At 35.5% G+C, this 72,089-nt stretch overlaps 1 protein-coding gene across 1 annotated transcript; it reads left to right on the forward strand.

Annotated features, from left to right (window-relative positions):
• The first annotated feature begins 19,209 nt into the window (after positions 1 to 19,209).
• Positions 19,210 to 28,845, forward strand: LOC127793222 (uncharacterized). Its single transcript, XM_052324032.1, has 3 exons — positions 19,210 to 20,015; positions 27,307 to 27,470; positions 27,581 to 28,845. The coding sequence occupies exons 1-3, from the start codon at positions 19,379 to 19,381 to the stop codon at positions 28,673 to 28,675; spliced, it is 1,896 nt and encodes a 631-aa protein (XP_052179992.1). The 5' UTR covers positions 19,210 to 19,378; the 3' UTR covers positions 28,676 to 28,845.
• Positions 28,846 to 72,089: the final 43,244 nt, after the last annotated feature.

Consider the following 72,089-nt stretch of genomic DNA (forward strand, 5'->3'; position numbering starts at 1 on the left):
AACACCAAGATATATAGTGGTTCGGCTTAACCCAAGTCTACTCCACTACCTTAGCTCCTTACTAAGGATTTTTCAAATAATCAACTAAAATCACCTACTTAAACCAAGTAGGTCCTCTAGTCCAAGACTAGGAATTACAATCTCCTACTTATACAAGTAGGCCCTCTAGCTACACAAACTAGGAAATACAAGAAATGTAATAAAGAGAAGATCTAAGAGATAAATCTCTTAGTTACAAGATCTCTCAAAAATACAAACAAGGCTTGAAATAAATAATTACAAGTGAAGATCAAAGTCTTGAAAAGAGAAAATGAAACACTATTGATGTAAATGCAAATCAATAAGCTCATATCACTTTATTTCCATCCATTAGCCTTCTCTTAATCATCCTTGATAAGTATTTATAAGCATCCCAAAAGCCTTGCCCAAAACTAGCCGTTTTGTGACATTTGGAGACTGAGAAACTAGTTGTTATGGCTTTCTGCAAAAAGAGATAGTCGACAAAAGACAATAGATAGTCGATAGATTCATAAATAAAATAAGGCATAGTCGACAGAAGAGATGGGATAGTCAATAGAACAAAAATATAAAGAAAACTTATAACATTATACACACACATAGTCGACAGAATAATTTTTATAGTCGACAGAACCATGAGCATAGTCGACAGATCAAAAAACATAGTCGACTATTAAAGGCATAGTCGATAGATGAAAGGTACATAGTTGACTATTCAAGGCATAGTCGACAGAGCATAGACACATAGTCGACTATTCACATGCATAGGCGACAGAGCATAGACACATAGTCGACTATACTCTTAGAAAAACTTAACACTCGGTCAACATATGCAACAAAAATATTTTTAACTTCATTTTCCAATATCCTAAATCATAAACAACATATATATATATATATTGAAAATACTTTGATCACATACATTTGAGATTACTTAAGGCATCGTTTGATTTGGAGCATTAATATAATAAACACAATGGTTTTTCATCATCAAAACTATAAAGAATGCAAAACATCAGGGCTCCCAAGAAGAAGAAGAAGTTCTCGAGAAAAGGACAAAGATGAAGTGAAGAAGAAGAAAAAGAAGACAAGAAAATGGAGGAGGTATGGCCTTCACATCAGCCCTCAACTGCTCCTATCATCCATTTTTCCCATTTCACATTTGCCCCTCAATTACACACACATGCACACACATATAAGCCCAAGCCCATTTTGGTCCTTTACCATTTTATTTCCTTTGTTTAAATCTCCACTTATATTACACATGGCCCAAATCCATTAGCCCAACACATTTATTAAGCCCAGTGGGCTAACTCTTTAACTTGGTCCCAACCCATTTTATTTAACTTAAATAACATATAACACAATTTGCACTTGGGCTTAACCCAATTTGTTAACATGATCAACCCAATTTATACTTCATTTTAATTTTCCACTTACATTTCATTTTCCCATGAATTAACATCTCCATTAATTTGTTTTTTTATAAACACATAAAATATTTTGACCCATTTAATTTGGACAATGTTCGAAATGCATCACACATAATAAAACCATATTTCTCATAAAATTCTAGGGCCTATTAACAGGCTATTACAAGAAAGGCTTAAAAGTCATCTTAATAAATGGTAAGCCAAACACCCTCTAAACAAGTTTTACAATATTTTCTCCTCTTTTGAAAGGGTAAAGGATTAAAAATGGATAGATTTGTATGACATTAAACAATAATGAACACTAAAAAAAATAGAGTATTATAAATTCAAGTGAAATTTTTGAATTTTTAGAAAATTTATTAAGATTAATATTATTAAAATACATAATTAAGTTTTTCATTTATATATTTTTATTCTATTTATTCTCTCCCAATCTAAGGAGACAAATAATAGTCGGTTGGAGGAGAACAAATTGAAAGTGTTTCTATCTATTTCATCCCATTTAATTACTATCATTTTCTCTCAATGGAGAAAAACACTCTTTCATCTAATTTACAATCCATCCCACTCTCTTAAACTAATCTTTATTATGGTTTTGTTGAGGTAGATAAAGTAATGTTATTTGTTTTAAAGCAAGTGATATTCTTATTTAATTGGAACAACAAAATCATTTTACAAGATTTTGAAAACAACAATATAAGATAACGTCTATCCTGATTTTTATATTGGAATATGGAGTAATTCAAAATAATACAAAATTAAGATTTTTGCAAATAACATATATCCTAATTTTTTCTAATTTGTCTGGTATTATGATTGTTATGAATAATGTTTATTTTTCCCTTCTAGGGATATAATTTCTTATGGATGATTGTGTATCTTTTTTCTGAAAGGATTTTTGACTATCAGAGATATTTATTTTAAGTATTATGTGGGACCTTTCTTATTCGAGAAAATGATTTGACAGTGTCTTGAGATCTTCCCATGCATCTTGAGGGATAGAGGGGAGCGAGCCGTTAGGTTTGAATAGTAATGACACCAACACCAAGAGAGGGGTGAATTGGGTTGTTTTAATAATTTGATTGAAATTTGAAAATCCTTTTGATGAAAAATGAGATTTTAGTGTAAGTGAGGATTAATGAAATGCTTGGAACAATAAAATGAAACAAAGAGCACAAGCAAATAAGAGGCACAATGATATATAGCGGTTCGGCTTAAACCAAGCCTAATCCACTACCTTAGCTCCTCACTAAGAATTTTTTAATCGATTCACTAAAAATCTTCTATCTCTCTGGATAGGCCCTCTAGCAACAAGCTAGGGAGATACAACCTCTTGCTTAACCAAGCAAGCCCTCTAGCACTAAGCTAGGTATTTCAACCATTTGCTTCAATAAGCAAGTCCTCTAGCACAACAAACTAGGAATTTTACAAAGTAGTACAAGATAAGAGAGGATCTAAGAGTTATCACTCTTAGTTACAAATTCTCTCAATAATACAACAAGGCTTGAAGATAAATTTACAAAGATAAGCATAAAGCCTTTTTGGAGAGAAATAAAATCACCAATGAAGCACACAATAGAGTAAGCACTTGGAAGCTTGAAATGTAATCTCTTGGTTGCATTGAATCACCCATTTGATCTCTATTTATAGAGCATCTCGAGCCCATTCAAAAATATAGCCGTTGGAGACTTAAACAGTGGAGATTCTAGCCGTTGGAAGCTGTCTGGGACATAAACTGTCGACATTTTTGATGCAGAAACTGTCGATATTTAAATACAGAGAGCAATGTTTGAAACTATCGACAGTTTATATTCAACTGTCGACATTTTTTATAAAAACTGTCGACATCTTGAAACAAACCGTTGACAGTTTGCCAAGATAAAAATTCATTACTTTGATGATACAATCCACAACATATTTACATTTCTTTAGTTTAAGTAAAGAAATGTAAATAAGAAAGTACCCCTCATTTGGATTCAATAAAAATATCTAAAAAATCAAAATCCATAACAATACGAAAGTAGAATTTGGGTTTTAGTACAAACTTAGGATTTTGCGATTTTACCACCTTCAAGATATACACTTTCTATTTCTTGAAAAATTCATTAAAAATCATTTTAACACCAATGAATGTTAGCTATTGAAATACTGGGAAATAGTTTTTCAAAATGAAAACATTTTCATATATGTCCTCTTATAATGTACTAATCTTCCAGACTTAGAAAAAATTATAGATCATTCGGTTTTCATTTCACATAGGTACTTGAAATTGATTTTTGTTGAAAACCATAAACTTGACTTGATACTTGGGGATCAAAACCAAATGATGTTTTTCATCATCAAAACTAATCACAAGTGTAAAACATCAATCATAAACTTGACTCAATACTTGGAGATCAAAATCAAATGATATTTTTCATCATCAAAACTAATCACAAGTGTAAAACATCAGCCCTCGGAGGCTGCGGGGTCTCTATGTGCCTATTTAGGTTGTGAGGATTTCGTGTGCCTTCTGAGGCCGTAGACTTATCTTATGCTATTCAGGTAATTTTGGGGAGTGTCTTTCTGCGGCTATCCCCTCTATTCTTGTTCCGCCCATTTGGCTTGGGTTGATTTATTTTATTAATTTAATTAATTTTTTTCTCTTATTTTATCTTTTTGTACCATGGTGTATTAGATACATTCTAGTCATAAACTTTCGCTATGATTCCATCGATCCTACCAACTTGGTATCATTTGTTGCTCAAAAAATATTCAGGAGATTGAGCTTTTAGGAAAATATTAAATTTTTTCTAACAAACATTTTTATTTAGTGAGTTGGATTTTAAATGTACTTTATTGATAGATATAGATAGGCAAGTATAAACACAATCAAACACAAATACACAAGATTTACAAAGATTTGACGTTAATTAACAACGTATATCCTTTCTCTTCAAGCTAAAGCTTGAAGGTTTCAATATGAAATAATAAAAACAACCGACGAAAGTTAGAAACACTAATACAATTAATAGCTAAAGAAGATGGATGACCCAAACACAAATGGTAACCAAGAAACTGAATTTGGACAATGGAGTAAACTAAAGAAAATAGCATTGACAAAGGAATAATTCATCAATTCAATAATATAAAGGACTACTTAAAGGAATTCAGAGCTTTACACAAAGTTGTAGTGATTTATGATAAAAACAAAGACATGCATATATAAATACAGAGTGAGAGGAGACAGGGGAGGTAGTGGAGAAAAGAGACAAAAACAAAGCTGCAAACGACAGCGTCACCCAAAACCACCAATTGGTGCTGAACACCACACTTGCAACGGTTGGGTCGAAGATCGCCCACTGATGAGCTGGAGGCAGGAGGCAGTGACAATGATGGAGGAGCTGGAGGTAGAAGGCAGTGATGTGATGGGGCTGGAGGCGATGAGAAGGAGATGGAGAGATGAGGTGAAAGAGAGAAGGACAAAGGGATGAAGGGTAGAAGTTGAAATATGATAGTTGTTAGAGGACAAAATTGTAAAATATTTGATTAATTAAATAAGCTATATATAATGTTTTGAGAAAAACTAAGGGGGGGGGGAGTTTTTCTAAAAATGTTGTTAAATAACGTTTAACAATATTTAAACTTCTTAATTTTTAATAAACGTATAACTAAATAAGCTATGTAGCATTTAAGTTTCACTGATAGCTTATAAGCGGTCAAATCACTAAGCCAAACACCCCCTTATATTAATTTGTTCTTTTATTTAATTTTAAAATTGAAGTGTTAATAGAGGGTTTTTTTTTTTTTTTTTTTGTATTGCGGAAATCAAGGGGCCCCCAATACATAGATAGCCTTCAGCCTCGGACTGTCACACCCTCCCTATAAACTGTGGCTAACGAGTAGGATGAGTTAGTCTGGGTTGAAACCTGGGCCCTGTCCCATAGATAGACACAATTGATACACTGTATGCATGAATTAAGATTTGATCCCACAACCTTGTAACACTCAAACTCTTGAATGTGTGTGAAGGATCATCTTTGCTATATCAAGCATTTACTAGAGGGTTTAGGATTTCCAATATGTGAGATTTTAATAAGAAGACTTAAGATTTATAAAGAACAGTAAAGTGTATAATCCTAGGGTTTCTATACAAAATTGAGAACCACAAAAATCCAAGACTTCTAAATGGTTTTAGTTTTGTATGTGTGTTCATTGCTTTTTCTTCAATTGCCTTTATATTTAGTGTCTTTGGTGATCATCATTGTAATACCCCATGTTCGTATGAGGCTGCCACGTAATTTTAATAAGTTTAGAATATCAAAAAATGGATTTTATAGCAATTTCAGGTACCGAATCAACTATAGGGAATGCCTCGGAGTGAAATTGTCTAAAGAAAATTATATGGTCTCGACGAGCGTTCCGAGATAAGATTTATGGCATCGAAAGAAATCGAATCGGGAATAGTTTTCGGTACAACTAAAATACAGCTGCCATTTAGGCTGTAAAACCGAATCGTTGTAGCAGATTCAAGGATAAATGAGGCATAAAACGGCACTTAGCAGAGTGCATGAAGAATGAAATGTATGTAGCTCATGTATTCTGAATGTTTTGAGAAATGTTGAAGATGTAAGATTTGATTTATGATCAACTTTAAGATATCAGGTTTCGATCTTTGCTTCCGCATTTGATGTATATAGTGATTCTCTTTCGAGATTAATAGTTGGGAATTCCGGGACGGATTCGAGGAATGATGTGGTTTAGCCTTAGTGTTTGAAAGAAAAAATTTATTGTTCCGGAATTGTCCCAATTTATAACACGCCCGAGAAAACAGGGCGTTACAGTTGGTATCAGAGCTTAAGATTATTGAAAGCCCTAAGTGACTCGGGTATAGTTGATAACGAAGTTAAATCCTATTCGAATATTAAGGAATATCAATTTGGAGACTTAAGAGTATCCGGTATTGATGGATCCCCAAGAGGAAGCTTAGAGGAAAGAGACTAAGAGTTCGTAAGACGAAATCCCTATTTAGGAGATTCAGAGGTTGTCGATTGAAGGCTTAGAGGTTACTGGATTTCAGTGTTGAGTAGTGGAAGTGCATGTCTAGGCAAGTTCTGGCTAAGAAAAGACTTGGTATTTAAGTGTGTCCATTTGTGACCCACCTCTCTTTCCTGGGAACTTACCTGGTGTACTATTCACGTATAGACACTAATTCAGTATACGATTACTATTCTCGGTGAATAGTAAAAGCCTAATGGAAGCTAGTACAATGATTTAGCTATTGAAGTTAGGATCAGATGATAGGATTCAGGTGTAAGGTTGACTCAGTAACCATGATTAGAGACCCGAGAGATTCAGAGACTGTTGATTTGAGGTCATTAGTCGAAATCATTACGATGAAAGATAGGATAGCTGGTAGTTATCAAAAATGATTGAGTCATAGATGATTAGTCTAATATGACATAGCCTAGATGTTGAGTTAGGATCGAATGATAAGTATTTCGAGGACCATTTAGTATCTCGGAAATAAGATGAGTAGATCAGGGATCCAACGAATTGGGTCAAGCAAGAGGTTGAAGATGGCAAAGTGATGGCATATGAGTTAAGTCAATTGATGAGGTGACGGTGGTACAATCGATGTGACTCACAAAGACGGGATAAGAACCCTAGCAGCGTTACGACACTACTGGTTCGGTGTTCGCAGTGACAGATCTGGATCTAGGGACCCACGTGCAGATGGTTGATGGATGGCTTGCGATAAGGTATGGGAAGCCCGTCGATCGAAGTATCGTAGCAAACTGCCTGAGAGACGATTAGATGCTGAAGATCTGGGACAACCCAGTAGGGTCTGTACCTTGTAAGGGTCTAAGTCCCAATGGTCTAGGAGCGAGATGTACCACTAGCTGTGATTGATCAAGGCCGGAGAATCAACCCAATGGACTGAGAGTCCTATTTAAAAGAGTTGTATCAGGGTTCGCGGTCATCTTGGGAGTGGGTGACACGACGAACAATGCGAAGCTTAAGGGCTAGAATACTCGGTATCTAGTGAGATCATGATAGTCAGCTGGATCTGAAAAACGAAATACGAGGGTCAGTGGATTCTCGATAAATGAGATTTCAGGTAATGGAGCATGGCTAGTCTAAAACTTTGACGATGAGTAGTGAGATGGAAACCTCGGTTCAAAGTAGAGTTTGGGTACAAAAAAAAAAACCAGGAGATATTCTCAGAAGGTTTTTTGGATTTATGAAATTACCAATAATAGATTGAGGTTATTAGATGCTTAGCTATGAGAGGTTTGATTGAGGACGTAAATTATTGGGCTTTGAAAAGGGTGAGTTGATATCTTTATCTCAAATTTGATGAATTATAAAACAGCTACAAGAGGCTGAGATATTTCTATGAACGATCAAGGGAATGAGGCATTCCGAAATCGGCAATAGAGTCATGATTTGACCAAAGTACCGTCTGTATTGAAGACGCTTTAGTGATTGTGTTTATTGAGGATATATTGGTGTACTCCTCAGATAGGGAGATGCATGAGAAACATTGAGGATAGTGTTAGGGAACATCACGATAGATGTTGAGACTGAGACTTGCTTGCTAGGTCATGAGCCAATCGAGAAAGAAATGATGAGAGCATGAGGCTCTATGAAGTCAAGGTCGAGGATTGAAAGTTCCAAAAAGTCAGATAACCCAGTAGATTTCGAGAGACGAGCCAAATGTTTTGAGTAGAGGTTGGTTCAAGCAAAGGTCGGTAACTTGAGTAAGTAGCTCCGAAAAGCATCAAGCATGATTAAAGTTAGTGACATGAAACGTTATTACTCGAGGATTAATTCAAGAAAAATTGAGGATCAAATAATTAATCTGATAATATAAAATGTTATTTGAGGATCACTTCGAAAGGTGCGATGAGTTATTTGAGTTATGGGTATATGGATGATTATGTGTTAGTTTAGCGATCAAATAACAAAGGAGCAAGCGATGCAAGGATATTAGTATTACTAAGACTTGGAAGATAACGTTAGATTTCGGTCGACAAAAGTTAAGTTACGGAAGAAAATTTTAAAGACAAATAGAATCTATTAATAAAGACTTCTTGAGGAAATAGTTACATAAAGATGATTGCGGTCAATTGATAGAAACTTGAGGTTATATCAAGAGATGAATACCTACAAGAATGAGGAAATAACAGGAATCTCGAATAGATTAGCACAAAGATTAAGCAATGACTAAGCTTGAGTGACTTAAGGTAAGACATAGCTAGTTTCAAGGATCTGTGATAAACGAGATAGGACCACTGACTTGTTATGGCAGTCTTGAAGCTTATGAAACAATCTCGTAATGACAAGATATGTGATGTTTGAGGATTTAGGAACGCATGATGACATAAAAATATTTCTTTGAGAATCAATTTGATAAAAGTTAAGATATATCGAGATCAGGGACTTTTGTGCTAAGGTTGGAAGATTATCAAAGCATGATTAATTAGTTCAAGATAAATGATATCGTCGTACAAAATCGGTAATAGAGAAGTGACAAGAATAAGGATATCGATTGGATAACAAATTAAAAATTGGTGATGTGGGTATGAGAGTTGCAGACTCGTTATGATGATGTGGGTACCAACTTAGATAGGAGCTCGAGTAGAGACTCGTGGCCCAAGGACCAAGTTATGTGGTTAATGGCTTTGAAAGAAAAATTCGAAAGATATGCATGGTTGACAAGTATACTTGTCTATGAGCATGGTCAGTGCAAGGGTTCGGATTTTGATATGCGCATCAGTATTCACAAGTTTCGAATAGGATCTTCGCTAGTTATTTGATTAGTCAGGTGTTAATTCTAAAGATGAAATTTTAAGATTTTTAGGACATGTGGCAAATTTCGAGGACGAAATTTTTGTAAGGATGGGAGAATGTAATACCCCATGTTCGTATGAGGCTGCCACGTAATTTTAATAAGTTTAGAATACCGAAAAATAGATTTTATAGCAATTTTAGGTACCGAATCAACTATAGGGAATGCCTCGGAGTGAAATTGTCTAAAGAAAATTATATGGTCTCGACGAGCGTTCGAGATAAGATTTATGGCATCGAAAGAAATCGAATCGGGAACAGTTTTCGGTACAGCTAAAATACAGCTGCCATTTAGGCTGTAAAATCGAATCATTGTAGCAGATTCAAAGATAAATGAGGCATGAAACGGCACTTAGCAGAGTGCATGAAGAATGAAATGTATGTAACTCATGTATTCTGAATGTTTTGAGAAATGTTGAAGATGTAAGATTTGATTTATGATTAACGCTAAGATATCAGGTTTCGATCTTTGCTTCCGCATTTGATGTATATAGTGATTCTCTTTCGAGATTAATAGTTGGGAATTCGGGACGGATTCGAGGAATGATGTGGTTTAGCCTTAGTGTTTGAAAGAAAAAATTTATTATTCCGGAATTGTCCCAATTTATAACGCGCCCGAGAAAACGGGGCGTTACAATCATGACATTATCAAAGTGATCAGGAAAGTAGTGTTAAGATCAAACAATTAACTTTGTAACTTACCCAAAAATTATCTGTTAACCTATGTTTCTAAATCAAGAACAATTAAAATTGCCACCAAATAGATTTTTTTAAAATATTTTTATTTAAAAATTTTAAGAATACTACTTGGATAGAAATGTTTAACAAGTTAAATATTACTTTTAGAGCCACCTCATTAGCTATGCTCAAAAGTTTTCAAATGCTAATTTGAATCAAGAAGAACAAGTAGTTTAGCTAGCAATTTTGTGTAAGACACATTGGTTGAACTAGTTGTTGGAAAACTTGTATTATTAGGGTTTCTAGCCTCTTTTCCTTTTATGTATAATTGATAAACCACATCCAAGATGACGATAGTGTAATATTAAATCTCTTGAAATGGTAATATAATTTTTTTTATTATAATTGGGATTAAGGTTTCAAAGAAACCCTAATCTTGCATGTGGTTTTTGAGAGAAGAAAATCACAAAGAAGGGCAACTGATCTCAACAAAGAGAAAACAAGATGTGGATTTGTGATGGAGGAGAAGAAGTAGCCAAGTAACAAAGAGTCGTCATCTTCAATCTCATTCTTTTTCTTCAGCATCCTTGATTGCGTTTTCTAATTATAGAAAAAATCAAGTGAGTAGAGAATGGAGGGATGGAGAGTAAAGGGAGATATGATAATTATCGTGGCACAATAAATGTAGAAGAGAGAGATAAAGAAAAAAAATTAAAAATTTGAGATGACTATTATGTATATATATATATATTTTTAAGTTAAATATATATAGAGAGAGAGAGAGAGAGAAATATTCTCCTTTCATATCGAGTTTGTCCGAGACAAGTGTGCAGTGGGGGAGGGAGGGAAGGGGCATCCCCTTGACTTTGTTCGTGTTAGTCAAATCTATATTATATATTATAACAAAACAGCTGCCAAATCCTTTTCTCGCCTATTTTCAGTTTCTATTTTGATATTTTATTATGTTTTATTTATTTATTTTCTTACTCGAAATAGAATTTTTGTAGATCATTAATTAAGCCTAGATTTGTAGAAAACGTGTAATTCTTGGAACCTGTAGATAATTTTTTTTAGCTCAAAAGTATTTGGAGAATGTGTAAACATGGTATATGAAGAGACAAGAACTCATCCATATTATTAATTCTTAAATATTAATATAAAATTTTAATTAAAATAAATTACAGAAAAATGAAACTTTTTAAATCGGGAGAAATCTTGAGATATCAGGTAATACCATCGGATACCGACTGCCAAGTAAATTTTTAAAAAAATAAATTTAATTTTTTACTTTATTTTCCATAATTTATCTCTCATTCTCTTTTAATAAAGCCACCACTCAAAACTCTAAAACCCTTAATTAGTTTCGAAACCATGCAAAAAAAGTACAAATCTTATATATGTTTATGTTATTACTTAATTTTGAAAAATAATTAGTTGGTAGGTTATGTTAAATTAGTTATTTAGGGAAAATTAAATTATTTTAAATAAGTCATTTAGGTTATTTTGACAAAATTAATATTTTGTATAGACTATTTATATTTATCATATGTTGTCATATTTCTTTTGAAAAATTTATTATATTTTATATTCTTATTATTGACAGCATGAATATGTGAAGTCATATATGGATAATTAATTTTAAAATTTTGATTATTATCATTTATATAATTAATTGATTATTTAAATTATCTTTACTTTTTTATATAGTTTAATTAATTTTATTTTATTTTTTATAATCTAAATGTTAAATTTTTATATATAACTTAAATATTATAATTTTATTTTTTAACTTTTTTTTTGGTTGCTTTTTTAAAAATTTGACCTATCTTGAATGTGGTAATTGATTGCTGGGAGGAATATATAAAATCATATATGGATAATCAATTTCAAAAAATTTATTATTGTCATTTATATAATTAATTGATTATTTAAATTATCTTTATTTTATATATAGTTTAATTAATTTAAATTTATTTTTTATAATTTTAAATGTTATAATTTTATTTTTTAACTTTATTTTTTTTATTACTTTCTTAAAAATTTGACCTGTCTTGAATGTAGCTAATTGATTACCCTGGAGAAATATGTGAAGTATAGATAATCAATTTCAAAAATTTGATTATTATAATTTATATAATTGATTAATTATTTAAATTATCTTTATTTTATATATATTTTAATTAATTTAAATTTATTTTATTATAATTTTATATATAACTTAATTAATTATTATTATTTATTTAATTAATTTAACCATATTTTCTTATTTTCAACTAATTAGTTTTAACCGTGTTTCTGATTTGTCAATGTAAACGAATTTTGTGTAAAAGTTTAATTCTTTGAAGTCGTCTCAGCATTAAAATTTTTAATTAATAGTTATTTTTTAATTTTAAGTTTTCTAAGAGGAATATGTAAAATCATGTATAGATAATCAATTTTGAAAATTTGATTATTATCATTTATATAATTAATTGATTATTTAAATTATCATTATTTTATATATAGTGTAATTAATTTAATTTTAAATGTTATAATTTTATATATAACTTAATTTATTATTATTATTTATTTAATTAATTTAACCAGGCTTTTGGTTTTCAATCAATTAATTTTAATCGTGTTTCTGGGTTGTCAATGTGAACAGGTTTTGTGTAACAACTTAATTTTTTTGAAGTCGTCCTAACATTAAGTTTTTCAGTTAATAATTATTTTTTAAATTTATTATTATTTTTTATTTAAATTTTGACCTATCTTAAATGTGGTAATTAATTGTAAGGAAGAAAATGTGAAATCATGTATAGATAATCAATTTTGAAAATTTGATTATTATAATTTATATAATTAATTAATTATTTAAATTATCTTTATTTTATATATATCATTTAATTATTTTAAATTTATGTTTTAAATAAGTCATTTAAGTTATTTTGATAAAATTAATATTTTGTATAGGCTATTTATATTTATCATATGTTCTCATATTTCTTTTGAAATATTTATTATATTTTATATTTTTATTATCGGTAGGAAAAATATGTGAAGTCATATATAGATAATTAATTTTAAAATTTTGATTATTATCATTTATATAATTAATTGATTATTTAAATTATTTTTATTTTTTATATATATAGTTTAATTAATTTAAAATTATTTTTTCATAATTTTAAATAAAAATATTTTGTATAGACTATTTATATTTATCATATGTTGTCATATTTCTTTTGAAAAATTTATTATGTTTTATATTTTTATTATTGGCAGGAGAAATATGTGAAATCACATATGGATAATTAATTTTAAAATTTTGATTATTATTATTTATATAATTAATTGATTATTTAAATTATCTTTATTTTTTATATCTATAGTTTAATTAATTTAAATTTATTTTTTTATAATTTTAAATGTTATAATTTTATATATAGCTTAAATATTATAATTTTATTTTTTAACTTTTTTTTTGTTACTTTCTTAAAAATTTGACCTGTCTTGAATGTGGTGATTGATTGTCAGGAAGAATATATAAAATCATATATGAATAATCAATATGTAAAGTCATGTTAATGTGAAGAGATTTTAGGTAACAGTTTAATTTTTTAGAAGTGATCCTACCATTAAGTTTTTCAGTTAATAGTTATTATTTATTTATTTTTTTGGTTGCTTTCTAAAAATGTTGACTTATCTTAAATGTGGTAATTAATTGTCAGCAAGAAAATGTGAAATAATTTATAAATAATCAATTTTGAAAATTTGATTATTATAATTTATATAATTAATTGATTATTTAAATTATCTTTATTTTATATATATAATTTAAATTTATTTTTTTAATTTTAAATATTATAATTTTATATATAACTTAAATGTTATAATTTTATTTTTTAACTTTTTTTGGTGTTGATTTTTTAAAAATTTGACATGTTTTAAATGTGGTAATTGATTGTTACGAAGAATATGTGAAGTTATGGATAATTAATTTTGAAAATTTGATTATTATCATTTATATAATTAATTAATTATTTAAATTATCTTTATTTTATACATAGTTTAATTAATTTAAATTTATTTTTTTATAATTTTAAATGTTATAATTTTGTTTGTTAACATTATTTTTTTTTATTTTTTTCTTAAAAATTTGACCTATCTTGAATATGGTAATTGATTGACAGGAGGAATATCTGAACTCATGTATGGATAATCAACTTTGAAAATTTGATTATTATCATTTATATAATTAATTGATTATTTAAATTGTAAACACCCCGCCCGAATATCTCTCAATCACTTGGACTATCCGAACGGGAGTACCTACAAAAGAGAAAAGAATGAAACACAAGACAAGAACCACCCTGGCATGCATACACAAAATAAGAACAGCGGAAACGAAACTAAACTCATGCATGCACTACAGGTACCCCGCTAGCACAGCGGTCACATGATAAATAAATGAACATAGACTCCTGTGCCGACATACACGAGACTCGAGAAAAGACCTAGCACAATACAAAATAATAGAGTAAATCCTATTCAGACAGCAAAGTTGACAAGGACTAACGGGACTGCCTGTACACCATACCGACTCTGCCGCTAAAAGTTGACTCCCTTGCCATGGCCCACACTGCCATTACTTGGAATGATGGAAAGCAAAGTGAGTCTAGAGACTCAACAAGCATAAAGAAAGAAAGGCTGAAGGCTGTATAGATCCAATAAACTCTCATCAGAACACCAACCCCCAAGCACACACAAACCATGAAATGCTACAACATAATAGCATAGCATAATAAAAGCACATACTGGTCCTTGGGGCCCACACAAGACACACGGCACCCAAGTCTCATACCAACCTATCGCTGCCTTGGACAGTAACAAATATCTCCACCAAACCTGTGCGCGTCATCCCGGGTCGGTGCTCCCGTCACCCGTGTGTCCATGTCGGTACTCCCAACACCCGAGCCATAGGCTCCCTCGGAACGGTCCTCCCGTCCGAGAACTAATAACTACCAGTAACCATGCAATGCACATAAAAATGCAATGGCGTAGTGAGCATCAACGTGATACATTGGCGCCCATACATCCAGGCATCAGGCCATGCTTCGCCCACACAGTAAACCACACGCGATGCATATGCCCGTGCTGGATGCAACCTAACCAAGTTAGAATGTCCGTGTCCAAGCATACTCAATAAATGAATATCCCAACATGCAACCCATGCCTATGTGCATATTAAATCATGAACAATAATATAATGAATTTAATCGTGTAGTAAATCACATATTGGCAGAGCTAGTCAGCAGTGCCCGGCATCGGTCAACGGCCAATGATTGAGAGTGTCCACTCGATGGTCCACATCAGGACTGTACAATAGTCTACCCCAACGTCACCAACAACCGACCCCTACCCCACTGCTTGATAGCTCTAACCGAACCATAAATAAATTCGAGAAAAATCGTAAATAAACTCGCATGTCTAGAAACCTAGTCCCCAAGCTGGGTTCGGTATCATTCTGAAAGGAATGAGGGTGATATAAACCCCCGTAGGCTTTCAACAATTAAAATTCTAGAAGACTCGGATTTAATTTAAATTAAACAATTGAATAATAATTTAATAAACAATGCTAGGCACCGAATTAGAGTAAGGGAGGGGATAAAATACGAGAAACCACGGAGTCTCTCACGAGAATTAAAGAACATGAGGAGGAGGTTAGGAGCTTGCCTTTATACAGCCGTTTCTTGCCTTTCGAGTACTCCCGCTGTGAAGTAAAGCATTTTCTGGTAATTAATGAAATCATAATTTTAATTAAATAAATCTACCGTGTAAAATAAATAATCTAGCCGTACAAAATTCTTAAACGTATGCCGCTTCTAATACTTTTTACCCACATAAGTACACCAAAATAAAACCCTATAAATCTCTTATTTATTTTAAATTAAATCATACCAATGAAATCTCAATTCATATAATTAATATATAATAATAACAACTTAATGCTCACTAACATGCAAACATTACTTCCTGTTTAGATTTACTCATAGGGAAGTATATATCTTTTATTAATAACATATGCAGATATCTCCACTAATATGCATACACGATATCCCCACTAATATGCATACACGGCTAGGGCCATCTCTTTTCTTTTCTTTTATTTTAATTCATTTGCACTCACACACAGTGATATTCATGCCCATACACTGTGTTTATATATATATATATATATATAGATAGATAGATAGATAGATATATAAACTGGCACACTCACAGCAACACCAACTCTCATAGTCAAAATAATATACACTCTCACGCACACAGTGAGCCCACTTCTTGCACATAGTGCACTAATGTATATATATACTTGCACATCAAATTAATACACGTTGCAATATAGCATAATCGTCCAAAATTAATAAAATCAAAATCATAATTAAATTCTAACCGTATAAAATTATTAATACATAATTGTTTACTTACCCAACTAATTAAACCGCAATTAAACTTGATTTAATCCTCAATTTCTCCCAATTTCCTCACCATTTCCAGCCTCAACGCGCCATCTTCTTCTTCCGTAAGCTCTCTGCTCGCTCACTGTTTTCCTCCAATTTAAGCTTCAATTGAAGCATTAAATAGCCATCTAATCCCATGTAAAAAATCGGGCAAAATACATGGCCAAATTGGCCTTAATTTTCGTGCAAGCAGAGGGCGTGGGAGAGCAGCCGCATGGCGCACCACGTGGTCGCGCAGTGGGCTGGCACTGGCGCCCCAAAACGGCGTCGTTTTGGCCGCCCCTTGTTGCCTCAAAAATAATTCTTTTTTCTCTAGCCGAGCGCGCCTCCGACCTCCAACAGCCGCACACGCGCACCCAACCACTCGGCCACTCCACATCTTCATACATATATCCATACATAAATAAATTTAAGGGAATCCCAGCCATCTCTACAAATCACACTTTAAACCACTAACTTCGAAAAGCTCCACATAAACCCTAATTTCCATTTCCACCTATTACACTTATACCCCAAACATTCAAAAATTCTCCCAAATTACTTTATTTTAATCTTTTCCCAAATACTCCCCCAATAAATAATTATTTCCTCAAAATAACCTAATTAAACATTTTTATTAAATCTCCAAATATCCAAATAAATTAATATTTCTTTTTAACCCACAAATATTCAATAATCACCACAAATACAATAATTATTAATTATTAACTATTTCTAAATAATTTCATTAATTATCTTTAATTCTTTATTTTTCTCAAAATCACATAAATAAATACTTTCTCTTAAATTCTCAAATATTCAATAATGTCCTCAAACACCGATTTGAATAATGATTATTTATTTTCAAATTTTGGGATATTACATAAATTATCTTTATTTTATATATAGCTTAATTAATTTAAATTTATTTTTATAACTTTAAATGTTATAATTTTTTATATAACTTAAATGTTATAATTTTATTTTTTAACTTTATTTGCAAACGTAGTGAAATTTTTAGTGTGATGAAGTTAGTAATTAACCCTAATTTGATCTCTAAGTACATGTGTATGCTAGAAACAAGTCAGATTATTAGTATAGTGTTTAAAGTTTGTAATATGTTAAGAATGACTATGTGTTAAAACATGTTTTAACGTGTTATGCCCACACAACAGCAAGAGTTTGATTTTTATTGAAAGATTAAAAAGACTGAAATTGAGGATGAAAATGTGCTTCATCAATTTTCAAAATTTAATATCTATATTTGTAAAATAAGTTTGAGGGTTCTAATATGTATGACGTAAATACTAATTAATGACATTATATTCTAGATTTCTTCATTTAATGATGAAGTTACTACATTGCTGAAGTCGGGTTGTGAGTTATACATACATTGAAAAACTATGAAGGATATTTTGTCAAAAGGGTTTTCATTGGCGATTTGTTGACTAATACAACTAATAAGATTCAATTGAAGATCAAGAATGAGGATAACTGAAAAAAGTTTATCTAATTGGTTTCGGATTAAAATGTGTTTTTTTTTTTGGTTATTACCTATTCCTATAAAATTTTTGAGGTTGTTTAGTTAATTACTACTGAATTTTATATGTTGGCTTTTGTTATAATTTTTTATGCAAGGTAAACTTGGTTTGCTAATTTTTTATTTCTATATTTTTTGTTGTTGCTGGATTTATATCTAAGCAATTTGTTTGATTTACATGTTTTTTGTTTTATTTTATTATTTAGTTTTTTTTTTTGTTGATTCACACTTATGTATTTGCTCATGTTCTTTCACTTCTATTTATTTGTATATTTTTTTTAATCCACTAATTTATAGTGGGTGTTTAACATTCCTACATTTCTACGTGCATTTTTTTTTCACTACACAAATTATTATTTTCAGTATATTGCACAAGAATTTATCATAATTGAGCTATAGTTTAATAACATACACAATATTAAAATTATAATGAACGAGAAACATCTTCAATCAAATAATTAATAAAATAAATTGAGAAATAATCATACTAGATGTACATCACTTTTGTACATCTTGGGCTACATAAGGGAGTATTATGACCAAAATACCCCTCGCCTCACATGCACTCCACATGCCTCTATGCACCTCATGAGGGACTTTTTTATCATCGATATATTTTTATGTAACCCAAGGTGTACACAAAGGTGTATCAATAGCATTTTTCATCAAGAAATCACCATTTATACTGAGTAATCAACTACCTTGTTACTGAGAGTTCAGAATAAAATATATCACATTTTTAGTGTTTCGTGCATCAAAGTGAAAATAGTGTGTTAGAAATGATAAGCGTTAACCTCACTTTAACAAGTCATGGATACTATAGACGTTGGATACAATCTTTTGTTAAAGAGACATATATGTGTTAGTAGAAAAATCATAATAAAAGCATAAAAAATGTCAAAAAATAAAAAAAGATTAGACAAAAAGGGACATACATATTTCAGAATAATTGAATAACTAATTTTGTTGTATGTTTGTTCATTTCTCATGATTACAACATGATTATTTTGTTTATTTTCTATTTCTTTATTATGATGTTAATTTGTTATAACTATTGAATTATGTAACATTTATTTTAATGATTATTTTTTTCTTGTGATATCCTTACATCGCACGCACGGGTGATACACTAGTAATATGTTATTTGACATAAAAAATATAATAATTTGGCATGTATATATTGTAATTTATCTTAATATATATATAAAAATTCGTTTGCCGCTCCATGACACAGATCCTTAGATCAGATCAAAGCGTTGCAGTTCCATCGCCGGAAGTTTGTCACCGGACACTCAAAATGAAAGCTCTTCTTCTTGCATGAAACCCTAATCATCAATAACACTCCAACAATGGAAAAACCCTAACCAAAGCCATCCAAACAGAGAACGATCCAAATGGCCCCAAGCCCGAAGAGAAGCTTTCTCCGTCTCTTGCTCATTCTCTCTCTCTCCGCCCTTTTCCTCTTATCTCTCTACTGCTTATCGTCCACCTCAAACTTACAACCGCAGTTCGCCTCTTCCTTCCCCCAAAACCCTACTTGCAATTCAACTTCTTCTGATGACAACTACGCCAATAACTTCACTCTCACCATCAAAGTCCTCACTTTCGACCGCCTCGTCTCTCTCTCTCGCTGCCTCCGTTCTCTAGCTAATGCGCAGTACGGCCATGACACGGTCAATCTTCACATCTTTGTCGACCACTTTAAGGTAAATGAGAATAGGAATGAGGAATTGGATCAAAGGCTGAATGAATCGCGCCGGATTCTGGAGTTTGTTGATGGATTTTCTTGGAAATTTGGAGAGAAGATGGTGCATTACCGGACTGGAAACGTTGGGTTGCAGGCGCAGTGGTTGGAGGCGTGGTGGCCGAGCTCGGATCATGAGTTTGCCTTTGTTGTGGAAGACGATTTGGAGGTTTCGCCTCTGTATTACAAGTTTTTGAGGGGTTTGATTCTTAATTATTACTATAATTCTTCAAATTTTCATCCTTCAATCTACGGGGCATCACTGCAGAGACCAAGGTTTGTCCCAGGTACCACTTTTGCAGATTTTTTTGTTTCTCTTCGACTCTTTTTTTGATCCCTTGGATAATTATTTTGTACCCAGGGAAAACAGATTTTGACAATTGAACTCTTTCGTTACTAGGGAATTTAAATGGCCATGGACCTCGGATTGTGTTTTTTTGGAAGGTCCAAATTTCCAATGCCAAAAACAAACAAAATATGACAATCAAAATTCCCTTTCCCTGTCTGGGTTATCAATCAGATAAATATTGTTTTTAACTTGAATTATCTTAATCCTCTAAGCTCAGAAAAATGATTCTGAGTCTGTGCATGATTTCATATTAGTTATTCTACTTTTCTGTCATGCTTGGAAGTAATTTCCCTTTTCTTATTCAATCATCTGGGATTCTGAATGCCAAGAACCTTGAGTAGCTCAATTGGGCTACTGAAAATATGTGAAGAATCAAAATCATTTTATGACATGGGTCCATTTTAAGTAGGTGACGTATGATGCATCGGATAGCTGAAAGTTTTACATTGTGTCTGTGGTTCTCTAATTACAGTAACTTCACCTTGAACCTGATGATGGCTGCTAATTTTCCCTGATCAAGTTGAGTACCATTTAGATTGTTGTCCATAAAGCAATTAAGTAAACTGTGCTTGATACATGGAATGCGACCTAATTATTCTTTAAGATGGATGCAATTTCAAGGTTTAGCCATTTATTAGTCTCCTCTGTTAAACATTCTTGGAGGGGAAACTTTTGAGGAACTTATATGTTTGGAAAAAAATAAACTTGTAGATAGATAAAAGGGTTAGTTTCCACATTACTCTAGAAATTAGATTCATAGATGTGGTTCAACTCTGAAGGATTTTCAGGTTTTCAATTCCCTTGGAAAGTGGCACAGATTAATGATTATTTAACTTTTTTCTTGAGAACTATTTGCTTCTCCTAATGAATGAACTGCTTGTGTCATTATGTTGCTGAAAGGATCTTCAGAATGCTAATCTTCAGTTCTGCTTAAACACCAGGAAATAGTGTATTGTTATCCTCTGGCAAGTTTCATTTGGTGAAAAGAAACTCAAGCATGTTATTAAAATTGTCAATGATTCAAAATATTTAGATTTATCTGTCCAAATTGAAGTGTATCCATCTGGTTATCATCTTTGTTGGGAAATAAATTGAATCCAATGATTAAATATATATCATGGGTTTGCAGAATATTTGGAACCGCATGAATCTTTTCAGATAAATTCCTGCTTCACTAATCACAAAGTGCAATTAGCAACAAAGAGCACCATAAAACAATCACCCAAATGCCTTCTTGATGAGAGAAGGGAAGAACTTTGTGGAAAAAAGTCAAGATATTCTTCCGATCTTCTTTTTCTAGTGATTGATTTATTTATATCAATCATTAACCACTCTATCTCAAGTTGGAGTCCAACTCAGATTGGACTTCTTGAAGCTTGAGTGTTGCGCACATCCAAGTGTATGTATGGGTAGTTAAAACTGCTCCCATGGGTTTGGGTTGGGTGACCTTGCATGGGCACCCCAACTCAACTTGAATCTACATCTCCCACTCACTCATGGGTGGAGTGATCTGACCCACCTTTGGTTTCATCTCAATTCATTTCCTTATCTCAACTTCATACCAACAAGAGGGTTGTGAGCAATGAGTGGATATGCAAGTTGGGAGCTTATTAACAGTGCACATGTTGGGACAATGTAGAGGCTTCTATCAAAAAAGAAAATTCACACACATATAAAACTCATAGTGCCCTAGACTTGTTACATCAGTCCATAACATTCTCAATCCCTCATAAAGCAATGATAGATTCTCTGTTACTATACTCACAATTATGCTCAAGCTATGCTAAGTGACATAATTGGTTAACCAGTGAATACTAGAATCATTAAAAGTGTAAATTGGTTAGTCTTCCTATCCATCATGTATTCTTACATCTCAACCTAGCTATTTTAGCATAAATGCTCCATTAGGTCGAATCAATCATAACCATTGGCAATATTTTAGAGAAGTATGTAATGAATTAGAACATTGAAATATGGAGATTAGTTCTTAAGGGCATAATTTTGAAGGTTTCATCAAGTTCTAGGGACTTGCATAGTAAAGGAGTAGGGATCCATCCTTCTCACTTTTCCTATATGGTCATGACAACACACATGGTATGAAACACATGTTCTGATGTTTAACTCCCAGTGGAGCATATGTCTTGTGCCTTTGTTTTAACATCACATGGATCTTGGTTTAATCTCCCACTTGTGACTAACCTAAGTCCTAAAGTTTGCTCTCACTTTGTAGGTTTTCATTTGAGGTCTCACATTTGGCTTTACTATAGGCTTTCCGTGAACTATGGGAAACACTCATGACGGCCACATTTAGATTTTATCTGAATTCACAATTATAGGGTCTCATCTTTGCTAGCTTCTCAAGCACCAAGACAATTGCTTATGTGTGAGAGAGCCAAGCTCGAGCCTAGCTAACATACTCAAGTGTGGTTTTAGCTCTTAAGATTTACTAAATACATGGCTGTAAGCTCCCAAAGGATCTGACCAAGGCTCTCCCCGATCACGATGAGGGTTCTAAAGAAGGAGGGAGAATTAGAAGAACTTGGGGGGAATTAGAAGAATAGAAAATGGAGGGAGATAGAGAAGAGAGAGAGAGAAATTCAGAGGAATATCTGGCTTCTGGTATTTCATATCCCAATTGGGTGTGGACAGCTTGTATATATGCTGGTTCAACAGCCTATGTTCTGCTAACCGCCCCCACGTTCTAGGGGTTACAATCAAATAAGCTCTCTCCCTAGGTACAAGCCCTCACTGTTGTAACTACCTTAGCACCACTACTTGTTGCCTATAGCCCTCCCATACAAGGTACTTCCCTACATAGCTGGTACATGGCAATTGCCCTCCCCCACACAAATTTCTTGTCCTCAAGAAATGCAGAGAAGGTTGGCAGCTTGAGAAAATTGCTTGAGTAAATTCGGAAGGTACTCCCATACGTTATTGTCCGGATGAAGGTTAGACCATTGGATAAGGACTTGAGTTATGGGGCTGCCTTGTTTATAGATGACTTGCTAGTCCACTATGGCTGCCGGTTCCATGGTTATTGTTGGTTGTATCAGGAAGAGTAGGCAAGGAAGAACTCACTTGTTGTGTCCCCACGAATTTCTTAAGCAGAGAGACATGAAATACCAGATGAATCTTGGAGTCTTTAGGTAGTTGAAGCCGATAAGCAATATTTCCAATTCGGGCAGTAATTGGAAAAGGACCATAGAACCTAGGGCTTAATTTTGAAATGGCTCCTTGCAGTAAGGCTTTCAAGTGGCATGGTTTGAGTTTTAAGTACACTTCATCCCCAACCTTAAACTCCCTTTCACTCCTACTCCTGTATGCAAATTGCTTCATGCGATTCTTAGATGTAGCCAATCCAATCTTCAACAATTGTATGGCTTGCTGTCTCTTTTGCAGATAGGTGTCTAAGGCTGCCTCAGTGGTTGAATTGTTCAGGGTTGGCAAGAGGGGTGGCTTGTGATAGAACCTTTACACAATTGATTGAATTTTAGCTCTAAAACAGTAGGAATTCCTCAATTACAGTAGCCTCAGCAATGGATATAAGCGAATACAATGAAGGAAAACAAAAACAGGCCTATTCGAGAGGGCCTCCCTCTCCCACAACTTCAACAAATTTTCCCAATGCTTCTCCCTTTTTCTCTCTTCCCCTTTGTACCTACTCCTTTGCTCGTTCCAACCACATGCTCGATTATTCTCTTCTAACTAACTTGTGACTCTTTTACCCTTGAGTCATTTTACTTGGTTGCCCTTGTGGTCCCCACCACTTTTCCCTTCCTTTTGCTTCTCTGATAAGTTTGTTTAATGGGGGTCCTAACAACACTCTCGCCCATAAGTCTCACCTTGTCCTCAAGGTGGAATTATAGAAATTGAAGTAGAATCTGATGGTAAGGCTCCCATGTTGCTTCCAATGGGGGCAGCCCCTTCCATTGAATAAGGACATCAAGGTTCCTTAAATTTTGAGAGTTTCCCTAATTGCTCTTTCTGCCTTGAGTAGCTGCGACACATGGAACACAGGGTGGATAGCATTAGAAGGTGGTAACAGCTTGTAGGCCACATTCCCATCTTCCTCTCCACTGGAAAAGGCCCATGGAACCTCGGTGCTAACTTCTCATTCAGTCTCTTCACCAACATCTTTTGCTGATAGGGCCGAATTTTTACATAAACCATATCGCCCACGTCAAACTGCACATCTCGCCGCTTCCCATCTGCTCTTTCCTTCATCCAAACTTGAGCCTTCAACTGTTGGGATTGCTATTCATCGATAATTAAGTCTCGTTCCAACAATTGCTGTTTGATTGCAGAAATTGCAATGGTACCCTTCTCAAATCTCAATAATGGGGGAGGTTCACGCCCATAGACAATCTGGAACGGAGTTAATTTTGAGGATGCATGAAAGGAAGTATTGTACCAATATTTGGCACCACGCCTTAGGTTTGGATGAACAAAAACAACGAAGATAGGTCTCCAAGGTGCGGTTTAAGACCTCCGTTTGTCTATCAAATTGTGGATGGTAGGAACTGCTCCTGTTCAATTGAGTGCCTTGCAATCGGAATAGCTCTCCTAAAAATGACTAACAAAAATTTTATCTCTATTGGAGACGATAGAGTTTGGAACGTCGTGTAGCCTAACAACCTCCTTCACAAAGATCCCTACTATGCTTGCTATTGTGAATGCGTGTTTTACAATAATGAAATGTCCATATTTGCTTAACCGATCGACCACCACCAATATTGTATCTCTCTCCCCTAACCTTGGTAGCTCTTCAATGAAATCCATGGACACGTCCTCCCAAATTTGGCACGGAACTGCAAGCAGCTGCAACAACCCACCCAGTGATAACGCTTTGTATTTATTCTGTTGGCACACAGGGCAATTACGAATATATTGTTGAATATGCCTCTTCATCCCCACCCAATATACATTTGAAGAGATCCATTTATAGGTCTTGAGAACCCCGGAATGGCCTCCAATCTGCCCATCATGCCCCTCCTTCAGCATTAAAGGAATCAAGGTGGAGCCTTTAGGTAGATACAACTTCCCTTTGAACAATAAATGACCATCTATCAGGGTAAACCCAGGTTTTCTAGTGGGATCAACCTTCACCTCCTTAACTATTAGTTGAAGTGTCGCATCCTCCACCTTCTTCTTAAGTTGGTCAAGTTGCACCACTCAGGAAATGATGAGAATCAATAATGAAACGGGAGATTGGAGGCATGAGAGGGCATCCGCTGCCCGGTTCTCCAACCTAGATCGATATTGAATCTCACAATCATATCCCATCAATTTCATGACCCATTTTTGACACTTAGAATTGAGCACCCTTTGTTTCATTAAAAACTTTAAGCTTCGTTGGTATGTCCGAATAACAAATTTTCACCCCAATCAAATAGTGTCTCCACTTCCTTACTGCAAATACCATGGCCATCAATTCTTTCTCATACGCTGACCTCTGTCGACCTTTGGGATTTAGGGAATGGCTGAAAACAGCAATAGGTTGTTGCTCCTGCATCAAAATAGCTCCCAAACTATGCCCGGATGCATCAATCTCACAATGAATTCCTTGGAAAAATCTAGTAACGCCAACACCGGAAGTTCGATCATCACTCTTTTAAGAGATTGAAAGGCCTGTTCTACTAACTCATCCCAGAAAAAATTCCCCTTCTGAAGGCGATATGTCAATGGCCATGCCAACTTCCCATAATTCTTCACAAACGTCTGATAATACCCCCGTAAGACCCAAGAATCCCTGAAGCTCATGTAAGGATTTAGGAATAGGCCATTCCATGATTGCCTTAATTTTAGAGTTATCCATAGCCACCCTTTCATGAGAAATGATGTGTCCCAGGTACTCAATCTCCCGCTGCCCCAACTGACACTTCTTCGCATTAGCATATAGTTGATGCATTGCTAGCAGTCCCAAAACACACCTCAAATGTTCCTTGTGCTCGGCCATATCCTTACTGTAAACCAAAATATCAATAAAAAAATATCAAAACAAATTGCCTCAAGTGCTCCTTAAAGATCTCATTCATTAAGGATTGAAATGTGGCGGGGGCATTGGTTAACCCAGACAACGTAGCCAAGAATTCATAATGTCCCTCATGTGTGCGAAAGGCGGTCTTAGGAATGTCCTTAGGATTGTTTTGTATTTGATGATACCCCGATTTTAAGTCCAACTTGGAAAAAAACAACAGCCCCATTCAATTCATCCAATAATTTTTCAATAATTGAAATCAGTGTTCTAAAACGCGCTAGGCGCTAGTCAAGCGCCAGATTAGGGCCTAGCGCCTAGGATGCCTATGCGGGGCCTAGGTTGACTTTTTTGTTTTTAAGTTTTTAATGTAATATCATGTTATTTTTAGATAAATCAAAGTTAAAAAGACAAATGAAACTTATATATATATACATCAGAAACTTATATATATTTATATATATAAATATATTGTCCCATCCGAAAACCAGTTAGCTATTGACAAAGGGACTGCCTACAAAAAGATTTGAGAAGTTATTGTGCAAGCTGGGAATGAAAGACGCTCATTCACTAGCTCATCAGTTTGAGGGAGAGTGTTGAGTTCCTGACAGAAATATAAGGAATGTTTGACTGGAATCATTCCTTAATTTAAGAGATTGATTGGCCAAATTGTCGCTAGTTTAGAGATTGATTTTAAGGAGTAATTACCGGCCTATCTTTTTGAATACTTTCCTATTTTCTGTGCAGTCAACCTTTCCTATTTTTCTGTGCAGACTATCTTTCCTAGTTTAGCACAAATGTAATCTTTGCTATGGTATAAATTACTAACCCTATAAATGGGGCTGTACCACACATCTAAAAAATAATATATACAGTTTTATTTCTCCTATTTCTCACAGTTAATCTCAGCAATGAGTATACTTTCTGGCAGATAACCATAGTCATAGATCTAATCACAAGGCACTGCATAGTTAGCCCTCCTAGTTAGTAGTTGAATTCAAGATCCCGGGGCTTATGAGACTTGTCCTTTATGATGCAGAATGGAGCATTCCCGGATGGGATGATTAGATATGTTCTGTTCTTGTTTTTATTAGAGCATGCAAATCAGAACTCAAGTTGATGGCTAAAAGAATATAAAGTATCTTCTTGTTTTAGTGAATTTGTTGTGGTAGCTATTGTAATTTCCATCATTTATTAAAAATCTTGTGCCTGTTTGTGCTCTTAGCTTCTGTCCTCAATTGTTCACTGAATTCAGGCAAACATGGGAATAAATTGCAATTGGATAGTGGTACATCCCTTTTCTTGTACCAGCTGGTTGGTACCTGGGGCCAACTTCTGTTTCCAAGACCTTGGAAGGAATTTCGTTTGTGGTACGATACTCACAAGGTTAAGGGCATCAAGCCATTCTTACAGGGGATGGTAACATGATTCACTGTGTTCTTCTCATTACCTTTTCCTTTTGCTTTATTTAGTGGATATCAATATTCCTGCTTGAATTTTGATTTCATTTTTCTTAATATTTTTTGTAGGTGACAACAGGATGGTACAAAAAGATGGGAGAGAGAATATGGACTCCTTGGTTCATTAAATTTATACAATCTCATGGGTATTATAACATCTATACCAATTTTTCACATGAAAGAGCACTCAGTATCTCCCATAGGGATGCTGGTGTAAACTATGGGAGAACAGCAGGCCCAGATTCATTTTTATTGGCTGAAAATTCTCTTAATTTTGATCTTTTAGAAATGCCACCACTAAGCAAATTGAAGTGGTATGATTTCTGCTTCACACAGGTATTTCCTGATAGAGTTGTAAGGAGTGTTGATGAACTTGGATCTGTTCTTCACTCTTTACAGAAACTGGAGACCATTGTGCTTGTCAGCCTGCATGGTGTGCCACACTCGGTCACAAGAAACTTACTTTGCCACTTTGAAAGGTTAAATATTCGAAACTACATATTAGTGGGACCTAAATCTGATTTCTTGCTTGATCTTGCAAGGCGAGGGCATCCTGTGATTGACGCAGATCAATTTCTTGACAATATCCAAGTTCAGAAGTTAAAACCCTTTAAGGAATCTGGCCTGGATTTGGCCAAGGAGATTTTAGTGAAGGCTTTTGTAGTAAAGAAGACATTAGAACTTGGTTATAGTACATGGGTGGTTGATGAGAACATGCTTGCGGTGAGCAGTGATTCATTCTCTATTTCCACTGATCCTAACTATGATTTATATGTTGGCAAGACCTTTAAAGCTCTGTTTATTAGGAGTTCATCATCTGCAAAGGAAAATTGGGTTGATGATTTTATTTACAAGGTTCTGACTATGGTTGACCCTTTGAAGCATAAAGATATATTTCCAGTGGATGGCAGAAACTTTATTTCTATAGTGGCAGAAGTGTTAAAACAGGAGGGTGTGAAGATTGGGACCATTGATGCCATGGGCTTTGATGTAACTGTCAGTGCTACTAATGTCAATCAAAGTTCTCTGAGTGATGAAAAGAAGGTGGTCTATTGGTCCTCTGAGATGCACTTGGATTTCATAGCAAAACAGCTTGAGGGTTTAGGCTTTTGGATCATTGATGGTGATTCTTCGTGCACAGCTGTTGTTTGTCACCAGTCCTAACATCTGGTTCAACTGCTATGATCAATGTCTACACTGTTGATCTGTATTATTACTTTTCACATTCTTCAATAGGTTTCTGCTTCAAATATCTCAATAGTTGTCATGATTCTTTCGAGAATACAACCACAAGATTTGGAAGTTTTAATGGTGAGGCTACAAGATTTTGTGGAGGATGGTACCTTCAAATAACCATGATGCATAGGCTTTTAACGGTTAGTGGTAAAAGGGTCAACTCATGTGTAAAAAAATAAAAAAATAAAAAATAAAAAAGTATTGGGTGGTGTTTGACAATTACATTTTACTTTTTAATTTTTTAGGTAAAATTTTAAACAAATTGAGTCTTAGTATACTGGAAAAATTATTTAAAAATTAGTTATTGTTTAGAAATTATGAGTTCAACTTTTGTTAGTGTAGTGTTAATATTTATCCTTTTAAGCAAGATATTTTAGGAAAATATTTTATTGATAAGGTTAAAAGTGATTTGGTTTTATTCTACAAATGATCTGTGCAATTATTTAAAGATTGAGTTATTGGTGAGGTTTGAATTCAAGATTTTAATATGTTAGTTAACTATTAATTGTTGACGGTTTTATAGATTTAAAATGTTATTTAACAACATTAAAATAAAAAGTTATGGTTGGTTAATACGATTCCATTATAAAAGTTCAATAACTTAGGTTCAGTGACAAATTTGGTCTCTAGGCTAAAGTATAGCGGCTGCTTTGGCCTCCTTTTTTTTTCAAAAAGAAAAATGATTTAATTGGGAGCAAAGTCTCAAGTTGGCCACGATACATTTGTCTAGCACTAAATTGATTACTAAATTTTAAAATAGATCAAATTCATAAGCAAGATTGCTCTTTGCTTTTCTTTTTCAAATTTAGGGTTTAAATTAAGTTACAATATTTGACTTCATGTAAAAACAAGTCAAAGACTTACTTTTACTCAGTAAAAAGAAATAAACACAAACTTTAGAATGCTAATTAACCATTAGATAGTAGATCACATGATCCAATCCATCATTGCTAGTAAAATTCCATAAAACTTTAGCACATTGTTCCTAAACCAGTTAAGAAATTTCTTTGATATTGGAGTAAAAAAATACATTTGTTTAAACAATTGGTAGATAAAAGTGAATCTCTTTTCACATTTAAAAAATCTTCTTACTTGTTTCTTGTTGGCATGGAATTGACGCTTTTGATCATCAACATCCTTGTACCAAAAAGGATGAAAAAAAAAAAAATTGAATTGTAAATTTTTGGGTGTGTTTTTACAAATATGTTCTATGATTTGGGATTTTAGAAATGATTTTTTTTTTTTTTTTTGTAAAAAAGGTTTAAGAGCTAAATCCATCATTGTACTTGGGCTCAATGCATAAACTAGACACTAAACTTTCATAAATGGGGTTTCGTTAACCAACCATTAATTGCGTTCAACGAAACTTGATGTTCGGTTAATGTGATAAGCCAAAGTATAGTAATTAATTTGTCACTTTTATCTTATAATTTTTTATAAAAGAATATACATATATATTTACAGATAGTTCTAAATTTTTTACAAAACGTTGAGATAACATTATTTTTTTTCCTTTTTCTTTGATAAATTCAAAGAGTTAACTATAGGTTAGACTCCCCCTTAATAGGGTTAGGGACATGGGTGGAGCCATGTGAGGCCCAGTAGGGGTAGTTGCCCGCATCGGGCTAGATTTTTTTTTTTTAAATTTTTTTTTATAATGATTTATTATTATAAATAAAAAAAATTATATTATATTTTACTACTAGAAATAAAAAAGTAAGTATTGAATAAAATAAGCATATAATGACTCAGTAGTAACTATTACAATATTTTTTATAATTTGCTCGTAATTTTTTTTTTTTACAATGATGATGCAAATAAAACTAAGTATTGAAAAAAATTGTGAAATAAAGAAAACAAGTATGAGAAAATTTATATTGAAGAAAATGAACAAATTAACAAAGCAAATATTGAGTAAATTGATATTGCACAACTTCCTATGGATCTTGTGCTAAGAACTATAATAATGGATTACAATGTTAATTTTGAGATCAAATTAGAAGAGCCTATTTGCAAAGAGGTCTGTGTCAGCCTCAAAATCAAAATGATTCGTTCCAGCTTGATTCAATGAATTTGGTGATTGGTTGGAATATAATATAAACAAAGATATCGTATTTTGCTTATACTATTATCTTTTTAAAACAAATAATGGAGAACAAGAAGATGATGATTATTTTGTGAAAGAAGGGTTCAATAATTAAAAAGAAAGAAAGAAAGATAAGACTTTAAGTTTATGTTCGAGATGCTAATAGTGCACATGATTAAGTTCAAAACAACTATAAAATTTTAATGAATCAAGAGCAAAATATTGAGATAGTTTTCTTCAGACAGTTAGAACAAACATTATGATTATCGAATTCGTCTGAATGCATCAATTGATTGTGTTCGACTTCTTCTATGACAAGAACTAGTCTTTCGTGGTCATGACGAGTTTAAAGATTCAAATAATCAATATAACTTTCTTAAATAATTGTAATTTCTAGTATGAAAAGCCGTAACGAATTGTAAAAAATATTTTTATTTTAATATTATCATTATTATCTTATTTTTAAAATTATATTTTTTGTATTTAACTTCGCCCCCAACTGAATTAAAATTCTGGCTCCGCCCCTGGTTAGGGACACCCAAGAAACTTTGTTAGGATTTTTTGACCTCGTCACAAAAAGCTCCTTTATCGCCCCTTTAACTTTTTTTTTTTTATCAAAAGGTAAATATGTATAAATGATCAAAGAACTATACAATAACACTGGGCACACCGAGGCACGACAAAAATATGGAATATCTAAAGACCCATAGCTAAGGTCTCAAAAAGGGATAAAACAGATAGATACAAAGAAAATGTAACTTTGTATACATTTGTTTTGACCCTATGAATAATGGACTCCATGGATGGAACTTGACCTTAAAAAATATGACGATTCCTTGCTATCCATGAGTGGTAAATAGCACTAGCAAAAGCAATTCTCTTGGTCTTGTTAAGCCATGACGACCCCCGAGCATCTTTTTAAGCCATTTTAGCCCCCACTGGCCAGTGAAGGCATTAGTCTTCGAATACCAATCCAGCACATAATACACCCCCAAATCTCTACATTGGATGAGCAGTAAAAGAAAAGATGTTGGGATGACTCCTCAAGGCTACCACACAGGCCACATGATCTTTTCGTGTCCAAAAAGTGCAATTTGTCCCTGGTTAGAAACTTGCCTTTAACTCCCAGCCACAAAATGAAAGCATGGTCGGGCATAATCGCTGAGTCCCATACAACATTTGTTTAGACTTTAGCAGCATCTTTTGGTCGGAAGAAATCCTTAACTTTAGTAAGATAAAGAGCCCATCCCTAGTCCTAACTAGATAGAAGATTGATAGCTGCCGAAACTGACCCTTCCGACTGGCATAAATGATCTCTTAAGGTAAGGATACACTTGAGAAATGGAGAATCCCCCTTCCTAGGGGTCCTTGTCCAGATTGACCCTCCATTGACATAAACATGGTTAACCCAACGAACCCATAAGGAATCCTTCTCTTAGTGAAAATTCCAAAGGGCCTTAATGAGGAGAACTGAGTTCCAGCACCGCAGGTCCTTCAAACTGAGCCCACCCTCTGATTTACGCAAGCAAGTATCCCTCCAAGCAACCAGGGCATGCTAGGAATTCCATAGAAAAACCTTGCATATTTGAATGATTTTCTCCAAAACAGCCAAAGGAACAAGTAGCACCGAAAGCCAAAAACATTCCACCCCTTGAATGATATATCTAATCAGCTCCGTCCTACCTGAATATGACAACGGAGCACATTTCCACGAGCTAATATAATCCAAAATTTTATCAATGATAGGAGCATAGTGAATAACCTTTAATCTCTCAACTGCCAAAGGCACCCTTAAGTAATAGAAAGGTATCACTCTAGGCAAAAATTTCACAACAACCTTAACATCCTCCAGATCGCAGCCATACAAACCAGCAATAAACTATTAGTTCCAAATGATGGCAAATTTATCCCAAGAGGGGGGGTGAATTGGGATTAGGGTAAATTATTCAATAGTTTAAAGACCTGTTGTTTGTAGAACACTATGTTTCAAAATATCAAGGAGTTTGTTTCGAAATCAACCTTTCTATTAAGTATGTTTTGAAATATAGATAAGTATGTTTCGAAATCAACCTTTCTGTAAGTATGTTTCGAAACCTTCTTCTCTGTTTTGCTTATTTTGAAACTTTTAGCTTTTGAAAACGTTTCTTTTGAAAGCACGAACAATGAGAATAGGGAAGTAAAATAGTAAATCAAGTGCACACAAGATTTATAGTGGTTCGACACCCCGCCTAGTGACTTTCAAGCTTACCTGCTTAAAGAATTTTCAAATACAATCACTTTCACTAGTGATCAACCACAACAAGGGTTTTACCACGGTTCACCCTAAAACCTTGTACATGATGAGTTTTTATGGTTCAACTCAAACCTTACACCTTAATGAGTTTTAAGGCTAAACTCAAACCTTACAACCAATAACAAGATAAATAAAACTTATCTTTTACAGCCCAACATATTTAATGTAATGAAATACCTTGCCAAATGGCTGTACAAACCTTTTGGTTTGAGGTAAGGAGATATTAGAAGGATGAGATGTCGGTTTTAGTTTGCTTCTCCTTTTCACACCACAATGCACATCAAGGATTGATTGAATGGATCTTCTTTGAGAGCTTGGAAAAAGATTTCGTTCACAAGTGCTTGAGTATGTATCTTGTGTCTCTTGTATGTGTGTTCTTGTGTATGTGTTTTCAAGTTGTACTTATTGTCTTCAAAGAACTGATATATATACCAAGAAATAAAATTTTGGCTAATTATAACCGTTAGAGACAAGATATTAAAGTAGGTTTCGAAACAACACACTTTTACACTAAGTTTTCGAAACATACATCACATGTTTCGAAACATCCAGCCTTTACAGCTGGTTATACACTTAAAGACAGAATGAGTAGGAGACAAAACTTTATGCTTAACATGATTTTGTTTTATTCTCCACTTTCAAAATTTTGAAATTGAAACCGGAGTATGGAGATTAAATCAAAACTAAACTTTTAAATAGTTTTTGGATGAAAATAAATTAAAAAGCAAAAGCATGTCGATTTTTCAAATATATAGTTAACAGAGTCGGATGTTTTGAAACATACTTCAAAAATGCATTTCAAAACATATGCAACACAGATTTTAAATACTCTGCTGACAGAATTGACAGAGGTTTTGAAACATACTATATAGGTTTCGAAACATATGCTTTAAATATCAAATAGGTTTCAAAATATAGCATGCAAGCTTAACAAACATTGAAACCTTATCAAAAGGCATTTCAAAATAGGTATAGAAACATGGAAAAATGATGTTTCAAAACATAGAAACTAAGTTTCGAAACATGATGCATGAATTTTGGATTTTTTCAAATATTTGAACATTAGCGCCAAACACTATTCATGCATGTTTCGAAATATGAAAATCTTATTTTGAAATATGAGTTTGACATAAAAGATTTTTTTATTCTAAGATAGGTTTTTCATCAAATACATTTTCTCATATATCAAAAAATATGATGCAACATAAACATGCTAGATTTAAGCTCATTAACTCGAAGGCCAAAATTGTCACCAAAACTATACAAACAATGCAACATAATTTTTACCGAAACAACATCTCCCTTGGCCATCAACATTAAATCGTCTGCAAGAGCTAAACGGGAAATTTTAAGCCTACCACACTTGGGATGAAAATTGAAATCAGTGCCCACAGTAGCTAAATCCAGAGATCTTGAAAAATACTACAAGCATAAAACAAATAAGAATGGGGATATAGGATCTCCTTGTCTTAAGCCCTTTTTTCCCTTAAAGAAACCATAAATGTTGCCATTAATAACAATCGAGTAAGAGGGGGAAGTCACACATTCCATAATCCAACCCACAAATCTATTAGGAAAGCCTGAACCAGTAAGAATGCTGTTCAGGAAACTCCAACTAACAGAATCATAAGCTTTCCTTAAATCCACTTTGGCCAACCACCTGGGAGAGACCCTTTTCCTATTGTAATTTCTCAATAATTCTTGAGCCAAATGGAATGTTATCCACCATACTTCTACCTTGAATAAAAGCTGACTATGCCTGATCAAGAATAGATGATAAAATTAGGTCCAACCGAGCAGCTAGCACCTTGGAAATAACCTTATAAGTAATATTACAACAAGATATAGGTCAAAAATCTTGTCTCGACGAAGAATGAGTTGACTTGGGAATTAACACAACAACCATATGGTTCACTTGTTTGAAAAGGGAACTAGATTGGAAAAATTCAAGAATCGCATCACAAAATAGATCACTCGCCAAATTCCAAGCTTTCTTAAAAAATAAGATGTAAACCCATCCGGGCCTGGGGATTTATCTTCCCTAATATTGAAAAGGGCAGACTTAATTTCCTCCTTAGAAACCTCCTTGGAGAGAATACAAGATTGGTCATAAGAAACCTTAGGACTAGAATCCAACACCAAAGCATCAATAGGAAAGCATTGAGAGTCAGCCCCAAGGAGGTCTTGATAAACCCCCACAAACTTCTCGGCCACTTGATGTTGAGAAGAAGAAGGGGAACCATCCCACTTGATAATCGAAGCAATGAAGTTCCTTTCAACATTCATTTTCATCATGGCATTAAAGAATTTAGTATTCCTATCACAACCTTTAAGATAAGAGTACTTGGCAAGCTGGCCATAAAAATGTCTCTCAACTTCAGCAAGATAAATAGCCTCATTCTTCAGAATAAGCATCCTACATCTTAACCCTTCATTATTAGGTTGATACTGCAATTCCATTTGAGCCTCAGAGAGCACCTGATCGACCCTCTTAGCTCTTTTCGAAATATGAGAAAAGTGCTTCCTATTCAGATTTTTAAGATGCTTTTTAAGATACTTCAACTTCTGACATAATTGAAATTGCTTAGATCCTTGAATGCTGGAAGTCCAAAGTAAATTAACGGTACCCTGAAAATCAACATGATTGGCCCATAAATTAAGAAATCTAAAAGGCTTTCTCTTGGCTTGGACTCCTTCCAATAGGGACACTATCACAAGAGAATGATCCGATATGCATCTAGAAAGGCCTTCCAGATACCAATCATTATTCACCAAAGCTCTATCAATTTTACTACACACCGAATCATTAGTGCAGGTATACTGACATCCAATATATTCTAAATTAGAAAGCCCAACCTGCTAACAACAATCAAAGAAGTCTCTTACTTGATACGGAGAGATATCTGATCCATTACACCGATCATCGTCTCTAATAACACTATTAAAATCCCCCAAAATTAGCCAAGGGCCCCTGGGATGTGACCCTAACTCCTTCATATTATCCCATAAAGTCCTTCTAGTAACAATAGAATGAAACCCATAAATGAAGTTAACAAAGAAGGATGAATGCGAAGAATTATGTGAAACCTTATAGTGTATAGCTTGTGCTGAAAAATCAATCGGAACCAGGGACACCTTGGCTGGATTCTAGAGAACAAGAATCCTGCCAGCATCATGAATAGAAAAATTATTCATCATATGCCAATTAGGGAACTTGTTATACATAATCCAATGGAGTTTATCAAGGCCGATTTTTGTCTCCAAAAGACCTAAAATGTCAATCTCATGCTTCTTAATGAGGTGATTAACCCCATTATGCTAAGGGCCTTAGAGATGCCCCTAATATTCTAGCTTGCAATAATCATGAAGATAATGGAAGGGTGTAGCCCTTCTTTATATCCTTCATTTTCTTAGGTACAGACTTCTCTACAAAGGCCAAATTTCTTCTTTTTCCTGGAAAATAGTTGGAGAGGAGCTTCCTTACCCAATATAGGGGGATCTGGTCCTTTCGAAGGAACATCTGAACACTCTTTTTCATTCCCATCCAGATTAGGATTCAAAGCATCAGGATCCTTGCTAGGCATATCCCCCCATTTTGATGAACTTCCTGTATTTTCCCACTTGGTTATGTGATTACCCAAATTTTTGTAATATTCTCTTTGTCGGGGTCTGCCTGCACGTCCACTGGAGTTACGACTTTCTCCTTGTTCACTGGAGCCTGCACCTTTCTTTTACACTTGTCACTTGAGTGGCTGAAGACTTTACATTCTACATAGAACTTTGGCTCATACTCAAAAACTATCGTTTGATCTCTAAAGTTTCCAAAAGGTAACCTTATGCGAACATTTCGAATCAAATCTTTTGACGCATCTATTTCGACCAACACTTTAGCAAATGACACCCTCTCTAGAAACGTTGTCATCTTATCTGTTGCAATGGGCTTCCCCACCTTGGACACAATCTTCCCTAGAGCATTAGGGTGCCAACACTCAATGGGGAGGCCCGAGAGATTTACCCAAACCAGAACCGAGGAGAATCTATTAACATTAAATTCAAAACAAGATGGCATAATCTTGAGCATAAGAGGACACTAAAAAAAAAGATATGGCCCCCATTTTAGGACCTGATCCTTGGAAGCCTCATCAGTAAACTTGAAAATTAACCAACCACTAGCATGGGTAATAAACTGGTATCTTACATTCTAGCTATCGCACAGTTTGAGAATGGTCGATCTTCCTAGGTATTTCCCCGCAAAGTAACCAACAAGGCAATACCCCCAGATAACTTCAATCGAATAAACATCCTGGTCATCAAGAAACACATCATCTTGTTCATTCTCAAACAATTTCAGCGAATTTCCCTAGTCTAATTTCCTATTCTCCTTAAACAAACCAACCCATGGAGCCATCTTGGATGTTGGCTTTGTGACAGGACTAACATCAGGAACCTGGTTAGACGAAGGGGACTTTGCCGTATCTTTCTCCACCTGATGTTGAGTCTCACTTGGAGACCCTATCTTCTCCTTGCAACTTCTCGCATGAACCCTAACAGAGCTCATCAGCTTGACTAGATTCTGGGAATCATCCTTCTCCACTCGCATGATAGCTGGTACCACTTCTAGATCCTTTGTCAACAACTCACCCGATACATCATTTTGGATCTCAATAGACCTTTTGTCCTCACTAGTCCCAGGCACTGGATTCGACTTCAATGGAAGATTCGTTGATTTCGCCTTTGACACATAACTCTGGCCCACCAAAAGCCTTTTGATGGAAGTGGTTTAGGAACTCCTATCGGTTGCACATCCGACGGTTTGACCCCAAACGCTTTAAAGACATCCTCAGCTGATGGCCCTACGGGCTTTATAGATCCACTAGCTTTCTTTTTACCCATCGCAGAGAGGATGGGTGGGTGAGAACACTAGATCTAGTGGGAGAAATAAATGTGGATCCCCCACTGGCCAGCAACTTCAACTCTTGGCAGACATCTTTAACTCGTGAAAAATAATGATAATCACTAGAGATGGCCTCTAGCTCCAATAGTTAATCAATAAGCCCAAAAAAATTCAATCAGATACCATGGATCAATAACTCGTTCACAAAATAGGTCGTGACAACACACAAATCATTACAGAAGTTTAAAATAAACTTAGGCGGGAAAACCCAAAGTTTAAACTTTGAATTTGGGATCACAAGAATCCAAAGAAACGAGAATAATGAATCCACAAGACCCTTCACACCAAAAGATTGCGCATCCAAAGCAACAACTAGAAAGAACTCACCAAATCAAACACCCAATGAGGCAACAACGTGAAGTCTTCCAAGAGAGAAAACCTTACCTTATAGAGAGCTTCTCTCTCTAAACCTCCTAAACTTACCGCCCCTTTAAATTTGAATATATGCATGGCAGGAACTACTTTGGGATCCAAATATATAAGAGAGCAAGGAGATCTGGGGACTTGAATATGAACCCTTTGATACAACACTGTAAATTAGATTAGTAGATAACAACACTGCCTAACTAGATTAGTTACAGTTGCATCCATTATTGCAGACTTGGAAGAAAAATTCTATTATTTTGATGGAAGTTGAGCTCAAGCACAAGCACAAGCAACAACAACTTGAAAAAAGCCATGCAATTATGTTTCTAAGCCACAAAAGGGGCAGAGACTTCAAAATTGCCTTGGATATGCAATCTGTTTGGTTAAAAAAAGACAGTTAACTAAACTCCCATATGTGAAGGAATATCTTCTCTGAGTAGGATTCCATTCCATTCACAGGAAGAGTCAATCGAAGCCGTAAAGCAACTTCTTAACACAAAGATAATCAAAATTGTTAATCTTTCCTTTCTTTGTATGAATATAGAAGGAACCATTAATACAGACTAAGGTTCAACCCTTAATTAAACACAATAACACTGTTATAATTGTGACCCAAAATTTAAATTTGTTTGTGATTGGGACTCCTAATTTGATCATGATTATGACTTTGATTTGACTGTGATTATGATGTTGTCAAATTTGATTTTATGTGGGATTTATTTCATCTGGAACAATATCCTTATAAATCATCTTTTGATCAGGATATAGTTTTATGTGTACATATATAGATGATTTTAGCTCTATAAATAGGTGCCAAATGCTCTGAAATTAGTTGCAGCAATATCATCTTAGTGATATTTTGGTGTGCCAATATCACTTTTGTACTAGCAATATTTTCTTAGTGATATTTTGTTCTTTCTATCCGTGATTTTTTCTGATTTGGGTTTTTCATGTAAAATTATGTGTTTGTGTGTGTGATTGATGGTTTGATTGTAGTTTGTTTTCGATCCAATTTAGTAACAAGCACCAAATTTACTTTCCCTCAACATTAGATTGAATTCATTCAAAGCTTTCATTATCAAACAAATAATGAGAATACACAAAGGCCTTCTCTAGTTTTTAATAACTAGAGACACTTAACAATATCTCAATAAATATGTCTTTAAGAATAATTACTCTTTAAAATTAAACAAATTCTCTAAGAAAATAGGAAATATATTATCAAGTAAAAACTTGACAAACTACTATAGAAAACTTAGGGATCTCCAAAAACAATCTCCATAATTTAGATTGTACAACTATGAGTCAAAGAATGCGTTGACCAAAGTTTAGCTAGATTGGACCACGAATCAACCTCTAAACAACCTTTTGATCAAAAGTGGATTTCACTTCTTTAACACAAAAGTTCTGCACTTTTCTCTCATTTTTCTCATTGTACACAACCACATGAGAGGGGGTCAAAATCCCTCTTAAATAGCAATAATTATATAGGACAAATTCCCTTAGGTCTTTCAAAGTGAGTCTAACTCACATGGGTCATTACCAATTAATCACTATACTACTTTTGAGTCATCATCTTAGAGGAGGAAACTTAACTAACAAAACCATGTGCCTGTGTCTTTAATGACCTTTTTTTTGATCAATGAGAGAGAGAGAATAACCTTAAGAATTTATTTTTAAGAGGGACAACATCAATCCAAACATCCTCCCAAAATCTAATTTTATCCCCATCCCTAAACAATATTCTTGATTCTCTTTACTTCCAAGATTCCAGTGCCCTCTTAATAATATCTTCCCACATTTTGCTAAATTTTTATTGTAGGAGTCCATTTGCATGTTTTCACCCTAATGCTATATCTACCCATTCCCAATTGACGAGCTATTTTTGGAATGGAAAAGAGTGACAAGTAATGCATTGGGAGATTTTCAAGGACAACTTTCCTAGGTGTTAGTTTACTTGCCCAAGACACTGTTCGAACCTTCCATGAAGTAATATGGACTTCATCAGCTTTGAAATAATTGGGTTCCATGTACAAACTCTAGATCTTCTGGGACTAACACCAACCTTATCTTGTAGGCTTCAATTTCATTTGGATCTTAAAGTAAAGACTCTTCATCTTTGAAAACAATAATATAGTTTCATCATCTTCTCATTGTTGCAGATAGATGAAAGAACCTCGTGTTTTTGTCTCCATCTTTTAACCAAATTGCCCTCAAATTATTAGATAGTCCCCTTCCTAGTCCCTATAGTTTTAATTATGGATAAGTGTTGATCCATTCTTGTGAAACCATAACCACAACCCCATCAATCACCCTCAGATTATTTTCCCGATAATGGCAAGTCAATAACTAGACATCTACTATAATATCCTAGTATTTTGAGAATAATAATAATTAATTTTTGGTGTTTAAAATATTTTTGACATCCATTAGAAATTATAATTGAGAAAGCTAATGGGCTTAGAATTAGTGGGCTAACTTGAAAAAGGAAAGGCTAAGTAAATGAGCTTAGAGTTAGTGAACTAAGTTGAAAAAAGGAAGAGCTAAGAGTTAGTAGGCTAAGAAAGTGAGTTTAAAATTAATGAATTAAATGAAAGAATAATCTATTTAAAAGAAGATTTAATGAAAAATAATTAAGGTGACAAAATAATTAAAGATAGTGGGTGAAATATTTGAGAAATGTGGGAGACAAAGTAGGGTGTGGACAAATAATTAAAGATTATGGGTGAGATTTAGTGAAAAATAATTAAGAAATGTGACAAAATAATTAAAGATAATGGGTGAAATAATTGAGAAATGTGGGAGACAAAGTAGGGCGTAGACAAATAATCAAAGATAATGAGTGAAATAATTGAGAAATGTGGAAGACAAAGTAGGGTGTGAACAAATAATTAAAGATTATGAGTGAGATTTAGTGGAAAATAATTAAGAAAGATGACAAAATAATTAAAGATAATGGGTGAAATAATTGAGAAATGTGGGAGACAAAGTAGGGTGTGGACAAATAATCAAAGATAATGGGTGAAATAATTGAGAAATGTGAAAGACAAAATAGGGTGTAGACAAATAATTAAAGATTATGAGTGAGATTTAGTAGAAAATAATTAAGAAAGATGACAAAATAATTAAAGATAGTGGGTCACTACAATTATACTAAGCTTAATTCAACGTTCTATAAATAGAGAAAACTTGAAAGGTTGGAGGGCTTGAATTAGAAAGAGAAAGGTTGTAGGAAAGAAAGATTTGAGAGTGAGAGAGAGATTTGAAAAAGAGAAATAAAGAAATATAAAAAAAAGATAATATAGAGAAAAATATCAAAAAAATTCCTAGAAAAATGCTACAGGTTAGGTTTAGTAGTTCGTGTGAAAATTTATGACATAAGACGTTGTTGGATATGCAAATCGAGGCTTCATCGCAGAATAAAAGAATACTGAATCGCTCCGTGGGAAGGTGAGTTATCTTCAAAAATTTCAGAAGTATGAGAATGATATTTTAGAATTTTTGATGATGAAATTGGAAGAGAAATGCATGATTGGTATTTATTATGGATTTTTAAGTCAATAAATAATTGAAAATCAAAGAGAAAATGAGAAATAAATAGAACATGGATTCTGAAAATTATGAGGAAATTTTTGGGGCTTAAGAATATTGTTTTAGGAATTATTGTGAAGATAAATTGAGAAAATTTTATGAGAAAATATTTATTTCATAATCTTGAGGAAATAATATGAGGAAATGAGAGAAATTAGGAAAATTAGAGAAAATTAGAAATTTGATTTTCTTAAGTAATTATAATGCCTAGGGTACGTCAAGGTTCATAATTGAGTACGATTGAAAGTCCGACGCGAATTTTGAGAAAAAATTACGCTAGGGGCAAAATTATTTTCTTTCATGGTAAGTGGTACTTCTTAACTGGATTTAGTTTTATGAAAATGCTTGGTTTGTAAGTGGTTCAACAAAAAATCTGATTTTATGTAAATGATTTTGTCATGCCTTGATGTGAGTATGTCATGTAAATTGCATTTACATGTTTTGATTTATGAAATATGCATATGAGCATGATGAGATTCACGGTTATACGTTGCATGGGTTTGGGTTTAGGTACTGGCGCCGTTGCTTTGCCAAGGGTGCACCCATACAACTCGGTCTGGTAGGGAGATTGTAAAAATGACAAGTAATCTTAAGGTGCAGTCGACCTAAAGACGAGAGTTATGATGTTATGTGCATTGCATACATACATGAGCATTAAATGTTTTTTCCCTTACTTAGATGATTCATCATCTAACTTGGGCTTTGCCCCTGGAATATTCAAACGTTTCAGATGGAGATTGTAGTAGAAACGAGGATGAATGATGCATGAAATGACATTTAGCAAAGTGCATGATGAGTTGAATGTATGTTATGTAGCCCATGTATTTAAGTTCTGCTAATTTGAATTCTAAACGTTTTGAGGAATGATGATGTATAGTCTCATTTATAGTTAATGATGATGTATAACCTTATTCATGGTTAATGAGAATGTGAGAATTGATTTTTGATTAAAGTTAAGATGTTAGGTTCGATTCTAACTTTCGCATTTAATGTTGGTGTTGATTCTCTTTCGAGATAAATGTATGGAAATTTTGGGATGGATAAAAACAAGGATATGGTTTAGTTTTAGTAGTATTGAAAAAAAAAATTTATTATCCCAGAATTGTCCTAAGTTATAGCGCGCTCGAAAAATGGGGTGTTATAGTTGGTATCAGAGCGAACTATAAAAACTTAGGAAAGATCATCAGGAATCCATGAACCCGAGGTTAGAAAAACTTAGATTTAGAAATCCCTATTTAGAGATTCAGGGATGGATGATCGAAGTCTTAAAAGTTGTTGGATTTAAGTGTGGTATAGTGAAAGTGCATGTCTAGGAAAGTTCTGTCTAAGGAAAGACTTGGTATTTAAGTGTGTCCGTTTGTGACCCACTTTTCTTTTCTGGGAACTTACTAGGTGTACTATTCACGAACATACACTATTCCAGTATACGGCTACTATTCTTAGTAAATAGTGGAAGCCTGAAGGAAATTGATGCAAGCAAAATGATTTAGCTATTGAAGTTAGGGTTCGATGATGTGATTTAGGCGTAAGGTTGACTCGGTAACCATGATGATGAATCCAAGAGATTTAGAGACTATTGATTTGAGGTCATTAGTCAAAATCCTTACAATGAAAGATAGGATAACTGTGGTTATCGAGGATGATCGAATCATGGATAATTAGTCCGATGTGATAGGGCCTAGCTGATGAGTTAAGGATCGAAGGATAAGGATGTTCAAAGATCATTTAGTGTCTCGAAAATAAGATATGGGATCCAACAGATTGGGTCAAATGAGAGGCTGAAGATGGCTAAGTGATGGCGTGTGAGTTGTGTCAATTGATGAAGTGACAGTGGTGCAACTGATGTGACTCACAAAGACGGGACAAGGAACCCTTGCAACGTGACAACACTACTAGTTTGGTATTCGCAGTGAACAGATCTGGATCTAGGGATCCACTACAAAGGGCTGATGGATGGCTTGTGGTAAGGTATGGGAGACCCATCGACCAGAGCGTCATAACAGATGGCATGGGAGAAGATCAAATGCTGAAGATCTGGAATAATACAATAGGGTTTATACCTTGTAAGGGGTCCAAATTTTAATGAACTGGAGTGCGAGGTGTGCCACTGGTTGGTGATATGACTATGGATTTCTGTTCTGATAGTTGTGAGAAATCTTTTGGACAAACATTTATGAAAATAAGGAGCCTGTTAATATGTGGTATAGACACTTGCGGTTGGTGAAAAACTGTAAGAAAATTGAGGTAATGGGAGAAATATCAAGATGTGTTCTTGAAAGATGTATTGAAATTGTTTTCTTGACAAATAAAACTGCTATTAATAGCTTAAGGTTATCTGATGATCAGCTATGTGTGGCTTGACTGAGAACATAAATTATCAGGTTTTGAAATAGATGATAATTAAGAGTCGATATTTTTATCTCGATTTGATGAATTATGAAACAGCTGCAAGAGGCTGAAATATTGATATGTGATCAAGGGTAAAGATAAAGGAATGAGACATTAAAGTATCCAAAAATATAACATTCATTCCATATGTTTAATACAGTTACAAGAGATCACGCTATACAACTACACATAAAAAAAAAAGGGAGAGAGAAAGCTAAACCCCAAAATGTCGCCAATACTCAATGCTAATGATGACCACAAAAAATGTAGAGTCCAAGCTTATCAACGTCGTCATGAAGAGGCCACTGGATACAACTAGTTTCGTCGGGGTGAAATAGAGTAGTCTCTGGAAAACTAGGGAGTGAAGCATGTTCAGGTATAATGGGATATTCAGGCCACTGACCACCACTAGTTTCGCTGGGGTGAAATAGAGTAGTCTCTGGAAAACTAGGGAGTGAGGCATGTTTGGGCATAATGGGATATTCAGGCCACTGACTACCGCTAGTTTCATTGGGGTGAAATAGAGAAGTAGTCTCTGGAAAACTAGGGAGTGAGGCATGTTCGAGCATAATGGAATATTCAGGCCACTGGCTACCGCTAGTTTTGCCGGGGTGAAATAGAGAAGTGGTCTCTGGAAAACTAGGAAGTAAGGCATGTTCGGGTATAATGGGATATTCAGACCACTGGCTATCGCTAGTTTCATCGAGATGAAATAGAGAAGTAGCCTCTAGGAAGGTAGGAAGTGAGACATTATCTGGGATAATGGGATAACCAGAGCTCCTGAATGGATTTGGATCATCCACGGGTAGTGACCTATGCGAGATGGGTCAAAAAATGTTAGCAAAGCTCGGATCAGGTTCTAGAATAGTGTTTGGATGAGGTTGTGGGTGAGACCAATTTGGAACTGGTTGAGAATATGCAGGATAGTTTGCAAATACTAAATTCTACAATAAAGCTACATGGGCTTGTAAGTCAACAACCTGTTATTCGAGGGAAAAAATATGGGATACACAGTTGAAAATAGGATTTTGAAGTCGAGCTTGAGTTTCAATAGTGAGTGTAGCGGCAACCCCATACCGGTCACTTACCAAAAGCTGGGACAGGATTTTAGAGGCATTATTGGCACCAAAAACCTGACGGATGGTAGTAAAATGAGTAAATCCTTCCTCATGAAAGAAGTAAAGGGCAAAAACACACGATGGGGTACATCTTCTTCTGAAGACTTTGCAGGCACCACATGGAAACCTTGGTCCTGACATGATTTGTAGATGAATTTGGGTACTGGTTAGATCTAACCATATCTGGGGACAAATCTAATGGGTCGGATCTAGATGAAAGGGATAGATCTAAGTGGATCGGGTCGAATTAGATCTAATTTAAGATCTAGATCGAAAGATTTCAAAACTAAGGCTAAGAGGGAAAAATGACAGACCTGAAGAAGAACAACAATGGGTAAGATCCAAGGGTCAGCAGTGGCCGGGGAGGCTAGGCTGCGGTCGGTGGCTACGCGAAAAAGAAGGCAAGGTGGTAGTGAGGCTGGATCTGGCCAATTGAGGTGATCGATGATGGCAGCGGGTGGCCGTGATGGTCCAATCGGTGATCACATGGCTACTAGAGGCGGGGCGCTGTGCGCGCAGGAGGTTAAGGTTGCGGAGGCGACCGTCGACGATGGAGATCGAGGGGCCGAGGAAGTCGGCTGGAGGTGGATGCAGCGACTGCGGTGGAGGCCGGGAGTGGCCGGGCTATGTGCGGTCGATGGGCGTTCTCAAAGAAGAAGAATAGAGGAAGAAGAAGAAGAAGAAAGAAGAAGAAGAAGAAGAAGAAGAAGAAGAAGAAGAAGAAGAAGAAGAAGAAAATTATCCGAGCACGCGAAAGTTGAGTTTGGGTTTTTTGGATATTTATAATCCCCACCTTATGTTTCGAAGCATGGAGCAACATAGATAGGTAATCAGGTAGGTTCTTCCCTAGTTATTCAACCAATCTGGTGCTAATATCAAGGATGAAATTTTGAGATTTAGAATATATGGCAAATTTCGAGAATGAAATTTTTATAAGGAGAGGAGAATGTAATATCCTAGTATTTTGAGAATAATAATAATTAATTTTTTGATGTTTAAAATATTTTTGACATCCATTAGAAATTATAATTGAGAAAACTAATGGGCTTAGAATTAGTGGGTTAAGTTAAAAAAAGAAAGGCTAAGTAAATGAGCTTGGAGTTAGTGGGCTAAGTTAAAAAAAGGAAATGGGCTAGTTGGAAGATTTGGCATAGAAACCTGCACACACTCATAACTTCTTTGATTTGACCAATAACGATTAAATACGTTAGAATCATATGCATATTATAAAGGTAAACATTAAGCACCCTATGCATAAGTATTTCTAACATTCTTTTTATAAGAGAATACAATTAAACGTCATGGAATAAACAAATAATGTAATGCCCAAGATTTTTAAACTAAAATATAATGTAATACTCGGGATTTTTAGCTTCTAATACTTGAGGAAATATGTCCTTTCAAGGGATTATAGAAGCCTTGAGACAAAGGTTCAGTTTTTGAGCCAGTGGCAAAATCATAAATATTGAAGTTCAGGTAAAAGTGTAATTTACCTAAAATCTTGGGGTATTAGCGTAATTTATCCTTTCTTCAGGGGCTAAAATACAATTAAAAAATAGCCCGGGGACTAAGTTGCAAGGGCCTAAGTGCAAATTATCCGAAAAGTTTGGGCCAAGGTGTAGTTCTTGAAACCTTAAAATATCTCATCAAAATATCTCAAACTAAGTAGTTAAAGTAACCAAATATAGCTAACTAGTTAAAGGTGTAATGATGGGATATGGAGAAAATCAATTAACCATGTGGGTGTAATGATGGGATATGTAGAAAATCAATTAACCATGTGGGAGTAATGATGGGAAATGTAGAAAAATGAATTAAATCATGTGAGATGTAATGATGGAAGTATTGAAAATGTAATTAAGCATGTGAGGCTCAAAATATCAAGGACACATGGCAAGCTTCCATTGGTCATTAGAAAGATAAGATAAGAACACATGGATATAAATGATTATATGGGACACATGGCACCATTTGATAAGAACACATGGATAGAAATGATTATATAGGATATTTGGCAATGTGAACACTTGGGAGTCATGATGAGTCCCAAATAATTACATGACACGTGGCAGGTTATGTTTTGTTGGGTAATTCTATAAATAGGACCTTTGGGTGAGTTTTGGGTATTCCAAATCAATCGAAGCTAAGTTTATGCCATATTGAGAGGTGTAAAGGTGAAGCCTTAAACATTTAATCTCATCAAACCAAGTTGAGGTAAGTACATTATGAACTATTTATGATGTTTAAACATGACCATGAACTATGTTATGTGGTCCCTCATGTTATGTTATGTTCATGCAAGTTTCGGGATCGGAGCTCAGTAGCGCTACGCACGAGGGTTCTTACCCCTACAAGTTGGTGGAACCTCTCGTGTCTCCATATGATATGTTATGTTATGTCATCACTTGTTTAAATACATATGATGGTTTTCTTGTACTTACTGAGATTTGCATAATCTCACCCCTTATGTTTCCCCCCCCAGGTGAGCATGAATGAGGAGATCAGGACATGGACGTGGAGCGTGGTGGCTTGTTTAAAAAGGATTTTCAAGAATTTAAGTTTAGTTTCCTTTTGAAACAATGTTTTTAGGGTTGAACTCTGATCTTTTCCTATATGTATGCTATAAAGCAGTCTTGAAATTTTATTTGATTTAAAGGAAGTATGATTTTGGTTTTAAGCTCTGAATATTTTTATATGGATGTTATCGCTACAAAGCATATTCGCGAAGTCTTTCTTGCTTCTGTTGAAACCATGTTTTATGTGTCAAGCTTTATACATACACTAAACCTACTTTGAATTTTATTATGTTTTGAAACATTACTTAAGTTTATAAAAGTCTTGTTTCTCAAGTTTTTTTGCGCTAAACCTTGAAGTTCATATGAATATTACTATCATTAAGCATGTAAGTAAGTTACGGGTGTCACATAGTGGTATCAGAGCAAGTTTTACTTTCCTGTAGACTCAAATTGTTTTTAAAGAAAATTTTATGCTTTTAGTAAAATTTGTAAGGAAATTCTTTTAAGGAAACATGAAAATCCACCACGTCTTGTTCCGGGTAAGTTATAAGAATTGCTATGCTTATTCTTTACGGATACTATGCTCATGCAAGCCATATCCCCCTTAACTATGCAGTTATTCTCTCAAGCTATATTTTTGAGCATATGTTGTTATATGTATGCACACGTATGAAGCTCATGTTGGAATAAATATGTGAGAGATATGATTCTTATTTGACATTAATTAGTATGCATTTTTTGCTAGTGATATTGCTCCAAACTCAAGAGTTCATGATTATAGCGGAAATACTTATTTAGGAAGGGTTTATTAGAATGAAAGCAATTAGGAATCAAGTTCATCAAGAAGAGCCTGCATAATGAATCATAATTAAACATGGATCTATTGTTGAGTTTATTGATATGTGCGATCGCGCTAAGGGCTTTGTCACAAAGACCTAAACTGTCTAAGGCGAGCTTGGGACTTAAGTGGTCCACGTGACCCCCCTCCTTACCTGGAAGCTCCTTAGTTGTATGTTATACATATTGGTATATGAAACGATGGACTAACAAATCATAGTTAATACGAAGATCCACAATAGTACTCTTTATCCTTAAGGACCCTACATTCAGGAATTAATTATTCTTTTTCACATAAGGTTATAGAAACCCGCGCGCCCAAACAAGATGGCTCACGCGCGCCCACTCGCGGGGCCCAGCTGGGGCGTGTGCCCCACGCGTCGATCGTCTTCTTCCTCCAGCTCGCCGGACTGGTGCATTGCCTTCGGTTTAATGGCCATATCTCCTTCATCCGACCTCCGATTGACCCCCCGTTTGAACCTATGGCTTCGTCTTTTTTCCCTCTATGAGATGATACAAAAAATCCCACAAATCGAGCCATTTTTAGACTGCTATAGCACATTTTCTGGTTTAGCTCATTTTTTCGATGAGGCTTCGGATCTCACTCATGTCTCAACCAAAATGGCTCAAATTGCACAGAAATGAAGCTTAGGACATGGGAAACAAAAGCCCCTTATCCGATTCTCCCAATTTATTCACGAATTTGCAGATCTGAGAAATTAAATTTTGAAGGCATTCGGCCACTACTATTTATAGGCCTTCCCGAGCTTCCAAACGCTCAAGACTTGCTAACCCAACCCCTATGAGGCTTCTACCACCCATGGATCGACCTATTTGCAGCAAAAACTGACCGCAATGATGACTTTTGAAGCTATCAAAATTCGACCAAAGAACTTGGTCAGAAAGCTTCAAAATTCGTCCAACCCAAACCCCCTTGTCGGCCCAGACCCGACCCTCATGCATCCCCGACCCATTTGGCACGAATCCCTATGGTCAGTAGGTGCTGGTCGGCAACCAGAACTAGCTGGTCGGCCATGGCAGGCTGCTGCGTCCTCCTTTAACTTTGCAAAATTACACTTTTGCCCCCATATTTTCTCATTTTGCATTTTGGTCCTTTCCTTTAAGCCCCTGAGCTTTCCAATAGCTCCATTACGATCCTCAAGTCCTAAAAAATTACATTCCTTCTCGAGAGATTCCGAAAAATCATTGTTTCGGCCTCCCTCTAGTAATTTCAAAAAATTGCACTTAAGCCCGAATCTTCGTTTTGGCCTCAAACCCATTCGTTTCTTCCTGAAACCTCTGAAGGGTTGTTTCTCATGAAAAATCGAAGCCCCCTTGAGCTTCCATTGACTTTCGAGAAGTCATTTATAACAATTTGATATTGCAGCCTAATTGGTAGTTGCCTTTTAACTGTACCGAAAACTGTTCCTGATCTCATTTCTTTCGGCACCATAAATTCTATCTCGGGGTGCTCATTAATACCACATCATTTTCCTTTGGCATCTCGGCTCCAGGGCACTCTCGGCAGTCGATTCAGTCATCCATACGATAATAAATTTCCGTTATACCCTCTATTTATCCTTAAATTCCATTTTTGCCCCAAGATAAATTACCCTTGAGTCCTTTAGAATTTCTCGGGTATTACACAAGGCTTCTTAGGTCCAATTGGGCCTAATTCTTCATGGAATAGGAAGCCCAAATAAGCCTTACAAGGCCTCTTAATCCATCTACAAATCAGCCCAATTTGGAGAAAATGGAATGAAAAATTCGTAGGTAATGCTGAATTTTTGACAGCTTTGACCTTTTGTCACTCCAACAGCCATAACTTTCAGTAGAAAATTCGGATTTATGCACCGTTTGAAGCGTAGAAAAGTAGACATATAGAGCCCTCACATATATATTTTTTTTAGAATTTTTCAATATTCCAATTGGTATATATTTTATTTTTTTATCAGACCCTTGAGTAGCGAAAATTCATAACTTTTGCTTTTCTTTCTCACTTTTTCTTCAAATTCTATCAACATGATAAATTATCTAAAATTAATATAGAAAACATATATAAGCATAAGAATTAAGCATAAAATCAAGTAAGGATGGTATAGAAAATATTAGCACATTAGAAGTATGTAAGAGTATATGAGCCTAAGTTCTCCAATTTAAAGAAAAATATTTTCATAATCTTCAAACACCTTGATCAACGCAAAATCATGCGTTTCATCATGCTTAACTTATACAAAATACATTTTGGTTATTTTGAAAGATATAACTATGATGTTTTCTACTCTAAATTAATTAATAGAAAAATATTTTAAAATCATCTATAAACCAAATTTACTGAAAATATATTTTTCAAGATTATTTTCTCCGTAAGTCAAAATACAAATTTCTCAACAAAGAGTAACACTAGGAAGTATTTCTTGGAAAACATAAAGCATATACATTCTTTCAAGAACTTGAATGATTTTACTTATAAAGCAACATACATTCAACTTAAAAAGTTCTTTAAGAAATCCTTCTTAAATTTCAGGACTTGAGAACTTTAGAAATTTAGGCTTTACATTTACTTAAGATCAAAGATGATTGAAATCAAATAAAACACATTGCTCCTAGATTTGAAAAAATGCTTTCACATATTTTGAATACTTAAGATATTTCTCAATCTTAAGTTAACTCTAAGTGTCATGAGGATATATGACATTTATTCATGACACTAATGCATTAGGATACTTAAGATATCCCTTGAGATCCTAGAGCAATCTATTGACATAACAAGCACATAAATAAGAGCACGATTATTCACAAATAAAATATATTAAGGTTATTAGCACAACCTTATCATGCAGGATAAGACAATTTAAATTCTACAAATCAAAACTCAAGTACCATTACTTTGAGTATATGATCACTTACTTAAAAATTAGATATAAAACAAAGTACATATTACTCTTAATCTTTTAGTAATGCTGCCACATAAAATACTTAGCATATCACGAGCTCTACAAAACACATATGCATTATCTTTAGGATGACCCTAAAGAGAAACACATTAAAAGACGTCAATAAATCATATGGCTAAAACAAGTTTAACACACATGAGATCATTGGTAGATAAATTATACTAAATAAGCTTATTGAGGTTCTGAAAATAAAGAGATACTATAATGCTCAAAACATTTCAAAGAACAAAATAAACCACACTTATAGTAGCTTTATTAGTTGTGTTCTCTACAGTTAATGACATTGTAATAATAATCTCCAAGTAGAATTTTCAACTAAGTTATTGCATCACACATATTTGGCATGAATCCTACTTTTTGAAGTTCTAGCTGTGGCTGGAGTTGCAAATCTAATCGCTATTCCCTTCTCATTTCATATAAAATTTGATAGCAATATAGTCCATACTATTACATCATAGTCCATAGTATAATGATTTTATTTAAATGATATAATTACACTTTAAGACATCTTAAAGTAATTCCTCACTATCTATATTATAATGCCCTGTCTCTAGCATAGGGTACACTTATTTTATTAACTTACCTTAGCATCTATTAGTGTGGTCATGACTTGCCACATCCCATAAGCCAACCTAAGTCACAAGGGTTAAGGTACATTCTTAGCTTGTATAATATAATAAATCTTTACTTTGTTGATAAAGGCCTCCCCTTAACATCTTTGCATGCAATCTCCTATAAAGTATATTTCTTTCTCTTTTTTTTTTTCTTGGTCCTTTAGGGGGTCAAAAGTTGATGAAAATAATTAGCTTCATTCTATTATACTCACCATCACTGGTAGTTATATAACCCTCATTTGATTATCCTAGCCACTAGTTCATCATTCTTAGCCTCCATTTTTTGCATTCAACCTATAACAACCTAGAAATAGGTAAGGATACCAGGTAAGAAGGCCTTCTCTATGTTTTTGTAATTAGTGGTCGGAATGCCTATTTCGAGGTTGTTATGTGAGTGAGTGTGCTTCCAACATTAAGAGTTAACAGGAATTAAATTATTGTGATGGGACAAAGGTGGAGAAAAAGTTAATGGAAATGAAATGTATGTTGTGGAATAGTCAAATAAGGAATGGTGTCGTGGGTGGAAAGTTAAAGAAAAAAAGAGAGATTAAAGTTGAATATCGAAAACTTCAAATTAGAGGTAATGGGAAGGGGTTGCCGAGCCTAGTTAGGTGTATATATGAGTAAGAAATATGTATTATGATTTCATTAAATCATGTTGAAAATATGTGTGAGTTGTATTAGTAAAGTCAAACCCACAGTTGGGAGATTGGAAGGAGAAGACAATTGGAAGAGGACGGTGGCAGAGGGCATGATTGTGCTTGGGAGAGTGGAGCTGGAAGCTTAATCTCCCAAGGCCATCGGTTGTAAGGCAAGTGTATATGTGTGTAAATGTATGTAGAGGTATCATATATGAGATTAGGGGTTGGTACAATGAGGTAGAAGGCAGTAGTGTGAGAGGAGGAAGCTGCTGGTGGTCAACATGTGGGGTGAGGCTTTCGACTGTTTAGTGCAATAGGTGTAGGTGATCGACATGTGGTGTTAAGGCTGTTGACCATTTGCTCCAAAATGGGGAAACTATCGACTATTTCTTGGAGGTTGTCGACCATTTATGAGCAGAGAGGCCTTTGGCTGTCAACAAATGCCTTCGAGCTATCGATTATTTTCTGTCGGGACACAATTTTCCAAGTTGTCTAGTGGATAAATTTAAGAGGGATAGGGGGAGAAGTTTGTAGAAGCTGGTAGAAGGAGAGTGCTATGTGAGGTGGTGGCTTCTTCTTCTCTTTTCCTTTTCTTCTTCCTTTTCCTCCTTCTTTCTCTTTTCCCATTCTCTCCATCTTCCTTGTTTATTTTCTGGTGCTTCATCTCCTTAGGTTCTGCCATTTGAAATCTCTAAAGGTAAGCTCTATTTCCTCTTTCTTTTCGTTAAATAGGTAGGTTCTTCCTATGAGGCAAGACTCTTTATTTTTTTTACTTTTTTACCTATTGGTGGCTACAAGTTCGTCTTCTCTTGTGGCTAAAGATGCAAGTTCTTATTTCTCTTTCTTACTATAATCCTATGATATTTCTATTTTTGAGATTTGATGCAAGAAAATCCTCGTTTTGATGAAAAGGGCACATATTTGTTGTTTATGTAGAAAGTTTGTAAATCTCTTTTGTTTCTTGTTGGTTCATGTCAAACTCCTTTTGAGCCTCAAACAGGGTTTTGTGTCACCCTATATTTGAAAGTCAAGCAAGATCGCTACGGGGCAAGTAGCATAGTTCAAAATTTTTAAACCTTACCTCGATCCCGGCGATTGGATTAACGTCGAAATCAAATCATTCACAAACAAATAAATAAATCTAACCTTTAGATTATCGAGTCGTTTGCGGATTCGAGCCGTCCAAGCGTCTGGCCTCTAACTTGTGATACGCGGCACGCGTCCGTTGGCAAGCAGAGCGGAATAGGAGCGCTAGCTCCTTCTCCTTTGCGCGACTTGTGTATGGATGGTAAAAGAACGCCCTCGTTTCGTATTGATGCCAAAAGAAACGGGGAAGAGTGAACGGTAATGCGTTTTTAAACTCTTGAAAAACGACACCAAAAACCCCTTAAATTTTGGACAACCCATGAAAGGATATTTATAAGGAAATATCCTAGGGTTTCTAAAACCCTAATGGATTGGGCTAGCCCATTAATTCTAATTTAATTAGAATCTTAAGTGGACTTATTCTAGTCCAACTAGAAATATAATTAAATGGCCCAATCCTTTTATAGGTTAAATAAAATATTATGGCCCAAATCTAATTCAAGCCCAAATATATTTTATTTAATATTTGGCCCAAATCTAATTTGGTCCAAATATAATATTTAATATTTGGCCCAAATCTAATTTAGTCCAAATATAATATTTATTTTAATATTTGCCCCAAATCCAATTTAGTTCAAATATAATATTTAATTTAATATTTGGCCTAAATCTAATTTAGTCCAAATATTAACTTAAGCTCAAATATATTTTATTTCCTATTTGTCACTTCAACAAATAGAAAATTATTAAATTAGAAACTCCTTCCTAATTTAATCAATTGCCATTTTAGGAAACTCTTTCCATTATGACGACCCCTCGCCATATCGACGTCATTACGTCTATTTGTTCTTTTTCCGTGAGAACCTATGACGGCACAACTTCTTGTCGAAGTGTCCCATTTAACCATATGTCCACTCTCCTGGTTTAAGCCAGGGACCGTGCCTATTGCGTATGACTCATTAGGCTTCCGAATATGTTGGCAATGTGTCGGTACAAACACATAAGACAAGATTGGCCTCTAGCAAGGCATCATGCCTACCCAATTTTTCAGAAGGATTCATAATCCGCAAATAACCTTTCACGAGCATAGTTATCGTGTAATTTGATCCTCTCGTCAATGTATCTTATGTGATCTCAAGTATGGCGATGTGTTGCTTGATAACGATCACATGAGTTTTTCTTCGGTCTTTCGGATATCTTCACTTAATTAGAAAGTAAATCAATAAGTCCTTATTGATCTCTTTCACCATGGCCATGGATTTAAAGTGAATATCCACCGAAGGCGCCTTAGATACATCATCCTCTATCAAGGGATAAACGAGTCCCATCTTGGTTATGCACCCATCTCCATAAGCCTCACGATATGCCCAACGATCGCCCACGTGCAGCCTTTATCTAGGCCCATCAAAACGATGTCAAAGCATATCGGTCTTCTTATGAGATGACCGTGAAAACCTCAGGTCCAAGGATTAGTTACACCCATATCGTATAAGAATTCCATCAACATATAACCAAAATGGATTCTCATGGCGAGTTATGTCCAGTGACACGTTCTCCAACATTGGTCACCTATGTACTTGTCTAGGCATCCCCATGCCTATGGGTATGAGACCACCATTGCTATCACATAGCAAAAACATAGCACATACAAGTCTTACCGCAATTGTCAATGTCCATTCTTGACATTGCTACGACTTGGGAAGTTTAATGATGTCTAGAAACTGTGATGCATCATCTCACATCTTTATAGATTAATCACAGTAAACATCATATGGACTTCTATCTAGTTTCATTTGGTTATTACAATAATAACAAGAAACTAATAGAATGACTTCTTGTAAATTTGAACAACTCCTTATTCAAATAATAAACATGATTACAATTGTCAGTGTACAACATGCCCAATCTGATTGGGTCTAGAGCACCTACACTAACAATATTTCCTTGGGAATGATGTTTTTATTGGCTAGGTTAAGACATGCAAGATTTTAGTGTTACTTGTATGGATATGCTTTTGTGTATGCTAGTTCGTGTTGTAGGTGGTAGGGACTGTTGATCGTTTGTTGGAACTGTCGATTGTTCTTGAGGCATTTTCATTCTAGCGGTTGCCCGACTGGGCTGAGTTATCGATCATTGGATGTATGGGTGCTGGTTATCGACCATTGTGGCAAAGTTGTCGACCGTTAGACTGAAAATGCCTAAGCTATTGACTGATGTTTGGTAGCTATCATCCGTTCCGTCCTGCTTGTATGGATATGCTTTTGTGTATGCTAGTTCGTGTTGTAGGTGGTAGGGACTGTCGACTGTTTGTTGGAACTGTTGACTGTTTGTTGGAACTATTGACTGTTCTTGAGGCATTTTCATTCTAGCGGTCGCCCGATTGGGCTGAGTTGTCGATCATTGGATGTATGGGTGCTGGTTATCGACTATTGTGGTAAAGCTGTCGACCATTAGACTAAAAATGCCTAAGCTATTGACCGATGTTTGGTAGTTGTCGACTGTTTCACCCTGCTACCCTAGAGATTTAGTGTTAAGCTATGTTGTGGTGAACCTGTCCCTTTTTGAATTCTATGTCATGATTTTTTGTTCTTGAGAGTAAAATGCATACATTCATGGGCACGTTGTGTGATCATGTGAAAGCATATGCTAAGAGTTTGATGTGGTGTATGCATATGGGCATAGCACATGCATAATCATGTTTGAAATGATATGAGAGGTATATGGTAATTAATTATTTAGCATGATTATTATTTTGCATGACGACTATGTCCGTGGATTGCATGTTATGTACACTATTTTCATGATATGACGATATGTGGCATGGGTGCATGCGATGATGTTGACGGTGTTGCGTTGCATTACTCTTCGTTGATGAGTCTATCCATTGTTGACTCGTGCTATGGTGTATCTCTATTCATTGTTGACTCATGCCATCGTGTTTTACTTCTATTGTGGACTCATGTTATAAGGCCTGCCTCCCAGAGCCCTACCACACATAGAGGATCTGTAAGAGGGTCATTACTTGAATGATAAAGAATAATAACACAAGCTATAAACACACTCAAAACTTTTATTGAAACCATAACCTTTTTATTACATAACATTTCATAACCATTCTCAACATGAGCCCACCCGGGCTTACATAACATACATCTATCTCAAAAACATAAAAAAAACATTATCCTAACACAACAACACTACACCCAAGACCTAGTTTCTGGAGAACTCTACACCTGCTACCATGACCCAATATCTGGACCCAATCTCATCGTACTTACTTGCCAACGCAGGCATCTTCTCTACCTGGAATGATGGTCAAACAAAGGGTGAGTTGCGAGACTCAACAAGCTCAAGAAAGAAAGGCCATAGGTTAAGGATCGAACTCTTTCGATAACACCCCATACATTTCATGCCAATGCAACAACATACCATACCATATACCATTTGTGCTTCTACCTTAAATGCATAACATAAAGTAACTTGCACATAAATTGTCCTTGGGGCCCACATAAGACACACATTGACGCCCAAGTCCCACATACAAACCTGTTGTAGCCCCATATAAGCTACCATATCATCATTTCTGACCTGCCTTTTCCTAACCTTGGTCAGCTTTTCCTGACATTCATAACATGCTTCTCCTAACATTCATCATTTGGCTTTTCATGTCATTCATTATGTGTAATACCCAATATTTAATATTAAGAGTATTTTCAGAAATTACGGGGTTAAAATGGTATTTACTATAGTTTCGGGCCTATGTGTAATATTCAAAACACAAACTAAAGGTGAGGGACTATGTCAAAGCAAGTCAATGAAGGTAAATTTGCCCAAATAAGTGATATTCGAAAAAACCAAGAGATTCGCAAAGGTTTGAGGTTAAGAACACGCGATTAGGGGCATTCAGACAAAAGTGCAGATTTGTAAACTGCCCGAGGGAGGTCAAAACGACGAATTTCTCAAAAATTCTTGAGGAAAATGATAATTTTAGAATGTGTGGGCAGTCAAGGAATTAACGAAAAGTTTAGGGGTGCCGTGGATAGGGAGAAAATTCAGTTAGAAAATACTTGGGGGCAAAACTGTAAATTTTGAAAATGCCATGGTGTGAACTCGATCGGCCGCTTGTGGCCACCGGCCAGCCACCTAGAGGTGTTAGGAAGGTTTCCATTAGGTGGTAGAGTGGTCTCCAGGTGATGATGAGGCGATTTGTGGTCGCTATTGGCCGAAAATGGCCTAGACGCGACCGATTTTAATGGCGGATGGGATTTCCGATTTGGCCAAATTTTTTGAGGCAATTTTCTCATGATTTAGGGCTAGTTGATTGACTTGGAAGCTATATTTGGGGATAAGGAGATAAGAACAAGCGGGATTTGGTGGAAATTCGGGTAAAAAATGAGTACAAAAGGGGGTCATTGGCCGAGGGTTTTGAAGCACAATCGGGCGGAATTTCTCTCATTTTGGAAAGAATCAAGCAAAGAGGTTAGAGGGATTTTTTTCTTTGAGTGGTAAGGATCATTTCTAGAGAGTTTCGAAGAGTTTCGTGTACATTTGATAGGGTTTTAGTGAGTTAACCAAAAAAATGAGGGCCGCCAGATTACGACCTGCAACTGGGTTTTAAACCCTCTTCTGATGACTTTTTTCAACGGGTGAAGGGTCCATTGAGGTCCCCTCATCAAGCTCTTCAGGGCCCCATAGTTGTTTTGGCCAAAGGAAGTTACCCGAAAGCCACCATCGTCGGAGAAGACGACTTGCATCGGCTGCGCATGGGCTTCATTTGCCGAAGCCTTGGGTGGTGCGTGAGGGTGCGTGAGGTACTGTTTGGGCTTGAAGTTAATTTTATAATTTTCCTAGAATTATTTTAGGAGGGTTTATGCAAAAATATTTGGAAAAAATGGGTGTTTGGTATTTATTATGATTTTCCGAGAGGAAGAAATGTTTGAAAAATAGGAAAATTGAGGAAATTATGGAAAAAATAGAAATATTGATTTCTAAGGTCTTAATGGTAAATAGGAAACAACTGGGTTGTTGGAAGGAAAGATTGCACGTTTTTCGAGACATAACACATTTTTTGAGGCAAAAATTGGTCTTTTTTGAATTGAAGTGAGCGGTCTGATTCTAGTCTTACCCTTGTTTGGAACTGTCTTGGTGTGCGTGTAGTGAGTTCAGGTGAGCGATTCTACCCTCTCGAGCTTAGGTTACATGTTATTGAACTAGTTTTAGTGAACGGTTATACCCTTCAGAACTTAGGATGTTATGCATCGGTGTTTTACTTATGTACTTGCGGCATCATTTGCATATTGATCATGTGGTAGTTTGCATCAACTGTTTTTACTTGCAAAAGAGTCGGTGCATGGCGTGTGATTTTTCATATCATCGGGGTATTGATTTTCGTGTCGTTGTTATGTCCATGGGGGACGGGATGGGATTTTCTTAAGAATGGGGCAAGGTTAATCCAGGTGAATGAGTGACACGGTAGGGCGCACTCGAGGGATTAAGTATGTCGTGGCAAGGTCAACCCCAAAGGTGTGTGGAATGGATTTTCCACAGGAGGTTGAGTATGTCAGGGAGATTTCTCAAGTTAGACGTGTTGCATGTTGTCGTTTTGTCTGTATATGTGATGCTCGTATGTCTTTCATGCATTATGTAAACTATTTCATGCCATCACTTAGATGTTTTATCATCTAACCTGGGTTATACCCCTAGAACATTCAACGTTCCAGCCAGGGACTGTTGCGAGGTCGAGGACATGGCCGGTGAGGCTAACGGTGTTTAGTTGATAGTCGTTGTATCATTTGGAAGCGTTAGTACTTATTTTGATATATGTGTATGAACGGTCGCATGATAGTGTTATTATCATTTTGTAACGTTATAATACATATTTCGATGTGGGAACACTTTGTAAGGAATTCGTGGTAGGCCACGGTGTTTTGATGTTAATTATTCCACTGGGTTATATTATGTCTCGTTTAGTTTTAAGTCTATTGATCTTGTTAGTTAAACGAGCAAGACTAGGGTTCTCGGGATTTTTACTTGCATGTGAAGATTGTTCTTGAAATCACCGTTGGCACTGGCCATTGTATACGACGAGTGTTTCATCTACATGTGAAGATTGTACTCATAGCGCTGCACATGACAGACTTGAAAAAAAAAAAAAAGATTCCCGGGGATTCCCTTATAGTGACGTGCCTGTATGGCGGGGTGTTACATTATGCCTTTTCATGATATCATCATAACATATAGCTACCAGGGGGTCTCATCCCCACGATCTTATGCACCATCACATAACATCCTAACATGTAGCTGTCGTGGGTCTCATCTTCACGGTCTTACACATCATCATATAACATCATAATATGTAGCTACCGTGAGTCTCATCCTCACAGTCTTATGCACCACATGGACACACTACCATACCATATCATTATGCGGACACACCGCCATACTTTCATAGACACACCACCATACCTTTGCGGACACATTGCCATGTCATTACACGGACACACTGTCATACTTTGGCAGACACAAACCATATCATGCAACATATAAAAAAAATGCAATGCAACATATAATAAATGCAATGGCATCTGTAGCATAAACGTGATGTTAAGGCCCCCATAAACCGAGCATCAGGCAATGCTATGCCCACATAAGAACATACACATCATGATATGCACATAATCAAGGCAAGAATCTAGTGTACTAGCTCTTCTGGCCCGTCTGTCGCTTATCATAACAGCCGATAACTGGCGCCCATACATCCAGCCATCGACTGCCACAACCCACGGTCGATAGTCAGTGGCTCTACACCCCATACCCTTAGACACAATGTTAAACTTACATTCTTTAGACTTAACATTTCATAATCTTTCCTCATTACTTTTCATGCACTTGATAACATTAACATCATCATGCCATTCTTGTTCTTATCTCTTATTATGCATAAGAACCTATCTATGCATAAGAACCTATCTTGACATACATATTACTGATCATCACATTTTCCTCATTAAGACTCTTAGCATAACCCCATAATCTTGACCATAACCATCTTTCTAAGAACCTAGCCCCAACGGGTTCGGCACCATTTCCAAGGAAAGCGGAGTGCAACAAAGCCCCGTGACGGACGTAAGCAACAACACTATAGAACCATTTATTTAACTTATTTCATCATCAATAGACCCATAAATAAAGCACTAGTCATAGGATGGCTACCATGCAGATTTAAATTATTAATGCGTGGAACTGAGTCATGGTGAGAGAAGGAATATAACATGAAAAACCATGAAGACTTGCGTAGAAACTTAAAAACGTAAGGAGAGGGTTAGGAGCTTGCCTTCATGAGGCTTTTTTTCCCTTTTCTTCCATTCTCTTTGCTGCTCGGCCTCTTCTTCTTCTTCTTCCCAAGCTTTTCCTCCAATTTCTCTAAATTCCCCCCCCACACGGCCAAGCCTCCCTTTCTCATTTATAGGCATCTCCATGCCTTGGCAGCCAAGTATCCCCATTCCCTAAGGCCATACCCTTAATTAATGTATACCATGATTTGTTTTACTAACCCACCATACCTCACATCACCTCACCATAGCTTTAATTAATTAGTTTTACTAACTCACCATACCTCACCATTACTCACATCACTTCACTATACCTAACCTAACCTTACCATACCTAACATGTAACGACCCGTGAGAGGGCCCAGTATTTATTCAAGAATTATTTAATTAACTGTTGAAGTATTTGATTAAGAGATTTTGTCAATTAATTATTTAATGTGGCAATTTAGAGATTTTGAAGGAAAAGAATAACATTTAATTCTATTTAATTTTGGAGTTAAAAGAATTTGCCAAGGTGGCAATCTAGTAATTTTTAATTGAGAGAATAGTATTTAAACAACATTTAATGGCATTTATTTTGTGGAAATTAAATGCAAGGGCATGAAGGTAATTCTAGAGTTTTATTTTTATTTGAGAGTTTTAATAATAATTTTTGTATTATTATTAATTAAATGAGATTATGTATTTAAGGGAGAGTGAGAATCCATGCGTGAGATGGATTTGGATTGAGAGTCCCCTAGTAGTAGGAGAAGGATTCCAAGTTAATTAAGAATAAGGACTCCAAATTATCAAAGGAGAAGGAGATGGGCTTCTAAGGCTATTTCTTTCTCTATATAAAGGCATATAAGCCATAGTTTTCTTCACGCCGCGTGAGGAGCAGAGACCCAAGAAGTCTGTGAGTTGCAGAAGTTGCTTTGCATAGGAGATTTTTGGTTGAGATCGTGTGAGTCGATCAAGATTTATCGAGGCAAGTATTTTCCCTGTAAATCCTTTCTTTATAGGTTCATATTAGTATTTTCAGATTTATCAAGAACTCTTGCTGAGTTTCAGTTTTACAGATACGTATATATATATATATCTATATACGCTATAGTGAGTTTTCCATGTAGTTCATGCATGTTTATTACAACAATTCAATTAAATATCATCGTTGTATCATCCATAAAGTTGTTTCATATCAGTTGGGACTTGTTTGCCCAAGTTTTAATTCAAAATGGTGTAGTTTTGTTAAGATTCATTCAAAAATAGAGTCTCTGTGAGCGTTCATTTCTGAGTTTAAGAGTTGTAGATATCCTGATGTGAGCCTTCATATCTGGATGAGTTTTTCCAAGTATGTGAGTGATATCCAGATAAGCCAGAGGCTATCCGGATGTGTCAAAAAGTTTTATGTGAGTGATAACCGGATAACCATTATTCATATCTGGATGGTCTTAGTAATATCTGGATGATTTGTTTCGTATCCGGATGTGCCAGTATTAATTTTGAGTGATATCCGGATACATCGTTCTGTATCTGGATGAGTCTATTATAAGTGATATCCGAATACATTGGGTCGTATCCAAACATATTCAGTGTAATATCCGGTTGCCCTTCTCATACATTCGGATAAGTAAAAAGATATTCGGATGCCTTGCTTCACATCTAGATTAGTCTTATAAATCTTGTAAGTAATATCTGGATACCTCAAGTCGTATCCAGATGTGTCTAATGCTAGCTGAGAGTAATATCCAGATGTATTGATTCATATCAGAATGAGTTCCAAGTTCCTTGCGTATGATATCCGGATGGTTCTTCGCACATCCGGATAGCTCATATCCGGATGCCCTTTCTTCTATCCGGATAGGTTTAGAATATCTGGATACCTTCTTCAGTATCCGGATGCCTCTTTCAAAAGTTGAACTTCATATTCGAATAGTCTTCAGTAGCATCCGAATGCCTTAGTAAGATATCCGGATAACCTGAATCATATCCAGATGTCCTAGTTTCTATCTGAATATATATCCCAGCATATTCGAAGAGTTTCTTATTTGAGCATCAGTGTATCCAGATGAGTCTTCTTCATATCCGGATGTCTTTCATCATATCCGGATATCCTTTCTGATATTCAGATGGCTTTTCCAAAAATCTAATTGAACTTCCAGAATAGTTTAATTCAAGTTTTAATCAAGTTAAATTATTCAATAACTTCTAGTAGTGAGTTTATATGCCAGAATATAACAAGTTAATCATGTCCATACCATAAATCATAATTCATAGAATCTTTGTATTCCAATATATAGATGAAGATCATATCATGTTCAGCATTATTTTATTTTGACATGATCAACATTATTTTATGAGATTATGTGCATATATTTTGGTATGAGCATTGAGCATAACTTTAAATGGAGCACTACATATCGTGTGTTAGCATGTATGTGAGCATTGCATTGCATTATGCGCGCTAAGTGGCTTAGTCTGCGGGGATCCCACCAGTATCAGTTTCAGTTACAACTTAGTTCATGTGTTGCTCGCCTGGTGATGACTAGGGGGCTAGGGGCGTTGCCCACAGTGTGTGCTTATAGTTTTTTTTTTGTTTACAGGATTCAGATTAGTTAGGTATGTTTTATCAGATTATGTGAGTCTATGAGCTAAAGTTACATACCTGCATTTGGTTTACAGTTTATATGCATTACATTTTTATGAATGCAAACAGACAATGATTATACAGTATAAGTTCAGTGAGTTATTTATCAGTATCGATATTCTTCGATTCAGCTTCAATTATTCTTTCTAGCTTATTACTTGCTGAGCTTTGTAGCTCACCTTGTACTCTTCACTCCTCCAGGTTTTAGCGAGAGAGTACTAGATATGGGGCCTAGCAGCAATGGTCTATAATGTGTGTACGTGGAGCCGCTCAAGATAAAAGATGTCTGGGAGTCTGTTGAGTTTTGTAGTGTTTTGTCAGTTTAGATCTATTTTAGATTTTAGTTGAGGGATTGTCCCTTAGTTAGAGTTTATGCTTTTCAGTTTGTATTTACTCAAAGTTTTTATTTCAGTTGATTGAGATATTCATTTATGTTATCAGATTTCAAATTATCAGTTAATTTATTTTATTTTCCCCGTGACACCTCTTCTCGGGCAATTCTAGGAGAAGGGGTGTTACATAACCATACCTTACATTAATTAATTTTACTAACTTACCATACCTAACCTCACTTTATCTCACATCACCTCACCATACCTCATACCCCATACCTCTAATTAATTTATTAGTTTTACTTACTCCACATATGGCTCTATGCTTAATTTGGAGTGAGGAAATCCTTAATTGACTCAAACCATAACCAAAGTATGTGATATTATATATCAAATCAAATCCCTTGAAGTCTAGTTTATGATGCTTCAAACGGATCTCAATTCGGACTTCTACATCAAAAGTTATGGACAAAACAATACAATGTATGCAATGATTCCGTGATAAAAGTTTCGAAATATAGGGTGCATGTTTCGAAATATAAAAGGCATGTTTCGAAATATACATGGCATGTTTTGAAATATAAAGGGTAGGTTTCGAAATATAGGTTTCTATTTGGCTCTTTTGAAATTTTTAGCTCGAAGACTCGACTAAACTCACACGAAACCGAAAACCAACAAACAAAAAACTCCCAAAACACCCACGACATTCCTTTATAGCCCACATGAGATAACCTTTCTCTCTATCTTGAAAGCTCGAGTCATTACATGTGCTATTGTGTATTCCTATCTTTTGATGGCTTCTGTTGCTTCATGCCATTATATGTGATGCTTGTTCGGCCTTATGGCTCGTTCTTATTTCACATCATTCCAGGTATCAGGGGAGCCGTGGGCGTGAGCAAGCTGCTGTAGCCTGAACTTTGTGTGTAGGTATTTGTATAGTGCAATCCTGACCAAAAGATCCATGGGGGGATTCTTGAAGGCAGAGAACATTTGTAAATTGTATATCTAGAATTTGTTGTCCTTTGGGAGTTATATAGGTGATTAAACCCTCATGTGTATTTATAATGAAGTATTTTGTAATTAAGTGTTTGGTCTTTGTCGTTGGTTTTAAAGTTTGTATAAAAAAAATGAGAATTTTGGGCATTACACAACCAAGTAGTCAACTAGTCATATTAATATTTGATCATTAATCCTTCCCTTTTTACTTTGTATGCATATACTTATTTATAGTTTTCATTTAATCTTTTTCATAAATATAATGTAAAAAAAATCTTTGTGTTTGATTAAATTTGTAAAAAAATAAATGTGCACCCAAAAGGCGGGTGAATTGGGTGTTTTGAAAACTTTTTGATTTAAAGAAACTTTTTGCAAAAGTTGTTTGGACTTTTTGACCCATTGCAAACTGATGTTATAAACATAAGATGGATAGGAATAGTGTGAAATGAATTCAATGCAAAAGTATATTCAAGTGAACAAATTTGCTGAAAATGATAGTGTTGAAATAAAGTTAAAAATAAAAAGAGCATGACACAATAGATTTATAGTGGTTTGGCTCAACTGCCTACATCCACTTACTAAATAGCTTTTTACTGGGTTCATCTATAACCACTTTACATGGTTTTTCAAGGATCCACCAAAACCATTGCCTTTTCCAAGATTAGATGTAACCACTTTACATGGTTTTTCAAGGATCAATAGAAATCATTGCCTTTTCTAGAATCAGGTGCAACCACAACAAATTACAAGAAGTAAAGGTTTGTTATAAGAAGATAAGCTAACAATAAAGCTTACAACAAGATGAGGCTCTCTCAAATACAAAGATTATATAATAGGAAGATAAGACACACTCTTTATATATATATATATATATAGAATGTATGCTTTGAAGGCTCTATTGCTCGAGAATGATGATGAAAGTATTTAGTACAACATCAGGTAGTTCTTCTTGAATTACATTTTCCTTTTATAGCTTTCCTAGCCTCATAACCCTTATCTTTTTGTTTAGTGAGTAAAACTTGTAAGATTTTTCAAGATATCTTCTATTCTTTGTGTTCCCAATGGTTAGATATATAAATTATGCTAAATAGCTATAATTTTTTTATTTCAATACACTGTCACTCGATTGGATTTTAATAATACTCGACTATTTATGAAAATAATCAATTGGCAGATTCATGATAGTTGATTACTTTTGCAGAAATAATGACCCAATTTTTGTTAGCTCAAACATACTCAAGTGGGCCTTTTTCTCACTCGATTGCAAAATAATAATACTCAATTGCATGCTTTTTGATACTCCAATGTAATATACATGACTCGATTATGTATTCCTCCTACTCGATTACTTTTCCAAATACAAAGGATAACACTCTGTTCAAACATTCTCACTCGAGAGGGATATTGGAATACTCGATTACAAAGCTGTTATCACAACTAATTGTAATTTTAACTTAGATACTTGATTTAGACACATTTAATTCTTGAATCAAGCCATATTCTAATTCAAATAAAGGTATATCATTGTTAATTAACACTTTTGACTTTAGATTGAGCATTTTTGGAATTTTAAACCAAGCTAACACTTGAGTGAAATATATCTATCAATTGATTACTAAAACAAATACAGAGAATCACTCTTTATTTAGCACAATCTACTCAACTGAAGCATAGGCTTACTCGACTAAGAGAAGTACAATACTTGATTAAGCATAGCTCCTAGTCAATTACTATCAAGGTACAGAGAATTAACACTATGCAATCTAACACACACTCAATTGAATATGAAAGCACAGAGGCTTGATATTTAAGCTCACCCTTCTCACTCGATTGAACAGATAACTCACTTGATTGCTAACTATTCAATTCAAGTATAATGTTAATCACTTGATTGAAGGTTGACGGAGAGATATTTGAGTGCAATATGCATATATTCAATTAACCCTTTCAATATCTATTGAGAAATTCTAACACAATAATCCCAATCATCTGAATAACTTGATCACTATCATATGAGCACTTGAGTGATGGCAGAGCCTGGTGAGGAAGTTGGGAGTAAGGTCTATGCCAGCAAGGGATGCTAGCAGGCACCTGGTAGGAGGATGGCTCGATCTGTTGTTCGAGAGAACAAAATTCATAGGGGTAAGCTCGATTCATTGCGTAGGAGAGCTAAAAAGGATGCCCTAAGTCTTCAGATGTGTTAGGCTGAAAGGCCTTTGGGAGGCTAGACCCTCGAGGACTTGGGTGTTCGGCAGTGAGTCTTTAGATGAAAAGGCTCTGGGAGAGTTTGGTGAGTCTTCGAGAGGTGCTACGCCTTGAGGTCTCCGAATGAGTCTACGACACAAGCATAGTTAGAAGGCACACGGGGAACTCTTCAGCGTGGGCCCTCCAATGCCAAAGTTAGTTGATGCTATGATGTAGAATGAAGTATGAGTGTATGCTATATGAGGCTTTAGATGAGTGTCTTTGGATGGGTTTGGATTTGAAGTGTTAGGTTTGGGTCTTCGGGTGCTAGATTTGGGTCTGAATGGCACTAACCCGGGGGATATTTATAGGCTTCGATGGCTGGTCCACATGGTAAGGCAAGACATGTGGCAAGCTAAAGTGGCTTGACTCTTCTGGCGAAAAGGCTGCGGATGAGGTTGGAAGGCCTGAAGGTACCTTTAGGTATGAGATTTCCCAAAGAGTATCCTTTGGATGAGGCTCTCCTGAAGACCTCGAAGACTCTTCGAGTCTTCAGGATAAAGGAATGCCCTAGAAGACTCTTTGGGATGAATCTTCAGGATCGATGGGCTCAAGCCATTCAAAGGGGCTTTTCCTGAAGACTCTTCAAAGTCATTAGGAGACTTCTACTCGAAAGACTCTTCAGGGTGAATCTTGGTCTTAGGGGTTTAAGGACATGGCTACTTGAAGACTCTTTAAAGTCATTAGGAGACCTATGCATTGAAGACTCTTTGGGGTCATATAAGTCTTCAGCCTTCTTCGATACTTGGATTTTTGGTTTGATTTTTCTAGGATACCCTATAACAATGGCTCCCCACTATTGCCTTTGGCTGCAAGGCAAAAGGAAGAGTATAATGTCTTCAGGTGAAAAGTTTCTTGAAGACTGGCTAGTTAGAGTTAGAGAAAATTTACGTTAGCTTGAGTCATTAGAAGAGATCTCTAGATGACTTTGCTTACATATGTGCAACGATTCATCTTTCAAAGATTCAGTTATAAATAGGGCTAAACCCAGACTCTTCCAAAGACTCCAGACTCTCCGAAAGACTTTCTTCTTGAAGACTTTCCATTTTCCAAGGTAAACCCATGGCTTTTTCTCCACCCATTCCTAGGCCATGAGAGGGCATATAGGGTGCTACTACGATTATCATCTCTCTAAGGTTGCAACCCTTGGTGTTAAGGAGTAGGGATGTTATGTTAGTGTCGTGTGCCCTAATGCTATATTTGAATGACATCAAGTGGGCTTGTAACTGAACACATTTATTGTGTCTTTGTATATCTTAATAGAAGGAAGGTTTTCTTCATTCATGTGCTCTCCAATTTACTACATGAATGAGTCCTTAGATATTCTATTTGAGAATCTTATTCTCAAGGTGTTGAGACTGTGTGATAGGATTCTCTGGTAACAGGATGTCTTAAAGTATTCCTAGTCTTTAGATTCATTGGATGGGGACTCCGATTAGTCGAGTATGGACTATCACAGGGGTTACTACCTCGTTCAATATGAGTTACTAATGGAAGGATAGTGTGTCACACACCATATGACATGGGGATGTCGCTAGTAGACTTGTGGGTGGTTGTTGGGGAACAACTAGCCAAATGTGATGCCGATGACTGACCACATGGCATGGTGAATAATGGTCAGGTCATCAAGTTACGATGGTGTGTTGATCCTTGGACTTGAACCAACACGATTGTTTTGTGTATCAGTGTGCGAGATTTACTAATGAGTTGAAACATCTAAGTGGGAGGTGGGAATGTTCATCTATATGGTTTCGTATTACTAGTATATGGATGTTGAGGACATAATTCGTCGCTCTCGTCAATATTTAATGCGGTGAACATCCTATGTGATCTATTGTTAGTGTGATAGGACAGTCCCTGGCCAGGGCAGATTGATTATCAGGAAAAGAGTTTCTTGAGGTGTCATCTAGTCACATTGGTGAGGTTAGACACATAGTTATTGAGTTTGTGAGTTTATCATTCCATGGCTCTCGCTCAGTCGGGATGTTAGGTGATGGAAGGATTATAACACATGGTAATCATCAATTATAATAGGTTCACTTGAAGTGAGATTCCACTGCCACTTATATTATCCTGAGTCGCTGCTAGGCGTTTCTCAAGAACTCTCAAATCGTTATTGAGATATGGAGAGATTCTGGTGATTGGTCAAGGTGTTGGCCAGTACCGAAGGGGTTTCGGTGTTATTTGATTGCTAGCGGGTAGTGAATCTAGAAAGTCACACACCTTATAGTGTTGCATTTGGTATCGACATAATGTGCCTAAAGCGTCTTAGGAGATCGTTGGTTAAAATTTAACTTGGTGTCCATGAGAGTCGACTCTTGCTCTTAGGAGAGTTGACTCTTAGGGGTAGTGAGAGTCGACTCTCGCTAAGGCAAGAGTTGACTCTTAGCACCACTCAGCTAGCCCAATTGAATGCCATGTGGCATGAAATTGGGTAGGAGTTGGTGAGAGGCGGTGGCCGAATTCAATGAGGAATAAATTGCAGAATCAAAGATGTAGAATTAATTGTTTCTCTACTAAGTTCTTTTGCTTCCTCTGTAATACTGCCATTGTAAAATTAATGTGTGAGAGTCAAGCGGGGGGAAAAAATTGAGATGTAGGTACGGGTGTTATGGTGACCTCTGTGTTTAACACGGGAATAGGAAACCAGAATGGAACCAGACAACGTACTAGGTGTGGATAAACTAGGACCACCACAATCTGAGGTAGACACAGCCTCAGTACAAAATTATTTTTTGTACTCAACCCTACATTTGACAACATCTATGATTTATAGTCATGTGATGAATATGCATCTTTCTTAAATACCCAAGCTATGTGTGGTATATATGTATGATTTTGCTGCCTATATCTGATACATGTAAAATTTTTAATTTTACCCATACCACCATATAGTGATTTCCTTCATGTTAGGGGGTTTGATCGAGTTTTTCGCATCTTGGCCTCATGGTTGTCAAGGAAGCCCCATAGGAAGGAGTTTATAACAGTTGTTGAAGTTGGTGCAGTGGTGATTCATGTGGACAGTTTGAGGGCAGGTCTCAGACTTCCACTGCACCCATTCGGGATGCAATTTCTTAAGGATGAGATATTGTTGCCAACCTAGCTACACCCAAATGGTTGGGTTATGCTAGTAGGACTTCCACCCTAGCTCTCTTGTTCCTTCTAGCTAGGAGGATATCTCCTTCCTCAATCTCCTCAGAGTTGGAAGCACATGTGGTTGTTGTTCCACTCATTGTTGCCTCTCCTCTTGCTCCCAAGCCTCTTAGGCCTATTTTGCAACCTTGGCCATCTTGGCTAACCCAATTCTTTGTAACTACTTTATTTTTGCAAATGGATAAAAAAAAAACTGGGCCATCACTCGAGGGTTATAGGATGCAAGCCTAGGACCTTAAGAAGGATAACAAGAGGTTGAGGAGGGAGAGGAATTTATCAAATGATGACTATGATCAAATAAAGAGAGAGCGCGACTGAATAAGGTGAGAGTTAAAAGAGCAACGTAAAATAATTGAAGCCCTCCAAACTGCCAACATTGCTCTCATTGACGAGAACAAGCACATGATGGAGTGGATTGAGTACTTGCATACTTGACTCTAGGAAGATAAGGGGAAAGTTAAAGAGGTTGCTTTCCAGTTAAGGGACATAGATGTCAACGCCATTCGGGTTGTGGCAATGAGGGAGTACAAGGTCTCTTGAGAGTGCCATTCAAGGAAGGAAGACTATGCCTTGAGCTTCATGAAATATGAATTCTACATAGATTGAGGCTTTCTAGAGAAGAAGCGCCTTGTAGAGACATTCCTTGAGCTCATCTACACCTCGGAGGTCCTGGATTACAGTATCCCCGACTAGCGGGAGTTCAACGACCTAAAGCTGATCGTGCCAGAGGATTATCTAAGGGCTGCTCAGGAGGATAATTTATCTAACCTTATTGGCCCGTGGAGTCTGCCCACGCCAGAGTTAGCTTTGGGGACACTGGTGCCGCCAAACTCTACTACGAGAGAGATGCTAGAGACAATCAATGCTCTTGTGGATATCGACTTAATGAGTTTGGACATCCTGAAGGAAGGATAAGCAGGGACCTCAACTACTCCTCCTGAAGGCGATCCCTCTCACTCTCAGCCTTAGGATATTTTGATTTTGCTTTTTAATGTGTTTGCATTCATTTTGTACCTCATTTCAACCATTGTACCTCAATTTTCATATATTAATGGAATGAACACTTTTGAGAAAGATGTGTGTTTGGGGTATGGTTGGCTTGGTATGTATGTATACAAGTAAAATGATGCAACATATTATGTAAAGAAACCAATTGCTTGTTAGAAGCGATGCCTGGTTATTAAAAATACCCATATGAGGACATGTTAAATCA

Source organism: Diospyros lotus, chromosome 1, assembly GCF_014633365.1.
Source record: "Diospyros lotus cultivar Yz01 chromosome 1, ASM1463336v1, whole genome shotgun sequence".
In the NCBI taxonomy this organism is placed as follows: Eukaryota; Viridiplantae; Streptophyta; class Magnoliopsida; order Ericales; family Ebenaceae; genus Diospyros; species Diospyros lotus.

Excerpts from the sequence above, each read along its gene's own strand:
- LOC127793222 (XM_052324032.1), top strand. The coding sequence starts at position 19,379 with ATGGCCCCAAGCCCGAAGAGAAGCTTTCTCCGTCTCTTGCTCATTCTC. Across the intron at positions 20,016-27,306 it reads GAGACCAAGGTTTGTCCCAG|GCAAACATGGGAATAAATTG; the intron begins GTACCACTTTTG and ends CACTGAATTCAG. Across the intron at positions 27,471-27,580 it reads AGCCATTCTTACAGGGGATG|GTGACAACAGGATGGTACAA; the intron begins GTAACATGATTC and ends TATTTTTTGTAG.